At 36.8% G+C, this 72089-nt stretch overlaps 4 protein-coding genes across 4 annotated transcripts in view; 2 read left to right on the top strand and 2 right to left on the bottom strand.

Annotated features, from left to right (window-relative positions):
• The first annotated feature begins 741 nt into the window (after window positions 1-741).
• Window positions 742-2052, top strand: LOC132543720 (uncharacterized). Its single transcript, XM_060207238.1, has one exon. The coding sequence runs from the start codon at window positions 742-744 to the stop codon at window positions 2050-2052; it is 1311 nt and encodes a 436-aa protein (XP_060063221.1).
• Window positions 2053-26684: 24632 nt separating this feature from the next.
• Window positions 26685-54326, bottom strand: LOC132543746 (DNA-directed RNA polymerase III subunit RPC2-like). The gene is made up of 29 exons (XM_060207270.1): window positions 54197-54326; window positions 52001-52090; window positions 51734-51798; window positions 51279-51354; window positions 50274-50374; window positions 49965-50180; window positions 48294-48375; window positions 47023-47172; window positions 46141-46257; window positions 45050-45235; window positions 44344-44457; window positions 43101-43211; window positions 40742-40831; window positions 38950-39112; window positions 38625-38778; window positions 38375-38449; window positions 36378-36476; window positions 34540-34667; window positions 33697-33782; window positions 32517-32640; window positions 31053-31211; window positions 30714-30834; window positions 29890-30033; window positions 29650-29698; window positions 28759-28776; window positions 28329-28434; window positions 28049-28145; window positions 27529-27726; window positions 26685-26799 (listed from the first exon to the last, which is right to left on the bottom strand). The coding sequence occupies exons 1-29, from the start codon at window positions 54263-54265 to the stop codon at window positions 26685-26687; spliced, it is 3303 nt and encodes a 1100-aa protein (XP_060063253.1). The 5' UTR covers window positions 54266-54326.
• Window positions 54327-57317: 2991 nt separating this feature from the next.
• On the bottom strand, window positions 57318-64905 carry LOC132543766 (splicing factor YJU2-like). Its single transcript, XM_060207287.1, has 7 exons — window positions 64705-64905; window positions 64066-64166; window positions 63092-63236; window positions 62741-62875; window positions 62344-62525; window positions 60168-60300; window positions 57318-58985 (listed from the first exon to the last, which is right to left on the bottom strand). Exons 1-7 carry the CDS (start codon window positions 64726-64728, stop codon window positions 58530-58532), a joined length of 1176 nt encoding a protein of 391 aa, XP_060063270.1. The 5' UTR covers window positions 64729-64905; the 3' UTR covers window positions 57318-58529.
• A 6586-nt stretch (window positions 64906-71491) lies between these two features.
• Window positions 71492-72089, top strand: part of LOC132543747 (para-nitrobenzyl esterase-like) — a 3578-nt gene continuing 2980 nt past the window's right edge. The window contains exon 1 of the mRNA XM_060207271.1: window positions 71492-72089. This exon is cut by the window's right edge and continues 47 nt beyond it. Coding sequence (XP_060063254.1) covers window positions 71492-72089 — 598 coding nt within the window.

Here is a 72089-nt window from a genome sequence, read left to right on the forward strand (position 1 = left end):
TATCATTACCTTGGCGACCCGGAATATTAATCAGGGCTCAGGCGATATTTTCCTTAGTCAAAAGATGTCGGCTATCACGTAAATGGTGTTTCTGGGAGCAAAATATATCCTTTGTCTCTAGAATATTGAAATGATACATAACATCAAGCCTTCTGTTGGCTGGCTTGTTTTTGTTTTCATACGAGGCGAATTTACCAAAGAACTTATTAAAAAAGGTTACAAAGACCTTCCAAAGTCGTTTAATTTCACTTTCAGATATATTTATGACGTCTTGTCTGTAAATTTTCAAAATATGCAGGTTGATGAAAATTATGGGGAAGTTTAACGGTCATCATAGGGATCTCATTGAGAAATATTCCATTTCTTTGTGTGATATGAAACTTGACGTGTTGGATGTTCTTTGTTACTCCGTGGTTATACATTTTATGTGAGAACCTGATATTATGTATTTATACTGAACACAATTTACATGGCGGGTGTCGTCGATGAAGCAGAAGACGCTTACTCTTTAGGAACATCTGGTCTTATTCTCCTAATTCGTTACTACTAATTCGTTATAGCGAGATGTTATAATGAGATAAGAATATTTGTTTGCCCACAATTAGCCACTGTAGACGGCGTTTTTCAACAATTGTAAGTACGAGAGTGTAGTATTCCAACTGTTTGGTAATATGTTTATCGTGTACATTTACTGTCGTTAGATTAATAACCGTGATTTTTTTTCATTGCAGATGTAATAGAATGTCTACTGAGAATCACCATTATAAAGACCATGTAGTTCGTCCGACCAAAGCACTACTCCCAGCATCTTCATCCGCCAATCCCGTCGCTGCTGGCACATCCACGACTCCAAATACTTTGTTATTTTCTCAGAAGTTGCATCCCAAAATACAAAAGTCTGCTTCACTCAAAGACCTCTTTTTCAAAAAGAACTCACCAGAGACAAAGCCAGTTTCATCCTCTTCCCAGCCTAGAAATAAGATAGCAGACCTTGTTCAGAAACACCTCCTTCCGCTTAATATCATAAGCTCCATTAAAGCCAATCGGAGGAACCTACACGGAGGCACATCGACTCAGAAGTTGGTAGTTAAGGACAGCAGTGGATCTGTAAGTGAAAAAGAGCAAAACGTGACTGAAGTGCAATATTTGTCTATACCAGACTTCACAGCAGATAACTCGAATCCACAGATCAAGATAGTTAACAAAACTGACATATTATTCACTACATCTTTTACTCATTCGGTCAAGTCGACAGACTGTCAGTCCAGTGAACCGGAAGTAGATAAGTCAGCTAAACCGCGCCTTACGCGGAGTAAAAGTAGAAGTGTTCAAAGCTTACATAGAGTCACACAGCTTGGCTCGGTAAAACAAACCCTCACCAGGAGCTTCTCAGACGTACCGCCCAACTCCAGACTTGCTCAAGTTCACAGCAGCAGCACAAGACTGTCTGAACATCTACAGTCCAGAATGTACCGTAACGATCACGTGTCCCAGCTTCTGGATCATCTGTTTATAGGGAGCGTGGAAGCGGCCTACAATGAGCCGTTACTCTGTCGGCTTAAAATCGACTGTTTACTGGACATTAGTAACTGCGCCGCAGCAGATGTGCCCTCTTCCAAAAAGCTACACTGCCCTTGTATCTGCCCGGAAGCAAACCAGCACTTCAGATCACGACTCATCATCCAATTGGAGGATAAGGACACAGAAGATATTGAAGCATATTTCCCCGAAATAAACAAATTCATTGTTGCTGCAAGGCATCGTGGGAAGCGCGTTCTGGTATACAGTTATCATGGCAAATCACGAGCAGCAGCTGCTGCAATTCAGTATATGATGTGCCAGGAGAATCTCCTTTTACGACAGGCGTTCAATTTGGTGAAGAACCAGCGTCCGTGTATTGACATAATTCCGGCATTTATGGCCAAGCTAGAAGCTCTAGAGAGGAAGTTGTTCCCGGACGCGAAGCCGTCGATCTCTTTCGGTAACGAGTACTTAAACATTGCCGACCCACAGGCTATACGTTGTGCTTGGGTCGACTGTGCTGACATCTGATATAAAACATGTGATGGTGCTAACATCGCAGATTATCTCAACTTTTATAAAGACAATGTAAATACTTTAATCTGACGTCATTGTTTAAATTTACAATATATTCATCACCCTTATTTGTCTAGATTTTCAAACATTCTCACCATCCGGACCATTCGGCTAAATCCGGGTGTCTGACAACCTTGCCATCCGAGCCATTCAACTAGATCCGAGTATCAGACATCCTTGCCGTCCGAGCTATTTGACTAAATCTGGGTATCAGACAACCTTGCCGTCCGAGCTATTTGACTAAATCTGGGTATCAGACAACATTGCCGTCCGAGCTATTTGACTCGATCCGAGTATCAGACAACTTTGCCGTCCGAGCTATTTGACTCGATCCAAATATCAGACAATCTTGCCGTCCGAGCTATTTGACTCGATCCGAGTATCAGACAACCTTGCCGTCCAAGCTATTTGACTCGAACCGAGTATCACACAATTTTACAGCGCAAGATATGTTATTGTTGATATTTGGTGCAAACATTGTTTTATTACATGTTATTCGTGTGTTGCTCTGAAATTTCCACAAATTACAGAGAAAAAGGTTTTTTCGTTACTGGAAAACTCTATCTACCTAAGAAAAGAATGCTGTTTATTTCTGGACTGTTTGACACCACTAATTGGTGAATGAAGACAAAGGAGATTTACACGGAACGCATGAACACAGTTTAATTAAAACCATTTTCAGGCAGTTAAAACCTTCTACAAATGTCAACTCTACCTCTGAATGTTCATCAAACCCGTGTGTCATCCGTGTATCGTTACACCCGTGTGTCATCCGTGTATCATTACACCCGTGTTTCATCCGTGTATCATTACACCCTGCGTCATCCGTGTATCATTACACCCGTGCGTCATCCGTGTATCATTACAACCGTGTGTCATCCGTGTATCCTTACACCCGTGTGTCATCCGTGTATCGTTACACCCGTGTCATCCGGCTATCATTACACCCGTGTGTCATCCGTGTATCGTTACACCCGTGTGTCATCCGTGTATCATTACACCCGTGTGTCATCCGTGTATCATTACACCCGTGTGTCTTCCGTGTATCATTAAACCCGTGTGTCATCCGTGTATCATTACACCCGTGTGTCATCCGTGTATCATTAAACCCGTGTGTCATCCGTGTATCATTAAACCCGTGTGTCATCCGTGTATCCTTACACCCGTGTGTCATCCGTGTATCATTAAACCCGTGTGTCATCCGTGTATCATTACACCCGTGTGTCATCCGTGTATCATTACACTCGTGTGTCATCCGTGTATCATTACACGAGGTACAGTTTATCGATGGAACGTCAGTAGAAAGGTAGGTATTGTCCGTGGAATATAGCAGTTGTTTCATCCCAAATGTCGAACAGTGTTCGCTTTAACTCATGAAATAGATATTGTATCATGGTTTTGTGGGACCGTTTGAACTATGTTTTTGTATGAATAAACTGTACCGTTTTAACATCCAACAAATTGCAACATAATTCATTAAATCAACTTTCTCAAGGCCAACAAGGGCAAGTTACACTATGTCACGGCACGTCATCTCTCCGTCCGCCCGTCCATACGGCGCCAACTTTTCGCTCTAAATACAAAAGCAAGAGTGCATGGATCTGATATGGGATGATTGAAGTTCTATCCATTTTGTTCAATTTAATAACCTTGACCTATTTTAAAGGTGACAGGAGTCAAAAGGGTTAAATCTTCACACGGATTTTCAGTAACCAAAGTACTGATATTTAGCATGTTGCCGGGATTACAGACTGTCCTCTATAATCTTGGCCCTTTCTCAAGGTCAAAAATGTAAAATGTGTCGAAATATCAAAAACAACTTTTTTTATTGACCAATGACCCAGAGCACTGAAATTGGGACTGTAGCATGCTAGAAAGAAGGACCTACCAAGAATATTCAAATAAATGACCTTGACTTGCTTTCAATGTCACAGGGATCAGATGTATTGAATATTCAAATCAATTAATCTCACTAACCAAAAGGTCCAGGGTAATATAAGACTTTTACATGTAACATGAAGTTTTTTTTCAAATCCAAGTGACAAGATTTAAGACATTGGAGTTGTGTAGTGCTGGAGAAACTAATTCTCGTGTAAACTGAAATTATCTTCACCCTACTGAACTTATTCAGTGTAAAGGAAATTAATAACGCTACAATCACTGTGTAATACCGAGTCGATGACATGTCACCAACAATATAAACTGCGTTCGTTATGTTGGCTTTTGGATTACGTTTAAGGAAGTCCATAAAATTAAACTTGGAATATTTAAGTGAGAGGTTTCCTCTTCAAAGTTTAATTGTGAGTCTAATTCATATTTATTTAAACGATATCTCAATTCACTTCAGTTGTATCTGATATTGATCAAAATCAAAGGGTTGAAAACTCATTCAGCACAAAGCAATGAAGGTTACTTAACAAACATAAGATTCTTCCTACAGTACAAAGTGGCATGCATGATTTTCAATAAAAACTATAAAACTACAAATGTCCCTCTTCAAATTTGTTCATGAGGCCGCCATTTTATTATTTCTGGCCAAATGTTCTGTTTATCGAAACAAACTGGCACCAAAACATCGAGGCTCGTAATCGTTGTTTGCAAATATATCATTTTTATACTCTATTGGGAAAATTGCAGTTTTCACCATCAGAGCTTACATATTTGTAAACTTGTCCGTGGCGCACGTTTATCGCCCAAAGGGGACACATCATCAGTTTAACTGACCACAAGATGGCTCATACTTTATATCTGAATGTATCTTTGATCTGTAAACCAGTGATGCTGCAATAATTGTGAATTACATCTTTCTGCAATGAAAAGACAACAAAATAACGCTGAGATCAACGCTTTCTCAGGGTTTAATTACATTAGTACTGTTTCCTTGATATCATGCATACACCATACCAATATCACTACGCCATACAAATATCACTACACCATACAAATATCACTACAGCAAAACAAATATCACTACACCATACAAATATCACTACACCATACAAATATTACTACACCATACAAATATTACTACACCATACATACAAATAATACACCATACAAATATTACTACACAATAAAAATATCACTACACCATACAAATATCACTACACCATACAAATATTACTACACCACCATACAAATATCACTACACCATACAAATATCACTACACCATACAAATATTACTACACCATACCAATATCACTACGCCATACAAATATCACTACGCCATACAAATATCACTACACCATGAAAATATCACTACACCATACAAATATCACTACACCATACAAATATCACTACACCATACAAATATCACTACACCATACAAATATTACTACACCATACAAATATCACCATACAAATATCACATCATACCTTACAAATATTACTACGCCATAAAAATATCACTACACCATACAAATATCACTACACCATACGAATATTACTACACCATACAAATATTACTACACCATACAAATATCACTACACCATACAAATATTACTACATCACTACACCATACAAAACTATACTACACCCATACAAATATACTACACATACAAATATTACTACACCATACAAATATCACTACACCATACAAATATTACTACACCATACAAATATTACTACACCATACAAATATTACTACACCATACAAATATCACTACACCATACAAATATCACTACACCATACAAATATTACTACACCATACAAATATCACATCATACCCTACAAATATTACTACACCATACAAATATTACTACACCATTATTACGACACCAGACAAATATCACTACACCATACAAATATTACTACACCATACAAATATACACCATACTACACCATACAAATATCACTACACCATACAAATACACTAACCATACTACACCATACAAATATCACTACACCATACAAATATACTACACCATACTACACCATACAAATATACTACACCATACAAATATCACTACACCATACAAATATTACTACACCATACAAATATTACTACACCATACAAATATTACTACACCATACAAATATCACTACACCATACAAATATTACTACACCATACAAATATCACTACACCATACAAATATCACTACACCATACAAATATCACTACACCATACAAATATCACTACACCATACAAATATTACTACACCATACAAATATCACATCATACCCCAGAAATATACAACACCACAAATATACCATACAAATATTACTACACCATACAAATATTACTACACCATACAAATATCACTACACCATACAAATATCACTACACCATACAAATATCACATCATACCCTACATATATTACTACACCATACAAATATTACTACACCATACAAATATCACTACACCATACAAATATTACTACACCATACAAATATTACTACACCATACAAATATCACTACACCATACAAATATTACTACACCATACAAATATTACTACACCATACAAATATCACTACACCATACAAATATTACTATATACCATACAAATATTACTACACCATACAAATATCACATCATACCCTACAAAAATTACTACACCATACAAGTATTACTACACCATACAAATATTACTACACCATACAGTATCACTACACCATACACACTACATACAAACCACTACACCATACAAATATTACTACACCATACAAATATCACTACACCATACATATCAATCATACCCTACTAATATCACTACACCATACAAATATCACATCATACCCTACAAATATTACTACACCATACAAATATTACTACACCATACAAATATTACTACACCATACCAATATCACTACGCCATACAAATATCAACCATACAAATGTCACTACACCATAAAAATATTACTACACCATACAAATATTACTACACCATACAAATATCACTACACCATACAAATATCACTACACCATACAAATATCACTACACCATACAAATATTACTACACCATACAAATATTACTACACCATACAAATATCACTACACCATACAAATATCACATCATACCCTACATATATTACTACACCATACAAATATTACCATACTACACACTATACATACACCATACAAATATATACAAATATTACTACACCATACAAATACCATAAATATATCACTACACCATACAAATATTACTACACCATACAAATATCACTACACCATACAAATATTACTACACCATACAAATATTACTACACCATACAAATACAAATACAAATATACTACACCATACAAATATACTACACCATACAAATATACTACACCATACAAATATATACACCATACTACACCATACAAATATTACTACACCATACAAATATCACTACACCATATACCCTACAAATATTACTACACCATACAAATAATATACAAATATATTACTACACCATACAAATATTACTACACCATACAAATACTACACCATACAAATATTACTACACCACCATACAAATATATATACTCACATACATACATACAAATATACTACACCATACAAATATCACTACACCATACAAATATACTACACCATACAAATATCACATCATACCATACAAATATTACTACACCATACAAATATACTACACCATACAAATATATACACCATACAAATATTACACCATACACCATAATATACACCATACAAATATTACTACACCATACAAATATACTACACATACAAATATCACATCATATACAAATATTACTACACCATACAAAATATTACTACACCATACAAATACCATACATCATACACCATACAATATATCACATCACTACACCATACAAATATACAAATACAAATATCACTACACCATAAATATTACTACACCATACAAATATTACTACACCATACAAATATTACTACACCATACAAATATTACTACACCATACAAATATTACTACACCATACAAATATCACATCATACCCTACAAATATTACTACACCATACAAGTATTACTACACCATACAAATATTACTACACCATACAAATATCACATCATACCCTACATATATTACTACACCATACAAATATCACTACACCATACAAATATTACTACACCATACAAATATTACTACACCATACAAATATCACTACACCATACAAATATCACTACACCATACAAATATCACATCATACCATACAAATATCACATCATACCCTACAAATATTACTACACCATACAAATATCACTACACCATACAAATATCACATCATACCCTACAAATATTACTACACCATACAAATATCACTACACCATACAAATATTACTACACCATACAAATATTGCTACATACAAAAATTACTCATACAAATATTACTACACCATACAAATGTCACTACACCATACAAATATCATTACACCATACAATTATTAATATACCATACAAATATTAACAAACCACACCAACTTGTGTAGAATTTTCAAACAGTAATGTATTATTTAACAACAATAAGGAGTTCTTTTGTTTCCCGAAAGGTGAGGTCTTCTTACAATAACACATCACTACGTGTTAATGACGTTTCAGAAACTACTGTTTTTTTTTATCTTATTCCCCCAGGTTTTGATATTTCGTAGGTTTATACAAATTATTCACACTTAAGTAGTGGTTAAATTTTGTGCCAATTTATTATATTTTATGATGATTGTATCACTAAATAAACGATGCATTAGTAATTACAGTTACTGAATGGACGATGTATCAGTAATTATAGTTACTATATTGACGATGTATTAGTAATTACAGTTACTGTATGGACAAGGTATTAGTAATCACAGTTGCTATATTGACGATGTATTAGTAATTACAGTTACTGTATGGACGATGTTTTATCTATAACAGTTACTGTATGGACGATGTATTAGTAATTACAGTCACTGTATGGACGGTGTATTAGTAATTACAGTTACTGTATGGACGATGTATCAGTAATCACAGTTACTGTATGGACGATGTATTAGTAATCACAGTTACTGAATGGACGATGTATTAGTAATCACAGATACTGTATGGACGATGTATTAGTAATTACAGTTACTGTATGGACGATGTATTAGTAATTAAGGCAGTTACTCAATGGACGATGTATTAGTAATCACAGTTACTGAATGGACGATGTATTAGTAATTACAGTTACTGTATGGACGATGTTTTATCTATAACAGTTACTGTATGGACGATGTATTAGTAATTACAGTTACTGTATGGACGGTGTATCAGTAATCACAGTTACTGTATGGACGATGTATTAGTAATTAAGGTAGTTACTCAATGGACGATGTATCAGTAATCACAGTTACTGTATGGACGATGTATTAGTAATTAAGGCAGTTACTCAATGGACGATGTATTAGTAATCACAGTTACTGAATGGACGATGTATTAGTAATTACAGTTACTGTATGGACAAGGTATTAGTAATCACAGTTGCTATATTGACGATGTATTAGTAATTACAGTTACTGTATGGACAAGGTATTAGTAATCACAGTTGCTATATTGACGATGTATTAGTAATTACAGTTACTGTATGGACGATGTATTAGTAATTACAGTTACTGTATGGGCGATGTATAAGTAATTACACTTACTGTTTTGACGATGTATTAGTTATCACAGTTACTGTATTGACGATGTATTACTAATTAAGGTAGTTACTCAATGGACGATGAATTACTAATTACAGTTACGGTATGGACGATGTATTAGTAATTACAGTTACTGTATCGACAATGTATTAGTAATCACAGTTGCTATATTGAAGATGTATTAGTAAATACAGTTACTGTATGCACAATGTTTTATCTATAACAGTTACTGAATGGACGATGTAGTAGTAACCACAGTTATTGTATGGACGAGGTATTAGTAATCACAGTTACTGAATGGACGATGTATTAGTAATTACAGTTACTGTATAGACGATATATTAGTAATCACAGATACTGTATGCACAACGTTTTATCTATAACAGTTACTGTATGGACGATGTTTTATCTATAACAGTTACTGTATGGACGATGTTTTATCTATAACAGTTACTGTATGGACGATGTTTTATCTATAACAGTTCCTGAATGGACGATGTTTTATCTATAACAGTTACTGTATGGACGATGTTTTATCAGTTACTGAATGGACGATGTTTTATCTATAACAGTTAGTGTATGGACGATGTTTTATCTATAACAGTTACTGTATGGACGATGTTTTATCTATAACAGTTACTGTATGGACGATGTTTTATCTATAACAGTTACTGTATGGACGATGTTTTATCTATAACAGTTACTGTATGGACGATGTATCAGTAATCACAGTTACTGTATGGACGATGTATTAGTAATTACAGTTACTGTATGGACGATGTTTTATCTATAACAGTTACTGTATGGACGATGTTTTATCTATAACAGTTCCTGAATGGACGATGTTTTATCTATAACAGTTACTGTATGGACGATGTTTTATCTATAACAGTTACTGTATGGACGATGTTTTATCTATAACAGTTCCTGAATGGACGATGTTTTATCTATAACAGTTACTGTATGGACGATGTTTTATCTATAACAGTTACTGTATGGACGATGTTTTATCTATAACAGTTACTGTATGGACGATGTTTTATCTATAACAGTTACTGTATGGACGATGTTTTATCTATAACAGTTACTGTATGGACGATGTTTTATCTATAACAGTTAGTGTATGGACGATGTTTTATCTATAACAGTTACTGTATGGACGATGTTTTATCTATAACAGTTACTGTATGGACGATGTTTGATCTATAACAGTTACTGTATGGACGATGTTTGATCTATAACAGTTACTGTATGGACGATGTTTTATCTATAACAGTTACTGAATGGACGGTGTATTAGTAATTACAGTTACTGTATGGACGATGTTTTATCTATAACAGTTACTGTATGGACGATGTTTTATCTCTAACAGTTACTGAATGGACGATGTATAAGTAATTAAGGTAGTTACTCAATGGACGATGGATCAGTAATTACAGTTACTGTATGGACGATGTTTTATCTATAACAGTTACTGTATGGACGATGTTTTATCTATAACAGTTACTGTATGGACGATGTTTTATCTATAACAGTTACTGTATGGACGATGTTTTATCTATAACAGTTACTGAATGGACGATGTATAAGTAATTAAGGTAGTTACTCAATGGACGATGTATCAGTAATTACAGTTACTGTATGGACGATGTTTTATCTATAACAGTTACTGTATGGACGATGTTTTATCTATAACAGTTACTGTATGGACGATGTTTGATCTATAACAGTTACTGTATGGACGATGTTTGATCTATAACAGTTACTGTATGGACGATGTTTTATCTATAACAGTTACTGAATGGACGGTGTATTAGTAATTACAGTTACTGTATGGACGATGTTTTATCTATAACAGTTACTGTATGGACGATGTTTTATCTCTAACAGTTACTGAATGGACGATGTATAAGTAATTAAGGTAGTTACTCAATGGACGATGTATCAGTAATTACAGTTACTGTATGGACGATGTTTTATCTATAACAGTTACTGTATGGACGATGTTTTATCTATAACAGTTACTGTATGGACGATGTTTTATCTATAACAGTTACTGTATGGACGATGTTTTATCTATAACAGTTACTGAATGGACGATGTATAAGTAATTAAGGTAGTTACTCAATGGACGATGTATCAGTAATTACAGTTACTGTATGGACGATGTTTTATCAGTATAACAGTTACTGTATGGACGATGTTTTATCTATAACAGTTACTGTATGGACGATGTTTTATCTATAACAGTTACTGTATGGACGATGTTTTATCTATAACAGTTACTGTATGGACGATGTTTTATCTATAACAGTTACTGAATGGACGATGTATAAGTAATTAAGGTAGTTACTCAATGGACGATGTATCAGTAATTACAGTTACTGTATGGACGATGTTTTATCTATAACAGTTACTGTATGGACGATGTTTTATCTATAACAGTTAGTGTATGGACGATGTTTTATCTATAACAGTTACTGTATGGACGAGGTAATATATGTAATCATGACGTGTTAAATGTCTGCGTTTTGTCAGATTAACAATACTTTCTATTATCAAACGACGTTCTGATTTTGTGTAAAGATGTTTACGTTTATGTCAATCATCATTAAATATAGCAATTATTATATTTGCAGTTATTTTTCTTCGTTGAGTGAATATTTAATTGACTATAAACTTTGAAGATTTTTTTCTTTCAAGAGAACAAAATTGCATCCTCGATACTCCAATAGTTACAATCACTTTCGCTTTCTGCACCCCTTGAACATTTCTTGGATAAAATTGAGGGTACAAGCAAAGTAATTCTATTGGTCTAGAGCGGGTTTCGGCTGAAAAAAAAAACCAATCACAGACTGATACGCTTCTTTGAGTATTACAAAGAAGCGACACCCAGCTTCAAAGCCATTACAATATACCGTTATGAGACCTCAAGATTCGTTTGATGTACATCTAAGGATCAAACTAGTCTTTCCGTCTGGTCCACAAGGTGACACATGGAACCTTCAATTTTGCCATGACATGTCCCAGGGGTGCCGAGAGTTATACTGAGCGTAAACCAACCCACGGAGTTTTGAGGATGACAAAAGTGACAATGATAACATATTTCTCTTTCAGAATTACGATTATGTGGAGATGTTGGAATTTTCTTGTTTTGCCCTAGATTTGAGATTGGATTACTATAATGTTGACATATTGCTATTGTCTTCTTGTTGTCAAACAGCGATTGAAAACAGTATGTTTGCGAGCTTTCGTAAGGGCCCGTTTCCTTTATCAAGCCAAGAATGATAGAATGATGACTGTTCACTATTGGTCAAATGGACAAAAGAAAGCATCTCCGTCCCATTATGTACAGAAATTATCAAACAAGTCTCAGAAAACAACATGGACATGGTTTGCAAAACTCGAAGAGTATTGTAATTCTGCTAACAATACGGAGTACTAGAAATGACAAGAACGACAACAAAAGAAAATTGACAACGATTCTACAATAGAGCAATATCTCTTGTAACTCAATTATTTTTGTTACTGTATAGAAAAAAATCACGAAAATACCAACATGGCAATATAATCATAATTAAAAGTCAAATTCCATAAAACTAGGGAAAAACAAAATAAAGATTTACACGGAGACTCCTGAAAAAGTACAAGGAGAATAAGACCAGGCGTTCCGGAAGAGTAAGCGCCTTCTACTTCATCGACAACACCATGTAAACCTTGGTCAATCCCGGTAAGTAATGTCACATTCTCAAAATTAGAACAAGGTATACAACAACCGAACCAACAGGCAAAGTAACGACCATCAAACACGTCCAGCTTCATATCGTACAACGGAACCAACAGGCAAACTAACGAGTATCAAACACGTCCAGCTTCATATCGTACAACGGAACCAACAGGCAAACTAACGAGTATCAAACACGTCCAGCTTCATATCGTACAACGGAACCAACAGGCAAACTAACGAGTATCAAACACGTCCAGCTTCATATCGTACAACGGAACCAACAGGTAAACTAACGAGTATCAAACACGTCCAGCTTCATATCGTATAACGGAACCAACAGACAAACTAACGAACATCAAACACGTCTAGCTTCATATCGTACAACGGAACCAACAGGTAAACTAACGAGCATCAAACACGTCCAGCTTTATATCGTACAACGGAACCAACAGGTAAACTAACGAGCATCAAACACGTCCAGCTTCATATCGTACAACGGAACCAACAGGCAAACTAACGAGTATCAAACACGTCCAGCTTCATATCGTACAACGGAACCAACAGGTAAACTAACGAGTATCAAACACGTCCAGCTTCATATCGTATAACGGAACCAACAGACAAACTAACGAACATCAAACACGTCTAGCTTCATATCGTACAACGGAACCAACAGGTAAACTAACGAGTATCAAACACGTTCAGCTTCATATCGTATAACGGAACCAACAGACAAACTAACGAACATCAAACACGTCTAGCTTCATATCGTACAACGGAACCAACTTAAACTAACGAGTATCAAACACGTCCAGCTTCATATCGTATAACGGAACCAACAGACAAACTAACGAGTATCAAACACGTTCAGCTTCATATCGTATAACGGAACCAACAGGTAAACTAACGAGCATCAAACACGTACAGCTTTATATCGTACAACGGAACAAACAGGCAAACTAACGACCATCAAACACGTCCAGCTTCATATCGTACAACGGAACCAACAGGCAAACTAACGAGTATCAAACACGTCCAGCTTCATATCGTACAACGGAACCAACAGGTAAACTAACGAGTATCAAACACGTCCAGCTTCATATCGTATAACGGAACCAACAGACAAACTAACGAACATCAAACACGTCTAGCTTCATATCGTACAACGGAACCAACAGGTAAACTAACGAGTATCAAACACGTCCAGCTTCATATCGTATAACGGAACCAACAGACAAACTAACGAACATCAAACACGTCTAGCTTCATATCGTACAACGGAACCAACAGGTAAACTAACGAGTATCAAACACGTCCAGCTTCATATCGTATAACGGAACCAACAGACAAACTAACGAGTATCAAACACGTTCAGCTTCATATCGTATAACGGAACCAACAGACAAACTAACGAGCATCAAACACGTACAGCTTTATATCGTACAACGGAACAAACAGGCAAACTAACGAGCATCAAACACGTACAACTTGATGTCACACAAAGAAATCAGAATATTTCTCAATGAGTTATGAGACATACATTAAAAGTTACATACAGTGAATGCATTTCTTACAGGGTCCTGACTACTACACGTAGGTTCCAAGCTTTCACTTAGATTCATTTTGTTTGTTTGGAGTTTTTGTTGTTTTCCTGACTTAATCTGGTACACAAAACACAAGGAGATATTTCCAGTACCGTTATATATGGGACTGTGGCGAAGCTTCATTACATTTCAAGTTCGCTTCAAGCGTTGTTCTCCATGATATAGATATAATGACATATTATCACTTAGTGTATCATTGCTGTGTTGAATATAGATTATAGCTTTCGTGTCCATTGTGTAATGCTAAATACAATATAAGAAAGAGAATAAAGACTTTTTACCTGTTGTGTTGTTGAGGTCAAGGACATTAGCGGAGTAACCTTTTAAAATGTACCAGTAAGAAATTAGCGCCATCTCTATCGACCTTTGAGCGAGTTGTGTTCGGTCACTTTCATGTTGAGGTCGTGGTCCAGCCATGCCGAGGTGAAATAGTTGCGATTGACAAGGGGAATTTCTCCAATGATTAGACCGATGATCAAATACAGTCTTCTTGAAGAGATGAAGTCTTCTGCTAATTCCCAGGTGTAGAGGACCAGAGTTCGAGTCGCACGAAGCAAAAGTGGACAAGATGCAGAATGCAGGTTGTTGTCGGTGAACAATCACTTAAGACAAGATATTGTGTCATCAACAGATTTTACCAGATGTGATTCCCTGCTGTTAAGTTCAATTGTATGGAACGTGTCAGTGTTAGTCGCCTCACCAGGTTGTAGTCGGTGAACAATTACTTGAGACAAGATGTTGTGTCATCAACAGATTTTACCAGATGTGATTCCCTGCTGTTAAGTTCAATTGTATGGAACGTGTCAGTGTTAGTCGCCTCACCAGGTTGTAGTCGGTGAACAATTACTTGAGACAAGATGTTGTGTCATCAACAGATTTTACCAGATGTGATTCCCTGCTGTTAAGTTCAATTGTATGGAACGTGTCAGTGTTAGTCGCCTCACCAGGTTGTAGTCGGTGAACAATTACTTGAGACAAGATGTCATTATCAGATTTTATTCGAATCTTGCTTGGAGGTAACATCACCAAAATCTACCATCTTTATTTCAATCAGTTTAGAACCATCGTCCTCAAGTAATATCACCATTTGAAGTCTACCATCTTTAATCACGTGATTTAGGGTCCTTACCCTTATGTAATCACCAACGTTAACTTCCTATTTTCTATCTTATTTTTCAAGTACCAAAGTTTCAACACTCCCATCGATTTTTTTCCTGTTTTTCTTTTCCAATCGACTTTTTTTGATGACCGTAGTTTAATTTCTAAAACAGTAGTTCAATTTCTATGACAGTAGTTTAATCTCTATGACAGTAGTTCAGTTTCTATGACAGTTTAATTTCTATGACAGTAGTTTAATTTCTATGACAGTAGTTTAATTTCTATGACAGTAGTTCAATTTCAGTAGTTCAATTTCTATGACAGTAGTTTAATTTCTATGACAGTGTTTAATCTATGACTATGACAGTAGTTCAGTTTCTATGACAGTTTAATTTCTATGACAGTAGTTTAATTTCTATGACAGTAGTTTAATTTCTATGACAGTAGTTCAATTTCTATGACAGTAGTTTAATTTCTATGACAGTAGTTTAATCTCTATGACAGTAGTTTAATCTCTATGACAGTAGTTTAATCTCTATGACAGTAGTTTAATCTCTATGACAGTAGTTCAGTTTCTATGACAGTAGTTTAATCTCTATGACAGTAGTTTAATCTCTATGACAGTAGTTTAATCTCTATGACAGTAGTTTAATCTCTATGACAGTAGTTTAATCTCTATGACAGTAGTTTAATCTCTATGACAGTAGTTTAATCTCTATGACAGTAGTTTAATCTCTATGACAGTAGTTTAATCTCTACGACAGTAGTTTAATCTCTATGACAGTAGTTCAGTTTCTATGACAGTAGTTTAATCTCTATGACAGTAGTTTAATCTCTATGACAGTAGTTTAATCTCTATGACAGTAGTTCAGTTTCTATGACAGTAGTTTAATCTCTATGACAGTAGTTTAATCTCTATGACAGTAGTTTAATCTCTATGACAGTAGTTTAATCTCTATGACAGTAGTTTAATTTCTATGACAGTAGTTCAATCTCTATGACAGTAGTTTAATCTCTATGACAGTAGTTTAATTTCTATGACAGTAGTTCAGTTTCTATGACAGTAGTTTAATCTCTATGACAGTAGTTTAATTTCTATGACAGTAGTTTAGTTTCTATGACAGTAGTTTAATCTCTATGACAGTAGTTCAGTTTCTATGACAGTTTAATTTCTATGACAGTAGTTTAATTTCTATGACAGTAGTTCAATCTCTATGACAGTAGTTTAATTTCTATGACAGTAGTTCAGTTTCTATGACAGTAGTTTAATCTCTATGACAGTAGTTTAATCTCTATGACAGTAGTTCAGTTTCTATGACAGTAGTTTAATCTCTATGACAGTAGTTCAATTTCTATGACAGTAGTTCAATCTCTATGACAGTAGTTTAATCTCTATGACAGTAGTTTAATCTCTATGACAGTAGTTTAATCTCTATGACAGTAGTTTAATCTCTATGACAGTAGTTTAATTTCTATGACAGTAGTTCAATTTCTTTGACCGAAGTTCAATTTCTATGACAGTAGTTTAATTTCTATGACAGTAGTTTAATCTCTATGACAGTAGTTCAGTTTCTATGACAGTAGTTTAATCTCTATGACAGTAGTTTAATCTCTATGACAGTAGTTTAATCTCTATGACAGTAGTTTAATCTCTATGACAGTAGTTTAATCTCTATGACAGTAGTTTAATCTCTATGACAGTAGTTTAATCTCTATGACAGTAGTTTAATCTCTATGACAGTAGTTTAATCTCTATGACAGTAGTTTAATCTCTATGAGAGTAGTTTAATCTCTATGACAGTAGTTTAATCTCTATGACAGTAGTTTAATCTCTATGACAGTAGTTTAATCTCTATGACAGTAGTTTACTCTATGACAGTAGTTTAATCTCTATGACAGTAGTTTAATCTCTATGACAGTAGTTTAATTTCTATGACAGTAGTTCAGTTTCTATGACAGTAGTTTAATCTCTATGACAGTAGTTTAATCTCTATGACAGTAGTTTAATCTCTATGACAGTAGTTTAATTTCTATGACAGTAGTTTAATTCTATGACTTGACAGTAGTTTAATCTCTATGACAGTAGTTTAATCTCTATGACAGTAGTTTAATCTATGAGAGTAGTTTAATCTCTATGACAGTAGTTTAATCTCTATGACAGTAGTTTAATCTCTATGACAGTAGTTTAATCTCTATGACAGTAATTTAATCTCTATGACAGTAGATTAATCTCTATGACAGTAGTTTAATCTCTATGACAGTAGTTTAATAGTTTACTCTATGACAGTAGTTTAATCTCTATGACAGTAGTTTAATCTCTATGACAGTAGTTTAATCTCTATGACAGTAGTTTAATCTCTATGACAGTAGTTTAATCTCTATGACAGTAGTTCAGTTTCTATGACAGTAGTTTAATCTCTATGACAGTAGTTTAATCTCTATGACAGTAGTTTAATCTCTATGACAGTAGTTTAATCTCTATGACAGTAGTTCAGTTTCTATGACAGTAGTTTAATCTCTATGACAGTAGTTTAATCTCTATGACAGTAGTTTAATCTCTATGACAGTAGTTTAATCTCTATGACAGTAGTTTAATCTCTATGACAGTAGTTTAATCTCTATGACAGTAGTTTAATCTCTATGACAGTAGTTTAATCTTTATGACAGTAGTTTAATCTCTATGACAGTAGTTTAATCTCTATGACAGTAGTTTAATCTCTATGACAGTAGTTAAGTTTCTATGACAGTAGTTTAATCTCTATGACAGTAGTTTAATCTCTATGACAGTAGTTTAATCTCTATGACAGTAGTTCAATTTCTATGACAGTAGTTTAATCTCTATGACAGTAGTTTAATCTCTATGACAGTAGTTTAATCTCTATGACAGTAGTTTAATCTCTATGACAGTAGTTGAGTTTCTATGACAGTAGTTTAATCTCTATGACAGTAGTTTAATCTCTATGACAGTAGTTTAATCTCTATGACAGTAGTTTAATCTCTATGACAGTAGTTTAATCTCTATGACAGTAGTTTAATCTCTATGACAGTAGTTTAATCTCTATGACAGTAGTTTAATCTCTATGACAGTAGTTTAATCTCTATGACAGTAGTTTAATCTATGACAGTAGTTTAATCTCTATGACAGTAGTTTAATCTCTATGACAGTAGTTTAATCTCTATGACAGTAGTTAAATCACTATGACAGTAGTTTAATCTCTATGACAGTAGTTTAATCTCTATGACAGTAGTTTAATCTCTATGACAGTAGATTAATCTCTATGACAGTAGTTTAATCTCTATGACAGTAGTTTAATCTCTATGACAGTAGTTTAATCTCTATGACAGTAGTTTAATCTCTATGACAGTAGTTTAATCTCTATGACAGTAGTTTAATCTCTATGACAGTAGTTTAATCTCTATGACAGTAGTTTAATCTCTATGACAGTAGTTTAATCTCTATGACAGTAGTTTAATCTCTATGACAGTAGTTTAATCTCTATGACAGTAGTTTAATCTCTATGACAGTAGTTTAATCTCTATGACAGTAGTTTAATCTCTATGACAGTAGTTTAATCTCTATGACAGTAGTTTAATCTCTATGACAGTAGTTTAATCTCTATGACAGTAGTTTAATCTCTATGACAGTAGTTTAATCTCTATGACAGTAGTTTAATCTCTATGACAGTAGTTTAATCTCTATGACAGTAGTTTAATCTCTATGACAGTAGTTTAATCTTTATGACAGTAGTTTAATCTCTATGACAGTAGTTTAATCTCTATGACAGTAGTGACAGTAGTTTAATCTCTATGACAGTAGTTTAATCTCTATGACAGTAGTTTAATCTCTATGACAGTAGTTTAATCTCTATGACAGTAGTTTAATTTCTATGACAGTAGTTTAATCTCTATGACAGTAGTTTAATCTCTATGACAGTAGTTCAATCTCTATGACAGTAGTTTAATCTCTATGACAGTAGTTTAATTTCTATGACAGTAGTTTAATCTCTATGACAGTAGTTTAATCTCTATGACAGTAGTTTAATCTCTATGACAGTAGTTTAATCTCTATGACAGTAGTTTAATCTCTATGACAGTAGTTTAATCTCTATGACAGTAGTTTAATCTCTATGACAGTAGTTTAATCTCTATGACAGTAGTTTAATCTCTATGACAGTAGTTTAATCTCTATGACAGTAGTTTAATCTCTATGACAGTAGTTTAATCTCTATGACAGTAGTTTAATCTCTATGACAGTAGTTTAATCTCTATGACAGTAGTTTAATCTCTATGACAGTAGTTTAATCTCTATGACAGTAGTTTAATCTCTATGACAGTAGTTTAATCTCTATGACAGTAGTTTAATCTCTATGACAGTAGTTTAATCTCTATGACAGTAGTTTAATCTCTATGACAGTAGTTTAATCTCTATGACAGTAGTTTAATCTCTATGACAGTAGTTTAATCTCTATGACAGTAGTTTAATCTCTATGACAGTAGTTTAATCTCTATGACAGTAGTTTAATCTCTATGACAGTAGTTTAATCTCTATGACAGTAGTTTAATCTCTATGACAGTAGTTTAATCTCTATGACAGTAGTTTAATCTCTATGACAGTAGTTTAATCTCTATGACAGTAGTTTAATCTCTATGATCGTTAATAAAATCCAATTAAATTTAAAATCAGCTCTAAACATGTTTTACGTAAATAAGATTCCTTCCGGTGAAATTTTATTTTTAAAATATGATTAACAGAAAAAACTACAATCTTTATTTATGTCGGTAGTAGTACATATCAACGAGGCGGAAAGCATTCGTATCCAGTGATACTGTAATAACGGTATGGAAAGGACGAGCAGGTGATCGATTAACACTCCGTTGTAGTCAAACGGAAATGAAATAAAAACATTCTGTTTCAAATCCCGATATAATGATTTAATTTACAGTGTCCTTAACATGTCTACCACCGTATATCACAGATTTAGATATAGAGGTCCGTGCTTATACTGAATGTACCAGCACATATTACATACCACTCCTTGTGTGTAAGGACGATGGTTCTACAGCGGACAAACAAAGCACATACAGGAATTTTCAGTGTTACCCGATTCTACATTGGACATAGAACGTACAGAAATTCTCCGTGTTACCTGATTCTACATTGGACATAGAACATACAGAAATTTTCAGTGTTACCCGATTCTACAGTGGACATAGAATGTACAGAAATTCTCAGTGTTACCCGATTCTACATTGGACATAGAACGTACAGAAATTCTCAGTGTTACCCGATTCTACATTGGACATAGAACGTACAGAAATTCTCCGTGTTACCCGATTCTACAGTGGACATAGAACATACAGAAATTTTCAGTGTTACCCGATTCTACAGTGGACATAGAATGTACAGAAATTCTCAGTGTTACCCGATTCTACATTGGACATAGAAGATACAGAAATTTTCAGTGTTACCCGATTCTACATTGGACATAGAACGTACAGAAATTATCAGTGTTACCCAATTCTACAGTGGACATAGAACATACAGAAATTTTCAGTGTTACCCGATTCTACAGTGGACATAGAACGTACAGAAATTTTCAGTGTTACCCGATTCTACATTGGACATAGAACGTACAGAAATTATCAGTGTTACCCAATTCTACAGTGGACATAGAACATACAGAAATTTTCAGTGTTACCCGATTCTACAGTGGACATAGAACGTACAGAAATTTTCAGTGTTACCCGATTCTACAGTGGACATAGAACGTACAGAAATTTTCAGTGTTACCCAATTCTACAGTGGACATAGAACGTACAGAAATTATCAGTGTTACCCAATTCTACAGTGGACATAGAACATACAGAAATTTTCAGTGTTACCCGATTCTACAGTGGACATAGAACGTACAGAAATTTTCAGTGTTACCCGATTCTACATTGGACATAGAACGTACAGAAATTATCAGTGTTACCCAATTCTACAGTGGACATAGAACGTACAGAAATTTTCAGTGTTACCCGATTCTACATTGGACATAGAACGTACAGAAATTATCAGTGTTACCTGATTCTACATTGGACATAGAACGTACAGAAATTTTCAGTGTTACCCGATTCTACATTGGACATAGAACGTACAGAAATTATCAGTGTTACCCAATTCTACAGTGGACATAGAACATACAGAAATTTTCAGTGTTACCCGATTCTACAGTGGACATAGAACGTACAGAAATTTTCAGTGTTACCCGATTCTACAGTGGACATAGAACGTACAGAAATTTTCAGTGTTACCCGATTCTACAGTGGACATAGAACGTACAGAAATTATCAGTGTTACCTGATTCTACATTGGACATAGAACGTACAGAAATTATCAGTGTTACCTGATTCTACAGTGGACATAGAACGTACAGAAATTCTCCGGGTTACCTGATTCTACAGTGGACATAGAACGTACAGAAATTCTCCGGGTTACCTGATTCTACAGTGGACATAGAACGTACAGAAATTTTCAGTGTTACCCGATTCTACAGTGGACATAGAACGTACAGAAATTTTCAGTGTTACCCGATTCTACAGTGGACATAGAACGTACAGAAATTATCAGTGTTACCTGATTCTACATTGGACATAGAACGTACAGAAATTATCAGTGTTACCTGATTCTACAGTGGACATAGAACGTACAGAAATTCTCCGGGTTACCTGATTCTACAGTGGACATAGAACGTACAGAAATTCTCCGGGTTACCTGATTCTACAGTGGACATAGAACATACAGAAATTCTCAGTGTTACCTGATTCTACAGTGGACATAGAATGTACAGAAATTTTCAGTGTTACCTGATTCTACAGTGGACATAGAACGTACAGAAATTTTCAGTGTTACCTGATTCTACATTGGACATAGAACGTACAGAAATTCTCAGGGTTACCTGATTCTACAGTGGACATAGAATGTACAGAAATTCTCAGTGTTATCTGGTTCTACAGTGGACATAGAACGTACAGAAATTCTCCGGGTTACCTGATTCTACATTGGACATAGAACGTACAGAAATTCTCAGGGTTACCTGATTCTACAGTGGACATAGAATGTACAGAAATTATCCGGGTTACCTGATTCTACAGTGGACATAGAACGTACAGAAATTCTCCGGGTTACCTGATTCTACAGTGGACATAGAATGTACAGAAATTTTCAGTGTTACCTGATTCTACAGTGGACATAGAACGTACAGAAATTATCAGTGTTACCTGATTCTACATTGGACATAGAACGTACAGAAATTTTCAGTGTTACCTGATTCTACATTGGACATAGAACGTACAGAAATTATCCGGGTTACCTGATTCTACAGTGGACATAGAACGTACAGAAATTTTCAGTGTTACCTGATTCTACATTGGACATAGAACGTACAGAAATTATCCGGGTTACCTGATTCTACAGTGGACATAGAACGTACAGAAATTCTCCGGGTTACCTGATTCTACAGTGGACATAGAATGTACAGAAATTTTCAGTGTTACCTGATTCTACAGTGGACATAGAACGTACAGAAATTCTCCGGGTTACCTGATTCTACATTGGACATAGAACGTACAGAAATTCTCAGTGTTACCTGATTCTACATTGGACATAGAACGTACAGACATTTTCAGTGTTACCTGATTCTACATTGGACATAGAACGTACAGAAATTTTCAGTGTTACCTGATTCTACATTGGACATAGAACGTACAGAAATTTTCAGGGTTACCTGATTCTACAGTGGACATAGAATGTACAGAAATTCTCAGTGTTATCTGGTTCTACAGTGGACATAGAACGTACAAAAATTCTCAGGGTTATCTCAACAACAAATCCAGCCACATGGTCAACAACAATTTTATTTGTTAAAAAATAAAATTACGATATCTGTTATTTATTTAACAGACAATGAGATACAATGACACTTCACATTAATGATATCACTCTTGCACATGATTCTGTACCTCAGCAGAAAAGTCAATGACTTTCAACACAAAACATTCATACTCGTCAGCAGTACTACATCACAGTAGGCACATGTCTCTCACATCTGGCACATTTATATATCCAGGCTAGACTTGGTTGTAACGTTTCAGGGAAAGTCTTGGAGCTATGTTCATGGACTGGAGTTCCTGAAACAGCAATTTACATGCAGTATATAGGGATCAACTATTTACACAGTCACACTACAGACTCAACTATTTAACTGACAGTATATAGCTCAACTATTTAACAGTCACAGCCACATAGCTCAACTATTTAACAGTCACATTTCACTGGAAATCACAGCTCAACTAAAAGTATACATAGCTGTAAATAACAGTATATATAGCTCAACTATTTAACTGTCACAGTATATAGCTCAACTATTTAACTGTCACAGTATATAGCTCAACTATTTAACTGTCACACTACATAGCTCAACTATTTAACTGTCACACTACATAGCTCAACTATTTAACTGTCACAGTATATAGCTCAACTATTTAACTGTCACAGCACATAGCTCAACTATTTAACAGTCACAGTAAACAGCTCAACTATTTAACAGTCACAGTATATAGCTCAACTATATAACAGTCACTATATATAGCTTAACTATTTAACTGTCACAGTATATAGCTCAACTATCTAACTGTCACATTATGCAGTTAAACTATTTAACTGTCACATTATATAGCTCAACTATTTCACAGGCACATTATACAGTTAATCTATTTAACTGTCACAGTATATAGTGCAACTATTTCACAGTCACATTATACAGTTAAACTATTTAACTGTCACAGCACATAGCTCAACTATTTAACAGTCACAGTACATAGCTCAACTATTGAACAATCACAGTATATAGCTCAACTATTTAACAGTCACAGTACATAGCTCAACTATTGAACAGTCACAGTAAACAGCTCAACTATTTAACAGTCACAGTATATAGCTCAACTATTTAACTGTCACAGTATATAGCTCAACTATTTAACTGTCACATTATACAGTTAAACTATTTAACTGTCACAGTATATAGCTCAACTATTTAACAGTCACAGTATATAGCTCAACTATTTAACTGTCACAGCACATAGCTCAACTATCTAACTGTCACATTATACAGTTAAACTATTTAACTGTCACATTATATAGCTCAACTATATAACAGTCACTATATATTGCTCAACTATTTAACAGTCACAGAATATAGCTCAACTATACAACAATCACTATATATTGCTCAACTATTTAACAGTCACAGTATATAGCTCAACTATTTAACAGTCACAGTACATAGCTCAACTATTTAACAGTCACAGTACATAGCTCAACTATTGAACAGTCACAGTAAACAGCTCAACTATTTAACAGTCACAGCACATAGCTCAACTATTTCACAGTCACACTACATAGATCAACTATTTAACTGTCACATTATACAGTTAAACTACTTGATTTTCACAAAAATAACCTCAACTTTTGACTTCTGGATCAGAAAAGTAATACCTAACAAACACTTTAAGTAAGGAAGCACTGTATGAAGTTTGATTGGCCCTAGGGAAGTAGTGTGGACCACTGACTCTGGCACCTGAAAAGCAATCTATGTATGAAGTTTGAGTTTGATTGGCCCTAGGGAAGTAGTGTGGACCACTGACTCTGGCACCTGAAAAGCAATCTATGTATGAAGTTTGAGTTTGATTGGCCCTAGGGAAGTAGTGTGGACCACTGACTCTGGCACCTGAAAAGCAATCTAAAGCAAGCCATTTTTGTTGGAAGCAGTGTATGAGGTTTGATTTTGACTGGCCAAAGCAAATTGGAACTATGCAGGGAAACTGATTTTCGAATTACATTAACAGTGACCTTGAACTTTGACCTTCAATACTGTAAAGCAATCCTAAGCAAACACTTTAGTAAGGAAGTACTGTATTAAGTTTGGGTTAGATTGGCCAAAGCAAACTCTATTTTTTCATATGGAAACTGATTTCAATTTATAGTAACTGTGGCCTTGATCTTTGACCTTGAAGCTGAAAAAGCAATCTGATTCAAGCACTTACAATAAGGAAGCACTGTCTGCAGTTTGATGGATCCAAGGAAACTCAAGTTATCACACGAAAACAAAAACATTTCCATATATTTCCCTATGGTAGCCCTGTCTCACCACTCCAGGGAATCAAGTCCCACCATTTATTCTAAACTGATTCTGCATTACCTATCACTGCTTCTGATCAAATTGAAAAAGAATCTTGACATTTCTCCTGAAGATGGATTTTAAAGAATTTGCTCTATCTCCCTGTTGTACCTGATCCCTCCTGCCACAGGATGCTTCAGACTAAATTGAAACTGATTCAACTTCAACTAAGAATTACCATGCAATCCTGTTTCTCACCAAATTTTGACAGAATCCTGACATTCAAACAGAGGAAGGATTATAAAGAATTTCTTCCATTTCACCATAGAATCCCATCCCTTCCACCCCATGATTAGTAAGAAATTGTTAAAATATCTCATAAATTGGGTCCCTAGGACCTTGACAATAATTGAAGGTCATTGATTTGTCCTAGCATGCAAGGTCCAATATCATGATCCTTGGCTGTTTGGTTTTCAAGTAGAAGTTGGTTTAATACATTGCCACACCTGTGGCAGTCATAGTTTGTCAATACTTATATTTGAACAAACTTTGTAGCCCTTCATCTTAGCAGTGGTACAGATTTAACATTATAATCTTGGCCATAGAACAACATCTAACAAGAAGACACAGTCCTAAACCTGGCCCTGTCACCAATGAGACAGTCACACTGGTCCTAAACCTGGTCCTGTAACCAATGAGACAGTCACACTGGTCCTAAACCTGGTCCTGTAACCAATGAGACAGTCACACTGGTCCTAAACCTGGCCCTGTAACCAATGAGACAGTCACACTGGTCCTAAACCTGGTCCTGTAACCTGTAACCAATGAGACAGTCACACTGGTCCTAAACCTGGTCCTGTAACCAATGAGACAGTCACACTGGTCCTAAACCTGGCCCTGTAACCAATGATACAGTCACACTGGTCTTAAACCTGGTCCTGTAACCAATGAGACAGTCACACTGGTCCTAAACCTGGTCCTGTAACCAATGAGACAGTCACACTGGTCCTAAACCTCCTGTAACCAATGAGACAGGTCCTGTAACCAATGAGAGAGTCACACTGGTCCTAAACCTGGTCCTGTAACCAATGAGACAGTCACAATGGTCCTAAACCTGGTCCTGTAACCAATGAGACAGTCACACTGGTCCTAAACCTGGTCCTGTAACCAATGAGACAGTCATACTGGTCCTAAACCTGGTCCTGTAACCATGAGACAGTCATGTTAGTCCTTACCTTGCTCCGTAACCAATGAGACAGTCACGCTCCATCTCCCCGAGTCTGAGACCACCATCACGAGAACGACCCTCAGTTGGTTGTCGTGTCAGCACTGCACGGGGTCCTTTGGCACGGGCGTGCATCTTATCCATTACCATGTGTTTTAACTTCTGGTAGTAGATTGGGCCGAAGTAGATGTATGCTGACAGAGGTTCCCTGTCGAAACAGTCGCACATCAGCCAGTCATGTTATTATTTCAGAATACCAAGGAGTTTATTCAAAAGCATTTCTTTGAAAACTACTAAATCACGAAATAGACCAAAAAATGTCAAAATTTAGCAAGTCTCAAACATAAACCAGGATATTTCTTGCAGGCAACAATTTTAAAAATAAATTGAAAATCATCTGGTGAATACTAGATTTATTGTAAGTTGATTAATCAAGGACAGGAAGTTGATCGAAAGCTGATCCACAATCTGACCAGTATGACCTATCTGTGATGTCAGGGGTGACTTGTTAAGGTGTAAATATGACCTACCCTGTGATGCCAGAGGTGACGTAGTCTTTCCCGAGGTAGTTAAAGCCATGACGGATCAGATCAGCAGACAAGTCCTCTACCTTATCTCCACTGAATGCTGACAACACACAACAGGATCTATATCTTACAAACCATCACACAAAGATATCAGATCATTTTACAAGGTGATGCAGCCTCACGTTTAGTTTTAGGAGAACTATATGATAGATTGAAGAGAGATTTAGGTTTTACGTTACAGTGGTTTAATGATGACGTACATGTTGGAGAGTTCACTACTTACCTGTACCGTAGTGAAATTTGCCATCAAGTACACCTGCTTTACTACCTAGTAGTTCCATCAGTTTTCCAACTGTCATTCTTGAGGGGTAACCATGGGGATTCATTATCTGTGGAGAACAGACAAATATTGACTTTTGTTGGATTTTGTAATCATTTATATAATGGTATAAACTCTCAAACCACTGTGTAGACAGTGAAATTATTGGAAAAGGTACAGTTATCTCCCCTGCATTATTGATCTAAACAGACATTATCATTATGACATATTTCTCATTAATCATCTCCATTTTGTTTTCACAAGTTTGCCTGAAGACGGTGTTTCTCCATTTTAGTTCTAACAGTACTGTTAGCTTATGGTTCTCTTTGTGGAAAACCTTCTTTTAAGTGATAAAAGAGAAAAGTTTGGGACCAGAAAAAGAAAAATCACTCACAATATCTGGGCAAATTCCCTGAAATAGAAAAAAAAACAGAGAATAGTAAAACTGTTAGTTAAAGATCAAGTGATCCAGACTATCAACTTATTTTACATAACACTCTACAGCCACCTACCCAGCACACAAAATAACCTCACTTTCTTTATTATCACTAACTTATTTTACATAACTCTCTACAGCCACATACCCAGCACACAAAATAACCTCACTTTCTTTATTATCACTAACTTATTTTACATAACACTCTACAGCCACATACCCAGCACACAAAATAATCTCACTTTCTTTATTATCACTAACTTATTTTACATAACACTCTACAGCCACATACCCAGCACACAAAATAATCTCACTTTCTTTATTATCACTAACTTATTTTACATAACACTCTACAGCCACATACCCAGCACACAAAATAATCTCACTTTCTTTATTATCATTAACTTCTTTTACATAACACTCTACAGCCATATACCCAGCACACAAAATAATCTCACTTTCTCTATTATCACCTAAATTAAGACTGTTAGGACACATCAGAGTTAAATCTAGCTAGCTACAGAAAAATGTTGGATATTATCAGTTTTACTTCAGTAAAGAACAGACCACTTCTCTGTGTCAGGATCAGTTTTACTTCAGTAAAGAACAGACCACTTCTCTGTGTCAGGATCAGTTTTACTTCAGTAAAGAACAGACCACTTCTCTGTGTCAGGATCAGTTTTACTTCAGTAAAGAACAGACCACTTCTCTGTGTCAGGATTAGTTTTACTTCAGTAAAGAACAGACCACTTCTCTGTGTCAGGATCAGTTTTACTTCAGTAAAGAACACAAACCACTTCTGAGATTAGTTTATGTTTTCTATGTTTGATACTAGAAGCCATTACTTACCAGATCTGTGAAAGGCATATCCTCCTGCGGTACAATCAGTCCACACACACTGAAATAACAACATCTCCATTACATCCTTTACATTCACAATAATCTATAATACAATGCTAGAGTTACCTGCCCCTTCTCATCTCAGAACTACAGTGATAGAATTACCCATCTGTTTGATCTGTGTATTCTACAGTACTCATCTCATAAGTCTAGGTTTACTAAAACAGTAATTTGATTTGAGTAACTCACCCTTTCTGTCCATGTCGACTACTGAACTTGTCACCTATTTCTGGTCGTCTTGTCTGTCTTAGCAGCATCTTGATTAAAAAAGCTTCCTCTGGGTTGGAGGTGATGAGAACCTTTTCTATGTAAGATGGCTCTGCTCCCTTGTACCTATGGAAGAAATTAATGTGATACGAGATGTTTGTAACTGCTGGTCTCAAGGGGCTGCTGATAAGGAGGGACCATCTCTATACTCTGGGCTTTGAGTCAATCTGGAGGGTCTGAATGAGTGAATGGGTTCATTATACACGATGGGGAGGTCCCTATACTCTGATTGCTGTGTCAGTCTGGAGGGGGTCTATAGGGGTGGGTTAGTTCATTTTACACGATGGGGAGGTCCCTATACTCTGATTGCTGTGTCAGTCTGGAGGGGGTCTATAGGGGTGGGTTAGTTCATTATACACGATGGGGAGGTCCCTATACTCTGATTGCTGTGTCAGTCTGGAGGGAGTCTATAGGGGTGTGTTGGTTCATAATACACGATGGAGAAATCCCTATACTCTGACTGCTGAGTCAGTCTGCAGGGGGTCTAAAGGGGTGGGTTGGTTCATTATACATGATGGGGAGATCCCTGTTCTCTAACTGCCAAGTCAGTCTGGAGGAATAGGTGGGTTCATTATACATGACGGGGAGATCCCTGTTCTCTAACTGCCAAGTCAGTCTGGAGAAATAAGTGGGTTCATTATACATGACGGGGAGGTCCCTATACTCTGATTACTCTGTCTGGAGAGGTCAACACATTCCTATACTCAGGTGGAGCCAGAATTAAGGATTCTAATGATGTGACTCACGTAATTGGGACATCTCTGTATTCTGGTTGCTGAGCCTGTCCAGAGGGGCTCTGGAGGGGATTCATAGTCACAGTGGGCATGTACTTGTTTACCATAACTTGTTTACTTTCAACTTTTTCACCTGTAATCAGAGATCATGATTTATTAATTCTCAAAAAGGTAAATACAATCAAGATACAAAGATAATGGCTGATTATACTGTTACTGAGAGGGTAAGATAAATGGTGCGTGTTATATAATTATAATAAAAACCTGAACAGATGATGAGTGTCCTTTACAGCTATACAATTTTATTATTTAATGAACAAAACAACACTCCTACAAGGTTACCATAGTTACCTGGGGAACAGATACCATCCATGTCGAGAATGCTGTGCCTCCAGACCGGTCGATGTGTAGTAGCATCTAACATTGGTCCCATCACTTTGTCAAAACTGTGATTGGCATAGCGTTTTAGGGTACATGCCTGTTTTCTGTAGACAAGACACCTTCCAAATCCTGTGGTCACAAAAATAAAATTAAAAAAGATAAAATGTTATGATAAAAGTCCTCAAGATAAAGATTCAGGGTTATGATTTAGGTCTGATCTAGGTTGTAAAATGTCAGATAGGAAAATGAAATGTCATTACAATATCATTATTTCAAACCTTATATCTTCAGGTAAAGATGATAGAAATCTAGGTCAGAGATTAGGCTTTAAGGTCAGAGATTAGGCTTTAAGGTCACAGATTGAGAATCTAGGTCAGAGATTAGGCATTTAGGTCAGAGAATGAGCGTCTAGGTCAGAGATTAGGCATTTAGGTCAGAGAATGAGAATCTAGGTCAGAGATTAGGCTTTAAGGTCAGAGAATGAGAATCTAGGTCAGAGATTAGGCTTTAAGGTCAGAGATTAGGTATTCAGGTCAGAGATTGAGATTAGGTATTCAGGTCAGAGATTGAGAGTCAGTCAGAGATTAGGCATTTTTATCAGAGATTAGGTATTCAGGTCAGAGATTGAGAATCTAGGTCAGCGATTAGGAATTTAGGTCAGAGAATGAGCATCTAGGTCAGAGATTAGGCATTTAGGTCAGAGATTGAGAGTCTAGGTCAGCGATTAGGCATTTAGGTCAGAGAATGAGAATCTAGGTCAGAGATTAGGCTTTAAGGTCAGAGAATGAGAATCTAGGTCAGAGATTAGGCTTTAAGGTCAGAGATTAGGTATTCAGGTCAGAGATTGAGAGTCTAGGTCAGAAATTAGGCATTTTTATCAGAGATTAGGTATTCAGGTCAGAGATTGAGAATCTAGGTCAGCGATTAGGAATTTAGGTCAGAGAACGAGCATCTAGGTCAGAGATTAGGCATTTAGGTCAGAGATTGAGAGTCTAGGTCAGTGATTAGGCATTTAGGTCAGAGAATGAGCGTCTAGGTCAGAGATTAGGCTTTAAGGTCAGAGAATGAGAATCTAGGTCAGAGATTAGGCTTTAAGGTCAGAGATTAGGTATTCAGGTCAGAGATTGAGAATCTAGGTCAGAGATTAGGCATTTTTATCAGAGATTAGGTATTCAGGTCAGAGATTGAGAATCTAGATCAGCGATTAGGCATTTAGGTCAGAGAATAAGCGTCTAGGTCAGAGATTAGGCATTTAGGTCAGAGATTGAGAGTCTAGGTCAGAGATTAGGCATTTAGGTCAGAGAGTAGGCATTTAGGTCAGAGATTCGGAATCTAAGTCAGAGGTTCAGAATCTAGGTCAAAGATTAGGACTTTAGGCCAGAAGTTTGTAGGACACAATTTAAGAATGAGGGGGCCTAGGTGATAGAGACCTACCTCTATCTAGTGAAGACTTATTGAGGATGAGAGCATCCTCTATATCATAGCCACTGTAACTCATCACAGCAACAGTGGCATTTTGTCCTGCAGGTAACTTGTCAAAGTGAATCAGCTCAATTGTCTGAAAAAATACCACAAATTTTATTTACCAACAGGTGAACATTTATATTTTTGACCTATAGTTGTCAGTCAATATGATCAATTTTCTCTGGTTTTAGACACAACATTTTAGAAAGTATTATAATAAAACAATCATAAGATCAGATACAATGGCTTTTACAGAGAAGGCAATACCATCCTGATTCTTTTTCAGGATTAATAATGAAGCCTTGTGCAACTCATACAGATTAATTGGATTGAAGTTTGAGGGTGACATTAGACATAATGTAAACTTCAAGTCAGTTCTAACAGGCAGGTAATTAGAACACAATTTTATTTCAATAAAAAACATAATGTTCTGTCAAGTGATAGTTCAAAACCTTTGTGGTCTTGTTTCACTAAAACATTTACAATCTGAATTGTTTGAATATCCTGAGGTTATACTCAAGTCGTCTACTTTATTTCTCATCTATAATATCGAATGTAAAGAAGAATCAAATATAACCTGTGATTTTCAACAGAAGATGAACATGTAAACTAAGTGTCTCAAAACATAATCATAATTTTATTTAGAGATTTTTTCAGAACAGTCTATTATCAATCAGTTGTTACATTTTGTTGTGATTTTAGGCAATGTCTATTCTGAAAGTTCAAACTCTAATTTTTCTTTACCAGTAAAATTTCATATAACTAGAAAGGATTCAACAATATTTATTCAATTGACAGAGGGTTTGCCACATTTATTTGGAGTCTGTGAGTAGCTTGCTTAACACTTATTTAGCGTGACCTGGAGATCACTCATCTGAGATTTATTTACTTCGAGTCAGTGGGACTCACCTTATTTAGACATTTATTTAGGGCAGTCTGCTTTTAACTCTAATGAGACTTTAGTACAGTGTGGATATAACTCACCTAAAACTCATTTAGCCAGAGTATGACCTATTTATTTGGGTCTGGGGGTACATATATCTAAAATTTAAGGTCAAACACATCAGGCCTGGGCAGTTCATCTTTGACTAAAGAAGAAATAGCTGGAGGCACCTAAACTTTAGAAACCCTGTATCATGTGATAACTCACCTTAGACTTAACGAGCGGGGCCTGGGGGTAACACAACAGGTAGAGCAGTGTGTCAATTCTGTTCCTTTGGTTGTAGCCAATGGTACCTGATAACAAAGGTATTTGTTTATATATACAAGATACATAAATGGCTTTGGTGCAGAAATCAATATGTGATACAATCTGATTACTTAAATCCACAACTCTACAACAGACAAGACATCCCAGAAAGATCTCGATGTCTGTCATTGTTTGGACTTAACATGTTCTCTCAGTATTGAATTTTCTCCTTCTTTTCTATTTCCTCCCTGAATGTAATTACATGAAATAAAAAAATTGCTTACCATGATTAACTGACTTACCCAAGGTCTGTTTACCCATAGCTTACCATGATTAACTGACTTACCCAAGGTCTGTTTACCCATAGCTTACCATGATTAACTGTGACTTACCCATGGTCTGTTTACCCATAGCTTACCGTGATTAACTGTGACTTACCCATGGTCTGTTTACCCATAGCTTACCGTGATTAACTGTGACTTACCCAAGGTCTGTTTACCCATAGCTTACCATGATTAACAGTGACTTACCCAAGGTCAGTTTACCCATAGCTTACCATGATTAACAGTGACTTACCCATGGTCTGTTTACCCATAGCTTACCATGATTAACTGTGTCTTACACAATATCTGTTTACCCATAGCTTACCATGATTAACTGTGACTTACCCATGGTCTGTTTACCCATAGCTTACCATGATTAACTGACTTACCCATGGTCTGTTTACCCATAGCTTACCATGATTAACAGTGACTTACCCAAGGTCAGTTTACCCATAGCCTACCATGATTAACTGTGTCTTACCCATGGCCTGTTTTCCCATAGCACACTGGTAGGTATTACGGGGAGACTGGTTGTGATGTGGGTAGGGGATCAGCCCTGCACACACTCCTAATATGGTAAATGGTTCTATCTCCAGATGGGTTGTCTCCCTTCAACAGTAAACAATACGTATCTTTGAATAAAATACATAACTTCATGCTATATGAAGCCTATTAAGGCTGAAAGAGAATTAATAAACACCACAAAATTCCACAGGCAAAGAATGAAACAAATCCTGAGAGAAGTGTAGGTAAACTACAGGCTCACCAGATCAACACTTCGAATGGCTGACTAACTTGAGACTAATGTTTTAGAAACAGAGTCAACAATCCTTCGTAGTATTGCAAACCTCAAGTTAATTTTTACGTAAGGTGAGAGGTCAATGTATGGTAAACAATCACACCCTTATTACACAGTAGTCTGCCATTCAAACATGTAAATTGTACTTCAGTCTATACATCACAGTAAAAAAGATATGTCTTGAAAAGATTTTAACTAAACTTAAAGGTTAACACAGCATTATTACAGTAAAAGTCACAGTGTTCTACTGTTGACAAACTCTGATATCTAGATATCTCAGATATGTAACCTAAAACATTATTACAGTATAAGTCACAGAGTGTTCTACTGCTGGTACACTGTGATATCTACAGATATCTCAGATATGTAAGCTAAAACATTATTACAGTATAAGTCACAGAGTGTTCTACTGTTGACAAGCTCTGATATCTACAGATATCTCAGAGATGTAAGCTAAAACATTATTACAGTATAAGTCACAGAGTGTTCTACTGTTGACAAGCTCTGATATCTACAGATATCTCAGATATGTAACCTAAGACATTATTACAGTATAAGTCACAGAATGTTCTACTGCTGGTACACTGTGATATCTCAGATATGTAACCTAAATCATTATTACAGTATAAGTCACAGAGTGTTCTACTGCTGGTAAACTGTGATATCTACAGATATCTCAGATTTGTAACCTAAATCATTATTACAGTATATAAGTCACAGAGTGTTATACTGCTGTTACACTGTGATATCTACAGATATCTCAGATATGTAACCTAAATCATTATTACAGTATAAGTCCAAGAGTGTTCTACTGCTGGTACACTGTGATATCTACAGATATCTCAGATATGTAACCTAAATCATTATTACAGTATAAGTCACAGAGTGTTCTACTGCTGGTACACTGATTTCTACAGATATCTCAGATATGCAACCTAAATCATTATTACAGTATAAGTCACAGAGTGTTCTACTGCTGGTACACTGTGATATCTACAGATATCTCAGATATGCAACCTAAATCATTATTACAGTATAAGTCACAGAGTGTTCTACTGCTGGTACACTGTGATATCTACAGATATCTCAGATTTGTAACCTAAATCATTATTACAGTATAAGTCACAGAGTGTTCTACTGCTGGTACACTGTGATATCTACAGAAATCTCAGATACGTAACCTTATATGAAATAGGTATTTATAAATGAAATAATTTTAATGCTTTGCTTTGATGAAATTGAATGTCTTTTAATATTTATCAATCTTAATAGCTAACGTTACATGTTATGACTCTACATGTTAAGATTGTTCCAATCTTTTCACACATTTTACTTCAATGGACATGGTTATGGTCACTGATTTGAGTAATCCTGGAATCACTTCAATGGTAAAGGTCAGACATCCTGACCTCTAGCCTCATGGTTGTTTGGGTGAATTAGTGGTTAGATAATTAATTAATGCAGCATTGACAGGAGGTAGAACTAGACAGAAAACACCTCCTACAGTTACAAGTTTTTACCTGTTTATATCTGCTTCATACAGAGATATCATGCAGTCATTTTCCTCGTTTACATCCAGGTATTCCACCAAACCTTCCTTCAGGAAGTCATCAAAACTTCTGTAGTAGGAAATAAAACAATAAGGAACATTGTACAACATTGTGATGTCAGATGGTACTGTTGTAAGGAACATTGTACAGCATTGTGTTGTCATCTGTAGTAGGAAATAAGGCAATAAGGAACATTGTACAACATTGTGATGTCAGATGGTACTGTTGTAAGGAACATTGTACAACATTGTGTTGTCATCTGTAGTAGGAAATAAGGCAATAAGGAACATTGTACAACATTGTGTTGTCATCTGTAGTGGGAAATAAGGCAATAAGGAACATTGTATAACATTGTGTTGTCATCTGTAGTAGGAAATAAGGCAATAAGGAACATTGTACAACATTGTGTTGTCATTTGTAGTAGGAAATAAGGCAATAAGGACCATTGTACAGCATTGTGTTGTCATCTGTAGTTGGAAATAAGGCAATAAGGAACATTGTACAACATTGTGATGTCATCTGTAGTAGGAAATAAGGCAATAAGGAACATTGTACAACATTGTGTTGTCATCTGTAGTAGGAAATAAGGCAATAAGGAACATTGTACAACATTGTGATGTCAGATGGTACTGTTGTAAGGAACATTGTACAACATTGTGTTGTCAGATGGTACTGTTTTAAGGAACATTGTACAATATTGTACAACATTGTGATGTCATCTGTAGTAGGAAATAAGGCAATAAGGAACACTGTACAACATTGTGTTGTCATTTGTAGTAGGAAATAAGGTAATAAGGAACATTGTATAACATTGTGTTGTCATCTGTAGTTGGAAATAAGGCAATAAGGAACATTGTGATGTCATCTGTAGTAGGAAATAAGGCAATAAGGAACATTGTACAACATTGTGTTGTCATCTGTAGTAGGAAATAAGGTAATAAGGAACATTGTATAACATTGTGTTGTCATCTGTAGTAGGAAATAAGGCAATAAGGAACATTGTGTTGTCATTTGTAGTAGGAAATAAGGCAATAAGGACCATTGTACAGCATTGTGTTGTCATCTGTAGTTGGAAATAAGGCAATAAGGAACATTGTACAACATTGTGATGTCAGATGGTACTGTTGTAAGGAACATTGTACAACATTGTGTTGTCAGATGGCACTGTTTTAAGGAACATTGTACAACATTGTACAACATTGTGTTGTCAGACAGCACTGTTTTAGGAACATTGTACAACATTGTACAACACTGTGTTGTCAGATGGTACTGTTGTAAGGAACACTGTACAACATTGTGTTACAGTCGTTATTGTTGACCAGTACTAACTGTTCCTGAAGACTTATGGTTATATGCTATACAAAACATCAGAATGATGATTACAATATTGTTTAAAAGAGCACATGTATCATGTAGCTGACAGATACAGTAATTGAGATAACAATTTTTCACAAGACAAAGATCAAAATAATTGAAAGAACAAGACTATAATATATAAATGACTATGCTACATGTCTAATTTTCCTTCAATGACCGACAGTTTCACCCAAAACCTTCAGAGACAGTCTTACTCAAATGAAATGGCTTTTCTTATATTTAGCTCTTAACCACTGTCACCTGAAGATTTGATTAATCTTACCTGGAGAATAGTACCTCAAGCCCAAGGTAGTTTACTGGAAACTGCATTTAATTACAAGGTGTAAGCCTTATTAAGAACTTCCCTGAAAATATGGCTGAGCTTCTCAGTATTCTTGAAATGGGATCCATGAGATTTCTAACTAAAGGCGGATTTTTCTGAGTTATTGGAAACCCTCTTTAATATCAGACTGGGGAGATAGATTTACCTGAATCCCTGGGTGAGCTCCTCAATATAAGACAGATTTACCTGAATCCCTGGGTGAGCTCCTCAATGTAAGACAGATTTACCTGAATCCCTGGGTGAGCTCCTAAATATAAGACAGATTTACCTGAATCCCTGAGTGAGTTCCTCAATATGTTTCTGTTTAACCAGTGGACGTCCATCCTTGACAATGATATATGGTCTGTTAATAGAACAACACCAAATCACAATATCAGCTGTAAAACAATATATGTGCTGGAAAAATCGGATCCTAAATATTCTTAATGTTTCAGTTCAGCAAGTTCACATGACCAATGGACCTTGGAGAAGTTAAAAACTTGAAATTTTCAGTTAAAGAGATCAGTGTCAGTACATACCGACAGAGTCTTCCACCATCAGTAGATATGTAGACACAGCGATGTGATTGGTTAGTACACACGGACACAAACTCATCAATAAACCCAGCCCTTCTCATCAACCGGAACGTCCGCACCAACTTCTTATGGTCACGGATCACACCAAGTATATTACCTGGAAAATTGATTCTTTATCATTAAGGAGGACAAGGAAGACACTTGATAATTCCCTTCCTGCTAACCCTTCATCATGGAACAAAACTACAGAACTTTGACCATTAATATTAAGAAATGTGAGGAAGACCTCTTGACAATTTAAATCATTCCCTCAAAAGTGACCACTCACCATTAAGAAAGACGAGATAGACTTTTGGACTGGTCATTTCCTCGCCACTGAGTAGCTGTATATCCTCTACACCAAGGTTAAAAGCTAGACGTATGATTGGCGTTTCCTCGTGGTCTGTTGTGATGTGAGTCATCAAGGCTAGATTTTTTACAAGACCACATGACTGTAAGACAATAACATTCAGCTGGTATATTCTCCTAATACTTCTGGGTGGTTTAAGCTGGTATATGCATTTAGACACATTATAACCTTGGTTACAATACCTTACCTTTATATGTTTAGACATATTATATCCATGGTTACAATACCTTCCCTTTATATGTTTAGACACATTATATCCATGGTTACAATACCTTCCCTTTATATGTTTAGATACATTATATCCATGGTTACAATACCTTCCCTTTATATGTTTAGACATATTATATCCATGGTTACAATACCTTCCCTTTATATGTTTAGACATATTATATCCATGGTTACAATACCTTCCCTTTATATGTTTAGACACATCCTTGGTTACAATACCTTCACTTTATATGTTTAGACACATTATATCCATGGTTACGATACCTTCCCTTTATATGTTTAGACATATTATATCCATGGTTACAATACCTTCCCTTTATATGTTTAGACATATTATATCCATGGTTACAATACCTTACCTTTATATGTTTAGACATATTATATCCATGGTTACAATACCTTACCTTTATATGTTTAGACATATTATATCCATGGTTACAATACCTTACCTTTATATGTTTAGACATATTATATCCATGGTTACAATACCTTCCCTTTATATGTTTAGACACATCCTTGGTTACAATACCTTCACTTTATATGTTTAGGCATATTATATCCATGGTTACAATACCTTACCTTTATATGTTTAGACATATTATATCCATGGTTACAATACCTTCCCTTTATATGTTTAGACACATTATATCCATGGTTACTATACCTTCCCTTTATATGTTTAGACATATTATATCCATGGTTACAATACCTTCCTTTATATGTTTAGACATATTATACATTATATCCTTTATATGGACATATTATATCCATGGTTACAATACCTTCCCTTTATATGTTTAGACACATCCTTGGTTACAATACCTTCCCTTTATATGTTTAGACACATTGTATCCTTGTTTACAATACCTTACCTTTATATGTTTAGACACATTATATCCATGGTTACAATACCTTACCTTTATATGTTTAGACATATTATATCCATGTTTACAATACTTTCCCTTTATATGTTTAGACATATTATATCCATGATTACAATACTTTCCCTTTATATGTTTAGACATATTATATCCATGATTACAATACTTTCCCTTTATATGTTTAGACACATATTATATCCATGGTTACAATACCTTCCCTTTATATGTTTAGACATATTATATCCATGATTACAATACTTTCCCTTTATATGTTTAGACATATTATATCCATGGTTACAATACCTTCCCTTTATATGTTTAGACACATTGTATCCTTGTTTACAATACCTTCACTTTATATGTTTAGACACATTACATCCATGGTTACGATACCTTCCCTTTATATGTTTAGACACATCCTTGGTTACAATACCTTCACTTTATATGTTTAGACACATTATATCCATGGTTACAATAAATTACAAACAAATTGTTTTAAACTATTTGTTAACTTCACTGGATTATTGCCTAGAGAAATTTAACACTTCAACAGAAATGATGAAGATGAAAGAGCAAAGTAATACCAGTCTAAACTGACTTACCTCCCCTTCTGGAGTGTCTGAGGGACAAAGCATTCCCCACTGTGATGGTTGAAGTGACCGTGGACCGCTGACCTTTCGAGTTTTCTCAAACTACAAATATCACCAAACAAGATTGATGATGTAAACATTGTTTCTCTTTCACAGCTTAATAGTGATGTCATATCAACAACAAAATAAGGACTTACATAGTCATAAAATAAACAACAGCTAGTGTAGTAATTCAGAATCAGTTCCACTGGATAAATGCTCACCTACCTGACAAACCCCCACCTACCCTCACCTACCTGACCAACCCCCACCTGCCCTCACCTACCTGACAAACCCCCACCTACCCTCACCTACCTGACAAACCCCCACCTACCCTCACCTACCTGACAAACCCCCACCTACCCTCACCTACCTGACAAACTCTTACCTACCTGACAAACCCCCACCTACCTGACAAACTCTTACCTACCTGACAAACCCCCACCTACCCTCACCTACCTGACAAACCCCCACCTACCCTCACCTACCTGACCAACCCTCACCTACCTGACAAACCCCCACCTACCCTCACCTACCTGACAAACCCCCAACTACCCTCACCTACCTGACAAACCCCCACCTACCCTCACCTACCTGACAAACCCCCACCTACCCTCACCTACCTGACAAACCCCGACAAACCCTCACCTACCTGACCAACCCCCACCTATCCTCACCTACCTGACAAACCCCCACCTACCCTCACCTACCTGACAAACCCCCACATACCCTCACCTACCTGACCAACCCTCACCTACCTGACAAACCCCCACCTACCTACCTGACAAACCTCACCTACCTGACAAACCTACCTACAAAAACCCCTTACTCACCCCAAACCCTCACAACCCTCACCTACCTGACAAACCCTCACCTACCCTCACCTGACAAACCCAAACCCTCACCTACCTGACAAAAACCCTGACAAACCCCCACCTACCTCACCTACCCGACAAACCCTCAACTACCTGACAAACCCTCACCTACCTGACAAACCCACCTACCTACCCTCACCTACCTGACAAACCCTTACCTACCTGACAAACCCCCACCCCTCACCTACCTGACAAACCCTCACCTACCTGACAAACCTCACCTACTGAAAAACCCTCACCTACCTGACAACCCCCCTACCCTCACCTACCTGACAAACCTTCAAACCTACCCTGACAAACCCTCACCTACCCGACAAACCCTCACCTACCTGACAAACCTTTCAATTACCAGATAAACCCTCCCCTACCCAATAAACCCTCACCTACCTGACAAACTCTTACCTACCTGACAAACCCCCACCTACCCTCACCTACCTGACAAACCCCCACCTACCTCACCTACCTGACAAACCCCCACCTACCTGACAAACCCCCACTACCCTTACCTACCCAACAAACCCTTACCTACCTGACAAACCTTCACCCTGACAAACCTACCTGACAAACCCCCACCTACCCTCACCTACCTGACAAACCCCCACCTACCCTCACCTACCTGACAAACCCCCACCTACCCTCACCTACCTGACAAACCCCCACCTACCCTCACCTACCTGACAAACCTTTACCTACCCGACAAACACTCACCTACCTGACAAACCCTTACCTACCCAACAAACCTTCACCTACTAGACAAACCCTCACCTATCCGACAAACCCTCACCTACCTGACAAACCCTTACACCACCTACCCGACAAACCCTCACCTACCCGACAAACCCTCACCTATCCGACAAACCCTCACCTACCTGACAAACCTTCCAATTACCAGATAAACCCTCACCTACCCGACAAACCCTCACCTACCTGACAAACCCTTACCTACCTGACAAACCCTCACCTACCCGACAAACCCTCAACTACCTGACAAACCCTCACCTAGCCGAAAAACCTTTACCTACACGACAAATCCTCCCCTACCCAACAAACCCTCACCTACCTGACAAACCCTTACCTACCTGACAAACCCTCACCTACCTGACAAACCCTTACCTACCCGACAAACCCTCACCTACGCGACTAACCCTTACCTACCCGACAAACCCTCACCTACCTGACAAACCCTTACCTACCTGACAAACCCTTACCTACCCGACAAACCCTCACCTACCTGATAAATCCTTATATACCAGACAAACTTTTACCTACCAGCTTCAGTCTGCACAACTGACCAAGTGTTGACCTTCACTGCTGTGGGATACAATATTTCATAGAAACAGTTCTACCAAGCGAATGTTGATTTATGTAAAACAAAACACATCACTGAACTTCTGGTATCTTGCTCTGTTCATTATCGCAACGTCTAAGTGTTTGGCCTTGACCTCTGAAATGCTCACCTGACTAGAGATACGAGTCATCATTCCTAAGGCTGAGATGAAGGACAATCTGGACAGTACCTGTGTCACTCCACCTCGATCCATCTTAAACCGTTTAATGGACCAGTTACCCTATAATACATCACAAGTTTGATATACATTGACCAGTTACCCTATAATACATCACAAGTTTGATATATATTGACTAGTTACCCTATAATACATCACAAGTTTGATACATATTGACCAGTGGTTCTGTAATACATCACAAGTTTGATACATATTGACCAGTTACCCTATAATACATCACAAGTTTGATACATATTGACCAGTTACCCTATAATACATCACAAGTTTGATACATATTGACCAGTTACCCTATAACACATCACAAGTTTGATACATATTGACCAGTTACCCTATAATACATCACAAGTTTGATACATATGTTTTTGCAGATGGCAATTTTATTCCTACTTAAATCTAGAATTGTAAGTTAAAGGCAAACTTTATAAATACCCCTAGCTCTAACTCTTCCACAAAAGACTTCACAAAAGGGACATAACTCTCTGTTCTTAAATGACAATAAAGAGTTCTGACTCCAGATTTTATGAAACATTCAATAGTCACCAAATCGATCGATATCAGAATATCATCAATACTGTAATAATGGGACATTTCCAAAAAATCATAAAATAATTGATCACATTTTGTAAAAAAAGTATAAACATTTCCTAACAGATAATGAATGTAATAATTAGTTAGTTTCAACAAATATCAAATAATTTGCTAAAAATGGAGCATTTTCATGATAGATATTTGACTTTCTTAATTTGCTAAATATCAGAAGAATGTTGGTCTATTTATGGATTCCATTCAAAATAGTGCAATGGTTTCTACAATGGGTGCCCCATTTTCCCAGTCAGTTTACATAAATAACTGACAGAAATGAAACTGTTTTACTTCATTTTGCTTGCTATATGTTTTAGTCATTTTTCAATATTTAAAAAAATGATCAAACATCTCTATTGTATCCAGAAAGGTTTCCTACTGTACTTGCATTTGTTTCATTTAAACGATGAGGAGGATGGCAGGTAAAAATGACCTACTAAATTGTAATATTCATTAAGAGTAGACAATTGTTTACCAGAGTAAAACACAGGCATCATGTCATGACAATAATAGACTGTTAACATCCGTTCATACAAATACTGTACACCTAGATAATATTGCTGACAATCATAAATAACTGAAGCCAACTTACTGTAGATATGGCATTAACAAGGCCATTGGTGATCTGATCTTGTCTCATGTGTTTAACAATATCAAACTGGGCAGCTCTCGGTTTTGGTATGGTCATGTCAGCTATTCTCTTCAACTGAAATCATATACCACTATATTATAACAGGCCTATGTCTTTACACAGATGTGACCATAACAGGTAATACTGGGTTAAATACTTAGTGTGTGGTTCTATGTAAGTCTGTAAACTTATGAGGCTGTAAATAGTCAGGATATCATTTTACTAGGTAGAAGTAGGGTGTAGGATACATATAACACCAGAACAGTCAGACACACATATTGATGTATATATAAATAGTTAGTCAGGATATCATTTTACTAGGTAGAAGTAGGGTGTAGGATACATAAAGCACCAGAACAATCAGACACACACATATTGATGTGTATATATATATATATTGATGTATATATAAATAGTTAGTCAGGATATCATTTTCCTAGGTAGAAGAAGGGAATAGGATACATACAGCACTAGAACAGTCAGACACACACATATTGATGAAGATGGGGTAATAGTTAAGATAGACATGGTTCCTTTTTTTCCATGGTCACCATTTTATGAAAACAGTTCAGAGTGGACCTGTCCACATGTCCGACATTTCTTTATGAAGACCTTATGTTATTTATTCAATGCCATTGTAATGTAATATACATAAGGAAAATCCTACCTCTGAATTAAATTTCTTGAACAGATCTTCAAACAGCAGTGAAAGAAGCTGTCCAGCCAGCTCCAGACGCTTGTTACCGTAGTAATCACGATCATCGGCCTTGACCTTGTCACCCTTGGCTAGTATTACACGACGCACCATCAAGGCCAGGTAGGCTGACTTCACTTTGAAGTTCCACTGTACTACCTGTGAAAGAAACACTATTTCATTCTCAACTGTTACAACACTTCCTGTATATCTGTATATATACATATATATATATATGCTTTTAGAAAGAAAGGAAAATGGATCATCTCTGTGCAGCTATGTAACTGATCAATTGTCATGGGCTTACAATAATGGGCCATTATCATACTGTGTAGGGCTCACAGGGACATGGGACAGTTACACACTGTGTAGGACTTACAGGGACAGGGGTGAGTACCACACTGTGTAGGACTTACAGGGACATGGGCCAGTACCATACTGTGTAGGACTTACAGGGACGTGGGACAGTACCACACTGTGAAGGAGTAACAGGGACATGGGCCAGTACCATACTGTGTAGGACTTACAGGGACATGGGCGGGTCAGTATCACACTGTATAGGACTTACAGGGACATGGGCCAGTACCATACTGTGTAGGACTTACAGGGACATGGGACAGTACCACACTGTGTAGGACTCACAGGGACATGGGCCATTACCATATTGTGTAGGACTTACAGGGACATGGGGCAGTACCACACTGTGTAGGACTTACAGGGACATGGGCCAACATGGGACAGTACCACACTGTGTTGGACTTACAGGGACATGGGCCAGTACCACACTGTGTAAGACTTACAGGGACATGGGCCAGTACCACACTGTGTAGGACTTACAGGGACATGGGACAGTACCACATTGTGTAGGACTTACAGGGACATGGGCCGGCCAGGACCACCTATAGGACTTACAGGGACATGGGCCAGTACCACACTGTGTAGGACTTACAGGGACATGGGACAGTACCACACTGTGTAAGACTTACAGGGACATGGGCCAGTACCATACTGTATAGGGCTTACAGGAACATAGGTCGGCCATTACCAGACTGTGTAGGACTTACAGGGACATGGGCCAGTACCACACTGTGTAGAACATCTCTGGCGTCGTCCACCTTACTCTTTTTTGGAGCACCCCACATCCGCCGCTGTCTCACACGCATCCCAATGTATTTCAGTGCCTTGAGAGAAAGAGATATCAAAAAAATTTTACAATTTTTTTTCTTTTGATCACGACTAATTGCATCAACAGAACATCTAGTACAAACCAAAGAAAATGTTTCACAAGATTTAATGAGTTTGTGCAAACACATGTGTATTTTACCTGTGTCTGTGTGAACACCTGTGTACTTTACCTGTGTCTGTGTGAACACCTGTGTACTTTACCTGTGTCTGTGCAAACACATGTGTATTTTACCTGTGTCTGTGTGAACACCTGTGTACTTTACCTGTGTCTGTGTGAACACCTGTGTATATTACCTGTGTCTGTGCAAACACATGTGTATTTTACCTGTGTCTGTGTGAACACCTGTGTACTTTACCTGTGTCTGTGTGAACACCTGTGTATATTACCTGTGTCTGTGTGAACACCTGTGTACTTTACCTGTGTCTGTGTGAACACCTGTGTACTTTACCTGTGTCTGTGTGAACACCTGTGTACTTTACCTGTGTCTGTGTGAACACCTGTGTACTTTACCTGTGTCTGTGTGAACACCTGTGTATTTTACCTGTGTCTGTGTGAACACCTGTGTTCTTTACCTGTGTCTGTGTGAACACCTGTGTACTTTACCTGTGTCTGTGTGAACACCTGTGTACTTTACCTGTGTCTGTGTGAACATCTGTGTATTTTACCTGTGTCTGTGTGAACACCTGTGTACTTTACCTGTGTTTGTGTGAACACCTGTATATATTACCTGTGTCTGTGTGAACACCTGTAAGTATTTTACCTGTGTTTGTGTGAACACCTGTGCCCGGTGACACTCCTCTAGACATGGGGCTATGGCAGTCAGCACTTCCTCTTCACTTCCAATCATCTGTACTATTTCCTGGTCACATTCAATCCCCATTGCCTTAAATGCGATAGCCACTGGAATATCCTACAAATTATTTTGATAAAGTCTTGGATATATTTCAAATGTTTTTCCTTATAGTTATATGTATGTTATAAATCATGATTGTGTTATGCCTTATTTTATAATAGATTAGTCATTGGCTTAAATATCTTAACTTCTTTAAATAAAGTTTATTATTTTCATTATCATAGAGAAAAAATTTCCTCGAAGTACTGTATATAAAGATGTTGTTTACACTGAATTCAAAAGTCTTTTTTTCTTTCTTTACTATTCAGCTTGTAGTGAGGTGTGGATAGCTAAGGTAGGTATGGCTAGTGAGGTGTGGATAGCTAAGGTAGGCATGGTTAGTGAGGTGTGGATAGCTAAGGTAGGTATGGTTAGTGAGGTGTGGATAGCTAAGGTAGGTATGGTTAGTGAGGTGTGGATAGTTAAGGTAGGTATGGTTAGTGAGGTGTGGATAGTTAAGGTAGGCATGGTTAGTGAGGTGTGGATAGCTAAGGTAGGCATGGTTAGTGAGGTGTGGATAGTTAAGGTAGGTATGGTTAGTGAGGTGTAATTGTTAAGGTAGGTATGTTTAGTGAGGTGTGGATAGTTAAGGTAGGTATGGTTAGTGAGGTGTGGATAGTTAAGGTTGGTATGGTTAGTGAGGTGTAATTGTTAAGGTAGGTATGTTTAGTGAGGTGTGGATAGTTAAGGTAGGTATGTTTAGTGAGGTGTGGATAGTTAAGGTAGGTATGGTTAGTGAGGTGTGGACAGTTAAGGTAGGCATGGTTAGTGAGGTGTGGATAGCTAAGGTAGGTATGGTTAGTGAGGTGTGGATAGCTAAGGTAGGTATGGTTAGTGAGGTGTGGATAGCTAAGGTAGGTATGGCTAGTGAGGTGTGGATAGTTAAGGTAGGTATGGTTAGTGAGGTGTGGATAGTTAAGGTAGGTATGGTTAGTGAGGTGTGGATAGTTAAGGTAGGTATGGTTAGTGAGGTGTGGATAGTTAAGGTAGGTATGGTTAGTGAGGTGTGGACAGTTAAGGTAGGTGTGGACAGTTAAGGTAGGTATGGTTAGTGAGGTGTGGATAGTTAAGGTTGATATGACTTGTGATATAGGATCAGTTTTGATCTATAAATAATACAGTATAGCTGTAAATATTACCTCAGCGAATGTATTGTGTCGTAGATAGAACTTCTCCTTTTTAGTGGTTACATACGTCTTACTCTTCCTCTCATGTGTTGAGCTGTTTGGTGGACAATCACATTTATCTACATTTAGTAGTTTATGCAAAAAACATTTACAGTAATTGGACACTCACTTCACAGTAATTAGACACTCACTTCACAGTAAATGAATACTCACTTCACAGTTAACAGACACTCACTTCACAGTAAATGAATACTCACTTCACAGTAAATAAATAATCACTTCACAGTAAATGGACACTCACTTCACAGTAAATGAATACTCACTTCACAGTAAATGGACACTCACTTCACAGTAAATGAATACTCACTTCACAGTAAATGGACACTCACTTCACAGTAAATGAATACTCACTTCACAGTAAATGGACACTCACTTCACAGTAAATGGACACTCACTTCAAAGTAAATGGACACTCACTTCACAGTAAATGAATACTCACTTCACAGTAAATGGACACTCACTTCACAGTAAATGAATACTCACTTCACAGTAAATGGACACTCACTTCACAGTAAATGAATACTCACTTCACAGTAAATGGACACTCACTTCACAGTTAACAGACACTCACTTCACAGTAAATGGACACTCACTTCACAGTAAATAAATAATCACTTCACAGTAAATGGACACTCACTTCACAGTAAATGAATACTCACTTCACAGTAAATGGACACTCACTTCACAGTAAATGAATACTCACTTCACAGTAAATGGACACTCACTTCACAGTAAATGGACACTCACTTCAAAGTAAATGGACACTCACTTCACAGTAAATGAATACTCACTTCACAGTAAATGGACACTCACTTCACAGTAAATGAATACTCACTTCACAGTAAATGAATACTCACTTCACAGTAAATGAATACTCACTTCACAGTAAATGGACACTCACTTCACAGTAAATGAATACTCACTTCACAGTAAATGAATACTCACTTCACAGTAAATGGACACTCACTTCACAGTAAATGGACACTCACTTCAAAGTAAATGGACACTCACTTCACAGTAAACAGACACTCACTTCACAGTAAATGGACACTCACTTCAAAGTAAATGGCACTCACTTCACAGTAAACAGACGCTCACTTCACAGTAAATGGACACTCACTTCACAGTAAACAGACACTCACTTCACAGTAAACAGACACTCACTTCACAGTAAACAGACACTCACTTCACAGTAAATGGACACTCACTTCAAAGTAAATGGACGCTCACTTCACAGTAAACAGACACTCACTTCACAGTAAATGGACGCTCACTTCACAGTAAACAGACACTCACTTCACAGTAAATGGACACTCACTTCACAGTAAACAGACACTCACTTCACAGTAAATGGACGCTCACTTCACAGTAAACAGACACTCACTTCACAGTAAATGGACACTCACTTCACAGTAAACAGACACTCACTTCACAGTAAACAGACACTCACTTCACAGTAAATGGACACTCACTTCAAAGTAAATGGACGCTCACTTCACAGTAAACAGACACTCACTTCACCGTAAATGGACACTCACTTCAAAGTAAATGGACACTCATTTCACAGTAAATGATTCATTCTGAATACATTAATATAATTGATCTATCCCCATCAATCTTTACCTAGTGACAGAACATTCTATGGTGCCTTTGCGCCCAGCACTCGTATCAACAATCATTCTGTTTTTTGAGAGCTGTTCTTGAATGAGGATGACTTTCTCGTTGCCCTTGACTATAAAGTAGCCACCTGGATCCATAGGACATTCATTGAGTTTAGCCATCTCGGCGGGACTCTTCCCAGTCAGGACACAATTGGAACTACGCAGCATCATCGGCATCCTACAACAGCAAATTCAAGGTCAAAGTGAGATTATGACAAGCCTTATATATATGTATATACTGACCTAAGGGTGTTGAGAGCAGCAGACTTACCTGCCAATAGGAAGATTCTTTCTCACAATGCGTTGGTTCCCACGGGTGTACTCAATGTCTACAGTCAGTGGTGCTGAATAGGTCATATCTCGTAAGCGACACTGCAACGAAGAGACTTCATTTATTATCATATAATTTACCATATTCAAATTCATACATAAGCCAAGACTGAGGTGATGTGGGTTACAGAGATATTTAGGGTTATTAAATACACCTACCTCATGAGGTGATGTGGGTTACAGAGATATTTAGGTTATTAAATACACCTACCTCATGAGGCGATATGGGTTACAGAGATATTTAGGGTTATTAAATACACCTACCTCATGAGGTGATGTGGGTTACAGAGATATTTAGGGTTATTAAATACACCTACCTCATGAGGCGATATGGGCTACAGAGATATTTAGGTTATTAAATACACCTACCTCATGAGGTGATGTGGGTTACAGAGATATTTAGGGTTATTAAATACACCTACCTCATGAGGCGATATGGGTTACAGAGATATTTAGGGTTATTAAATACACCTACCTCATGAGGCGATATGGGTTACAGAGATATTTAGGGTTATTAAATACACCTACCTCATGAGGTGATATGGGTTACAGAGATATTTAGGTTATTAAATACACCTACCTCATGAGGTGATGTGGGTTACAGAGATATTTAGGTTATTAAATACACCTACCTCATGAGGTGATGTGGGTTACAGAGATATTTAGGTTATTAAATACACCTACCTCATGAGGTGATATGGGTTACAGAGATATTTAGGTTATTAAATACACCTACCTCATGAGGTGATGTGGGTTACAGAGATATTTAGGTTATTAAATACACCTACCTCATGAGGTGATGTGGGTTACAGAGATATTTAGGGTTATTAAATACACCTACCTCATGAGGTGATATGGGTTACAGAGATATTTAGGGTTATTAAATACACCTACCTCATGAGGTGATATGGGTTACAGAGATATTTAGGTTATTAAATACACCTACCTCATGAGGCGATATGGGCTTGGTGATGTTAAATCCCTCCTCTACATCTGGCATTCCTACATAGATATTCAGGTACCTGATAATGAAAACAGCACTGAACCAGTTCAGAAAGAAAAAATTGAAGTGTAGTAGAACTTATTCTGATAAAATAAGCTGTAAATGCAATCAAACCTTCACTGCCTGAACACAGTTTTTTCAGATCCCTTGTAATGGTCAAATACAAGTTGCTGAAAATGCAATCAAACCTACACTGCCTGAATACAGTTTTTTCAGATCCCTTGTAATGGTCAGATACAAGTTGCTGTAAATGTGATCACACCTTCACTGCCTGAATACAGTTTTATTTTCAAAACCTGTCATACATTCTAGATCTCACAAACATTCAATATGTTATACAACTTGGCATTAAAATGTTTCCAATGTATAATGGCAAATGTAGATAATTAGATACTGACTTCATGTAGAAGTTGGGATCAGCATCACTTGAGATTTTCTCATTGGCCTTCATAATGCTTTTGATCTGTAACAGAAAAATGTGACACAATGTACACCGAATATACATGATCATTCTTTAAGTGTATAAATGTATTTACTTCTACTGAAAATTTACATAATAATTATTGATTATAAAAACAACATTCTTTTATTTCCTATACATTTGTATACATACATAAATCAAAATTCAATTCATTACTCGTATCATGATTTGTCATTTTACTCACATCGTTGTTGATGAAGAAATTGAAGGAATCTATGTGTTGTTTTACAAGTCCCTTCACCTTTAGGAATGCAGGAAGAAGCCTCCATTTCTCCTGTCAACAAAGAGTCATTAACAATAAAATAGGTGTACTAGATTTTGGATTAATATATCTCTCACTGTAATTTGATGGAACACCTTGAAACGAAGCAGAGCAATCACAAACATATACATAATTATGAGAACCAGGGATGGACTAATAACACATGTATATTATACTGCAACAGTCACCCACTATTGATGATTTAGTGGTTACCAACATTTTATAGGAAAACTTATCAAGATATCAAAAACAACCCAGTGTTTTACATCTATACATTTATTTGTTTTTGTTTATCACATTGTCCAACATATTGGAATCTACATATATTCTCTGTCTGGAATTCTTTTATTCAACATTTCACACAACAAAATTAGAAATATTCGAGCATCAAGCATGGTATTTACATATTCTTCTCTTGAGAGTGTGAAAGGCATGCTTTCTTCATCCAATAAGCAGCTTGATGAGTACTAGAAACCTCTACTGTAACCCTTAGAATTACCACACATGTACACTTATTCCTACACTACAAAACCCCACATCCACTTACCACTACAATTACATGTATTCCACATTCATAGCTGCTCTTGACCTGAAGAAACTGTAATTTTGTCAACCATTTTCAATCAGTATAAATGCACTTATTTTTGTCCTAAACTTTCTATATATCATTGTTTTAATAACTGGTTATTCATCAGCTGATTGTTACCTCTTTGCTAAGCTACAAGTTTTGATGGTATCTCGGCTAAGATTTTAAAAGCCGGTACAGAATCTTTTACACCAGTCATAACAGCACTTTTTTCATCACTGTTTCTCAGTTTCTTTTTTCCTGATGAACTTAAAAAAGCACAGGTTTTACCTATTTATAAGAAAAACAATCCTTTGAAGAAAAGCAGTTTTAGACCTGGCAGTATTTTAACTACTTTGTTAAAAATATTTGAAAGGATCATGCATGATCAGCTTAAGTGAATTTTGCAAACCTATTTTTAGTTCTTTCTTGGCAGCTTTCATGAGTGGTTATAGGTGCCAGTTTGTCCTGTTGCAAGCCCATGAGGACTAGAGGCACGCCTTGGACAACCATCAACATGTTGTTGTGATTCTGATGGACCTGTCCAAGGCCTTTGACTGCATTCTTCATAACCTGTTACCTGGGAAGCTGCATGGTTATATTTATAATAATAATAAACTTTATTTATTTTACAACAATTGCGAAGCAAGTTTTTCCAGCTTATATATATCAATCTTGTTGGCTCGGATGGAAGTGCGAAAAAGGTCTTAGTGTAGGAAGAAACCCAAATGGTCAGGCATACCTTTTCAAATCCATTCCCAGGAATCAAACCCCTCCCCTGGTTATGTGAAAGGCAAGTGCGTTACCACTGGTAAAATTTAAATGCACCATATATTAGTGTATACAGGTCTCTCACACCCCATTTTGGGACTGGGACCTGGGGCCCTTAGAATTGGGAAAAATAGCGGCGTTTTCCTTAGAATTGGGAAAACTTGGGTCTAAATTGGGGAAAAAAAGATACTATTTTGCATTGGGAATGGGGCCGAATATCGGCTCCAAATCTGGCAGATCGAGAGCCCTGGTATATCATGTCAATTTGTATTATTTGCTATATTAGCATATATCTTTATTACACTTTTATATTGTTTTAACTTTTTCTTTTGTGACACTTATGTGATACAGAAGTGCCCATTGTTAACCATATAACTCCTAGATAACTATGTGTCTGTGGTATTTCTTCATCATGTAAGTACTGCACATCATTGTTATGTATATAATACAATGTGTTATGCTTATGTTTGTCATAATAATAACACTACAGTGTTAATGTCTTATTGTTTACCATATGTGACTTTAAATAAAATTTCTCAACTCTTTGACTTTTTAGCCTCTTTGTATAATTTGTTATTAAAATGCCGCATACTGCTTTAAATACAACGTCCTTTTTGCTGCAAATGTGCATAGCAACTCCTGCGCTTCTATCTCTGATCATCCCACATTTGAGTAACAGACTAATTACTCAAATAAGTAACTGTCACTGATCTAGGACCATTACGCTGATACAGGAGCGTGCCCACCCTGCTGAATAGTCAGTGGCAAAACACCATACAGACCTGAACGGCCTTGACAGGCTCCACCAGCTTCTCCTTGTCCATCCTCATCATATCCTCGATACTTTCCATCTTGGTATTTTGTTGTAACACAGTAATTTGGGTTTATAACGTCAGGGACGTTAAATGATAATTTCAGTCTCATGTCATCATGCTTAACATGGGGGCTGCCATCTTTGTTTACAGCGACACTTTGGAGGGAGGGGAGGCAACTGTGGCATAATGTAATAAGTGTCGCGCCAATAGTAAAACAAAATTATTATCAACATCACAAAAAAGATATCTTCTGTGTAATTTCTAGTGTTCTTATTGAAATATAACTTTTGATTTTACTTACACGACACCTTTTTACGAGCTTTGTGATATGTTGTATTGAAAACAGCGTTAAGTTACCTTGTGATCAAATGTTTCACATTGTCAAATGTTATCAGTCTTTTGCACCAAAGAGAAAAAAAAAGTGATATTGTCTCAGAATGTTGGATATGGCATATCAACTCAGAGGCCTTCAAATAATTATTTAGATCACTTCATGTATAGCGTGGTCAAACCTTTTTACCTGTAATGCATCACTTCAACATGTATATATACTTTGAGATCAGGATACCAACTCTTCCTTGACATTTTTCCTATTGTGATGACGTGATACATGTACACCTAAATTCAGGTGATTGATTTCACTATCTCACTCCAGGTTTTATCTACATGTATATTTCACTTGTTGATTTTGTATATAGTAAAACTTTTATACAAACAGAACTTTTTTTGATAAGCTTCACTACACATTCTTTTTAACTAGTCCGAAATTGTAAAAAAATTACCCTCCAAGGGAAACATGTTCCTTGGGTTACACAAAAATGGTAATCCAGCTTCCGACCCTTTCCTCCATGTATTTCATTACTCTGTAATCTCACAGGCTGTAAAGAAGTGTTTTCATTGGCCAGCCAGTTTTTATTATAGTAGCTCAACCAATGGGAATGTATAGTGCATCATGTGATTACACCGTGGAAGATTCTTGCAAACCCTCACCAAACATTAGTTCAGGTTCAAACGTTTGTGAGAGTTGGATATGTCAATTGTCTACAAGTGGACGACGATCATAAAGTACATGAGGCGATCACAAAACTTCATTAAATGCAACTTAGGTGACCTGAAAACTTGTCTTTAGTTTGCTATTTAGAAATCCGTGCAGGTTGAGTCCTTTCTAGGAAGGAAATCGAACCCTCAACATGTAGGCTAATAATTACTGCCGAAATCTGACAAATCGTTTCTGAGGAAAGTGAACAATGTTATTTACATGCAGTGACTGTTTTATGGTTCAGCTTCTTCTTCCTGAGGAGTAATCCTTTATGTCCTCGCTCCCTCAGTCCTCCTGTAGAGAGAAACCTGTCCTCGTCAGATTAACATAGTGTACCATCAAGTTTTACCAAAATCTTGCTGATGGTTTTGAGAAGTTTTATCTGGGCGACACTTTACGACCTCCACCTCCACTAGCCCTCCAGTGAAGTGTTTACGACCCCAACTCCCCAAACCTTCAGTGAAGTGAGTCTTTACGACCCCCAACTCCCCAGACTTCCAGTGTACAGTGTCTTTACGACCCCCACCTCCACAGACCTCCAGTGTAGTGTCTTTACGACCCCAACTCTCTAAACCTTAAGTGAATTGAGTCTTTACAACCACCATCTCCTTAGGGCTCCAGTGAAGCAAGTCTTTACGACCCACACCTCCCTGGCCCTCCAGTGTAGTGAGTCTTTACGACCCCCACCTCCCCAGACCTCCAGTGAAGCGAGTATTTACGACCCCCACCTCCACAGACCTCCAGTGTAGTGTCTTTACGACCCCCACCTCACCAAACCTTCAGTGAAGCGAGTCATTACAACCCCCATCTCCCTAGGCCTCCAGTGTAGTGAGTCTTTACGACCCCCACCTCCCTAGCCCTCCAGTGTACAGTCTTTACGACCCCCACCTCCCTAGCCCTCCAGTGTACAGTCTTTACGACCCCCACCTCACCAAACCTTCAGTGAAGTGAGTCTTTACAACCACCATCTCCTTAGCCCTCCAGTGAAGCAAGTCTTTACGACAACCACCTCCCTTGCCCTTCAGTGAAGCAAGTCTTTACGACCCCCCCCCCCACATCCCCAGACCTCCAGTGAAGCGAGTCATTACAACCCCCATCTCCCTAGGCCTCCAGTGTAGTGAGTCTTTACGACCCCCACCTCACCAAACCTTCAGTGAAGTGAGTCTTTACGACCCCCATCTCCCTAGCCCTCCAGTGAAGCAAGTCTTTACGACCCACACCTCCCTGGCCCTCCAGTGTAGTGAGTCTTTACGACCCCCACCTCCCCAGACCTCCAGTGAAGCGAGTATTTACGACCCCCACCTCCCCAAACCTTCAGTGAAGTGAGTCTTTACGACCCCAACCTCCCCAGACCTCCAGTGAAGCGAGTCATTACAACCCCCACCTCCCTAGCCCTCCAGTGTAGTGAGCCTTTACGACCCCCACCTCCCTAGCCCTCCAGTGTACAGTCTTTACGACCCCCACCTCCCTAGCCCTCCAGTGTACAGTCTTTGCAGCCCTCACCTCCCCAGACCTCCAGTGTACAGTCTTTACGACCCAAATCTCCCTAGCCCTCCAGTGTACAGAGTCTTTACGACCCTCACCTCCCCAGACCTCCAGTGTACAGTCTTTACGACCCAATCTCCCTAGCCCTCTTGCTGTGGAGTCTTTATGACCACCAAATTTCCATCCTTTCTGTTACTTTCTGGCCATATTTTTCTGACCTGTATCCAAGCTGAAAGGCCACAACTCTTGACCAAAGTGAAACTCCATAGGAAATTTGAAGAAATTTGAGAAAGATCCATCTGATACCTCTCCAGAAATAGCAGTAACAAGAACTATTGATGGTCCGATAGTTGACAGACAACAGACCACATCATCGACCAGAGATTCTAGTCTTCATTACTTGTTGATAAATTTATCAGAGGTAGTTTTTGAGAAGTAAATTTTATTGTTTACTAACAAGAGATAATAACAACAGAATGGTATTTTTTTCCTTCCACCAAGCAATGCAGATATTAATAATTTCTTCCAAAATAAAAAACAAAAACAATTATTCTTTTTCCCCATCTCTTTTATTCATTACATAATGTTAATCTTGTGCAACAATTTACAAATACAACTGATCTTCAATATAAATTATGTTTCTTTCCAGGTTTGAACAGCAATAACATGTACAAATAAACATGTTAACACCACACAATGGAGAACATTACCATCAAAATATGTACACATACCTTGTTCATTTTCTGTTGAGTGTTAGAAATTTTAGTCTGATGTATATCAGAATTTATGGGTTACATACAGTTGTACACAGGTTAGCCATATAAAATAAAGAAGTCAGTATGCAGTCTGTAAAATGTGACATTTTAACTTTTCATTTTTATAATATAAATTACAGACAATAAGAGTGAAACTAATGAAAGATCTGAATAAGCCGTCTTTATTCAAGACACATATAAGCATGGTAGGAAGAAGATAAAACTATGGAAGCATTTTTCTTTACTATTACAACTATAATATAACTAAGCAGACCAGATTAATTTTTGCTTTATTTTAATCAAATTTGTAATTACTATTAATCCACAACTTTACAGTTCCACAAAATGGTGAAAAGTTCAATGTTGACATGAATCATAGCTTTTTAGAGCATCATCAAATTAAGTGCCAACAAAAACGTTAAATTTTGTAAAACCAGGATATTTGAGCTCATCAAAAATATATGATTATACAGTAAATATAACAAAAACAATAAAATAGTGACTTGAAAATATAAATGCAGATTTGATTCAACATTAGAATCCTTGTCAACATTAATCTACAATAACACACTGGCTATCTCTTTCTAACCTTCACTAATAGAGACTGATGGAGGACTCGGCAAAAAGTAATATAATTCTGTCTTTAAAGCGACTAGGCTGGTGTGTCTTAACGTAGTCTATCAAACCCAAAGTTTTTCTGAATTAAAAAGCTATCCATGAGATGGAGTTCTTTCATCTAATTTTCTTTCAGGACTTGTAACTTTTAAAAGTTCCATATCATAAGAAATTAACAGTAATTCACTTTCCAGGAACCGACTCCTTAACTATTTAATCACTTAGGTACATATGTGTGTACAATAATGATAGTAATGTGCTGTTTTTGTTGTTATTTACTACCTTTCATAAATTTATTTTAAGAAATTTACGAAAACAAACATCGCGTGACAGAAATCTGGTTTACAGTATTCAACAAATAGATTACAAAATTGATGGTGTAGTTACATTATATTTATACTTTATGTTAATCATCGGATTCATCACTGTCAGAGTAACCTAGCCCAAGCAGTCCGTGGGGCGCGGATACAACTGGTGTCACTGAAACAGCTGATGATTTAGAGGAGTCAGAAACAGATGATGAGGATGGTTGATTAGAGTCACTGTCCCTGGAGGATAACTGTGTTTGATTGGTTCTACTAGCAGTGACAGGCAGTAGATCTTTAGTAGGAATGTCTGTGTTGTGTTTTTTGTTCCTGTCCTCACTGGAGACTGTCGGTGTTATATCTGTAGTGGAGGGAGCAACAGAATTTGTGTCTCTAGTAGGGTTTCCAACACCTGAAGGACTAGAGGCTACTTTCACATCAGCAGATGGTTTTGGCTGTTTTTTCTTCACAAGATTTTTGAGTCCATTCTTACTAGATAAACCACCAACACTTTTCTGCCAGCTTGCTGTTGGCTTCTTTGCACTAGTGCTGGACTTCTACAACAGGAAAAACATAAAAATTATGTAAACAATGTTTTTATTCAAGATACTCATGTTCAAATAACACCCATGTAGCTGATTCCATACAATATCATCTAAACTGGCAACAATACACTTAATCTAACCCATGAAATAAACTGGAGGTTTTCAAGAATCCTTTAACATTTAAAAAGGCATTTTAACATCAGTCTTTGTAATCAAGTTCTATGTGACAAATTCCATATTCAAGATGATAGGGACAATAGTACATTAGCACATGACTTCTAGTCCTTATAGTACATTAGCTCATGGCTTTCAGTCCTAATAGTACATTAGCTCATGACTTTTAGTCCTAATAGTACATTAGCTAACGACTTTTAATCCTAATAGTACATTAGCTAACGACTTTTAATCCTAATAGTACATTAGCTCATGACTTTCAGTCCTAACAGTAATTAGCTCATGACTTTCAATTCTAATAGTACATTAGCTCACGACTTTTAGTCCTAATAGTACATTAGCTCACGACTTTTAGTCCTAATAGTACATTACCTCATTACTTTTAGTCCTAATAGTACATTAGCTCATGACTTTCAGTCCTAATAGTACATTAGCTCACGACTTTTAGTCTTAATAGTACATTACCTCATGACTTTTAGTCCTAATAGTACATTAGCTCATGACTTTCAGTCCTAATAGTACATTAGCTCATGACTTTCAGTCCTAATAGTACATTAGCTCACGACTTTTAGTCTTAATAGTACATTAGCTCATGACTTTTAGTCCTAATAGTACATTACCTCATGACTTTTAGTCCTAATAGTACACTAGCTCATGGCTTTCAGTCCTAATAGTACATTACCTCATGACTTTCAGTCCTAATAGTACATTAGCTCATGGCTTTCAGTCCTAATAGTACATTACCTCATGACTTTCAGTCCTAATAGTACATTAGCACATGACTTTCAGTCCTAATAGTACATTAGCACATGACTTTCAGTCCTAATAGTACATTAGCACATGACTTTCAGTCCTAATAGTACATTAGCACATGACTTTCAGTCCTAATAGTACATTAGCACATGACTTTCAGTCCTAATAGTACATTAGCTCATGACTCTTAGTCCTAACACTACATTAGCTGACAGGACTTTTAGTTCTAACTCCTACCTCAGTGATGTTTTCATGACAATAATTTACCTCTGAAGACAGTAAATCTGTAGGCTTAGGTGGAAACACTACTTTCTTTGTCTTTGGTTCGTCCTCATCCTCATCTGAATCATCCTTTAACCTCTTCAAGATTTTTCCATTTTCCCTCTCACCAAATATGGACCTGAAAATAACATAGACACATGTTATAGTGGAACTTATTTCTCTGGGCTGTATGATGACTATTATTTTTAACACAAACTGACACACTATTATTTAATACAGTAGCACACTTTGAAAATATGACAACAGAAAACTTGACCAATGTTCTTTTTTTACATTTATATAATTTGAAAACATCTGAAGTGTTACAGCCAACCCACGACAGGACAACTATAGCTAGGGGTTCACATATCACCTGATGGTAACTAAGGGTTCACATATCAACAGATGGTAACTAAGGGTTCACATACCACCAGATGGTAACTATGTTAACATACCACCAGATGGTAACTATGTTAACATATCGTTCACATATCAACAGATGGTGACTAAGGGTTCACATACCACCAGATGGTAACTAAGGGTTCACATATCAACAGATGGTGACTAGGGGTTCACATATCACCTGATGGTAACTAAGGGTTCACATATCAACAGATGGTGACTAAGGGTTCACATACCACCAGATGGTAACTATGTTAACATATCACCAGATGGTAACTTAGGGTTCACATATCACCAAATGGTAACTAAGGGTTCACAGCTCACCAGATGGTAACTAAGGGTTCACATATCACCAGATGGTAACTAAGGTTTACATATCACAAGATGGTAACTAAGGGTTCACATATCACCAGATGGTAACTTAGGGTTCACATATCAACAGATGGTAACTAAGGGTTCACATACCACCAGATGGTAACTATGTTAACATACCACCAGATGGTAACTATGTTAACATATCGTTCACATATCAACAGATGGTGACTAAGGGTTCACATACCACCAGATGGTAACTAAGGGTTCACATATCAACAGATGGTGACTAGGGGTTCACATATCACCTGATGGTAACTAAGGGTTCACATATCAACAGATGGTGACTAAGGGTTCACATACCACCAGATGGTAACTATGTTAACATATCACCAGATGGTAACTTAGGGTTCACATATCACCAAATGGTAACTAAGGGTTCACAGCTCACCAGATGGTAACTAAGGGTTCACATATCACCAGATGGTAACTAAGGTTTACATATCACAAGATGGTAACTAAGGGTTCACATATCACCAGATGGTAACTTAGGGTTCACATATCAACAGATGGTAACTAAGGGTTCACATACCACCAGATGGTAACTATGTTAACATACCACCAGATGGTAACTATGTTAACATATCGTTCACATATCAACAGATGGTGACTAAGGGTTCACATACCACCAGATGGTAACTATGTTAACATATCAACTGATAGTGACTAAGGGTTCACATACCACCAGATGGTAACTATGTTAACATATCGTTCACATATCAACAGATAGTGACTAAGGGTTCACATATCACCAGATGGTAACTAAGGGTTCACATATCACCAGATGGTAACTAAGGATTCACATATCACTAGATGGTAACTAAGGGTTCACATATCACCAGATGGTAACTTAGGGTTCACAGCTCACCAGATGGTAACTAAAGGTTCACATATCACCAGATGGTAACTAAGGGTTCACATATCACCAGATGGTAATTAAGGGTTCACATATCACCAGATGGTAACTTAGGGTTCACATATCACCAAATGGTAACTAAGGGTTCACAGCTCACCAGATGGTAACTAAGGGTTCACATATCACCAGATGGTAACTAAGGTTTACATATCACAAGATGGTAACTAAGGGTTCACATATCAACAGATGGTGACTAGGGGTTAACATATCAACAGATGGTAACTAAGGGTTCACATACCAACAGATGGTGACTAGGGGTTAACATATCACCTGATGGTAACTAAGGGTTAACATATCAACATATGGTGACTAAGGATTCACATATCAACAGATGGTGACTAGGGGTTAACATATCACCTGATGGTAACTAAGGGTTAACATATCAACAGATGGTGACTAAGGGTTCACATACCACCAGATGGTGATGAAGGGTGCATGTCACTAGCTGGTAACTATGGGTACAAATTACTGGCAGTAATTAGGGGTGATTACCTGATTTCCTTTTCCTCCTCCTCTTCCTGAAGTTTCTGTAACTGCTGTTCATACTCCTGATGCTGTTGTAGCATGGTCTCTGTATTGACAGTTGCCTGACGTGCACTTAGTTCACGCAGTTCCTCCAGGATATCAATGGTTTCAATCTCATTTCTTGATGCTTTTGTTCTGTTCTCCAGAATCTGAAATTTTACCAAAGCAGGGTTATATCTTATGATAATCATGCTTTAGATGAAATGTGAGTCAGATAGTTAGTGGAAAAATGTATCACACATACATTAAAAGATATGTTTTACCTCCATAAGGTTGTTAATTACTATTCTGAAAAAATGCAAAACCACTCAGTCATATCTTTTATTTTATCACCTGGATTATAAGGGAGATCACTCTGTCATACCTTCATTGGGTTGTTCAGTTCTTCCTCCTCCTTTTCCTTGATTTCTCGCTCTGCCATTTCTTTAGCAAGTTTCTCAGCCTCAAACAGTCGTGTAGCTCCTGCTTCAAGTGTGTAGTCTGTATTTTTTAGGTCAGTCTACAATACAGTACAAACACAAGTTATTAGGATTAATTAAAGCAATGACACTTTGTCTGACTAACATACATAGAAGACCAGTTAGCAGGAGGAGATAACTCTCACCATTTTAACTTGACTGCTGCAATTTGTTTAGTATATTCATGGTCTGTTTATGTGTATATGAAATATTGTTCAACATGTTATGGAAATAAGACCAATATATGACATACAAACCTTAAACGCTATTTCTGCCACACAGGTTGGACATTTGATGTAGAACCTGAAGATTCGCAGGCCTAAGTAGAACTCTTCATCCACATTTTCTTTCCTTGAGTTGAACTTCTTTCCTTTATAGATATAACCACCACAAGTATTACACCTACAATAAAACATTGTTATTGGCAATTAACATGACCAATGTATTACTGACAATAGCGTACATGGACCAATGCACATTGTACTGAAAGCTTATTGTGAATTTATTTAAAATATATGATGTTATGTTTTGTATACCAGATGTTATAGAACTTATGTCATTCTTATCTATAGTGATGATCAGGCTCCAGAATATTGTGTATTTGATTTAAAACTGGTTTCCAACATGTTATGCATACTTATCAATTTAATTAATAAATCATCATTTTATCTTTGACCATTGACTTCTTAATTCTAAATGGTTTTACAACAGAATTAAATATTTCAAATGGAACAACATTACAAATAAATTAAACAATCTATAACCTACATCTTAGTATTTCTAAATACTGTCAGATGTGTAAAACAAATCATCCACATTTTACCAAAACTCTGTAATAGTTTATCATCACTTCAGTTTCTCTACTTGAATTTTACATACATATAGAGTAATTGAGGACAAAAGTTCTCTTAACCAGCAGAATATTTGAGAGTGACCAGTGTGAAGTATACTAGCTCTGGCCTACATAGTGTATGAGACGGTAAGGAATCTACCTTGGTGTAGATAGGATTACAGGACAGCTGAAAAATTGGTTAATATTTTATTGTCAGTGCTAGTACACTTCACACTTGTCATTTTTCTGATGGAGGTGACTGTTTAGTCATTGAAACATTACACTTAAATCTTCTGTCTGTGTGTATCCTATATTTGGCTAATGTGTTAAAAATCTAAGATGTGATCTTAATCTTCATTTCACACTCTGACCTACGATCAGTAAAAAAATATACTCTACCTCATATTGAAGGGTGCCATTATACGGATATTAAATGTCCGATTCTTTGAAAACCTCATCTTAGGAATGGCTGATGGATCAAAATCCGGAGGGTAATATTTCTGTAAAAGATTTGATAATACATATAATGATCACATACAGAAGTACAATAAACAGTCAACAATTTTACACTATAGCTAGTGAAGTCACACATATGTAAGCCTTGTCTCATCAAAATGGATTTGTAGCATATTTAAATAGTTCTACTCTTGAATCATTTACATGCAGATTTATGTATCTAAATCATAAATGAAAACATTGCAATATTTCTGGTTAAATCAGTTTATTTAACACTGCTGCCATTACTTAATAAATTAATACGAACTATAAACTGATTATGTGCTGAGTAGATATGGTGACATGCCATAATGAAACCTAACAACGGTATCTCAAACATGTACAGTTAATCATAGCAGTAGGTACCGAAACATCTGGTGAAGGTTCTCTCACATCGGGATCGACAAAGGGGTCAAATCAAGATAAAATTTACAAAAAAAACAGTTGGTACCTAAAGCATCTGATAGGCTTGTTCCTACAGTTCACATTTCAATAAATATATCAGAATGACTTACAAGCGTAAGTTAACGCCTAAATACTTACGTTTAAAACTTTTCTTTCCGACATCTTGTCTGTGTCTGATCGCTCGGACTATTCTAAGCAGTCAACCTTCAGCGGTTTTAAGATGAAGTGAACTTTCCTTCCGTCTGAAATCTTCTAAGAACCAATGGAAGTACACTCGCCGTCTGAGGTGTTGAGTCCGGTCTTTCTGTTCTCTCCTATCAGCTGCTTCCCCACTCTGTGAGTCGTAGAGAATCGTAACCGGAAATTACTACCATTCAAGAAACATAACTCTAGATACTTTGAGACATTAAGGTAGCGCAACACCAACATTTAGCTATTTCTGCCATCGGTCTACGAGACCCTCGACATCAATTTAGTAATATAGTAGTCACAGACTGCTCGGAAATTGTCACATGAAATTTCTGTCTATCCAGGCGAAGTTAGCCATCCATCTGAAGGATCTTGCAATTTCTAATGTCAACATGCAGTCGACTTTATACAAATAAATGACACTGAGACATCAAAATTTAAAAGTATCGAAATATTACTATTTCGTAAAGAACATAATTAACAAAATCATTACATAAATTACGCATATATCAATCTCACTCTCTATTTTCAAGTACTATTTCCTGTTTCACAATTCTGCAAAAATAAATAAATGAAATGAAATATCTCAGTATTTACAGATTTCCTAAGATCTTAAAGCATTAAAACACGAAGTAGTAATTCAATTTTAGGAAACAACATTAAAAAAAGATAGTTCAATTGTTTTACTGTTGTTATCGAAGAAAGAAATAATTAAATCACGACTTTTGATTTATTTGAAAGCAAATAATTGGAATCCGTGGCGAAAGATTGTCCACGACCGTTTTGTACATGAAGATTATCTAACAGCTATGAATATTCCAAGGTATAAGAAACAGTGGATCTAGTCCTATTGATGTCAATAACTTTATATCAGTAGAATTAGTTTTTAATGAAGTATGACATTTTACTCATTGCAGGTGATCCCAACAATAGAACATACATAAAAAGACCTTTGGCAGAGGATCTAAGGGCTACTGCTGTAGCTTCAAACCTCTGGGGGCTTCTTGTGTGGATTTAGGCCATTTAGATTATATTTCAGCGTTTTACATTTTGTATAAAATTATCAGAAGATACAGAACGTATAGGATTGTCCGGAGTTTTCATTCATTCGATTGATTTTTGAATGAAATATTAGTTTTTACCTATTTCGGGTAACAGAAACAACAGAAACCGCATTGAAAATGGCCCTGGCGTGGTTCAAAGTGTTGCTACAGTGGCTTCTGATGATAGTTTGGTGTGATTCTGCTGATGTCAATTTCATAGTTTCATTGCAATAGACTGCATTTAATTGCTGTCCTTGGCTCTAGGCTTACCTCTATGGTTCTGAACTTATGAAGATTATGTTTGAGGGCTCTTGTCCTTGACATGAATTTTCCAGAGTTTTCTTTTGTAAAAATGGTTTTTGAATCATAAAGCAGACTTTGAATATTTATGGCGATGACAAGAACACAACACGCAGTGGCAATTATCTTGTATCAGGGCTCAATACTCATTCGAAACATCAAGTCGATCAGTTGGCGTAGGATGTAGAATTATAAAGTCGCAACTAGATCATTTGCCTTGTGCACGACCACATTGTTGAGAGAAAGTAAGAATATACTCTCATCGAACCAGAAGTTACATTAAGAAATAATAATTTTGTTTTTGCCGATGTTTAAACAAATAGACCTCTCTACATATTAAAACGATTGAGTTTTGAACTAAAATAGTACATAAAAACTGACGTTGATTAGCTCAAAACTCGTGTATAATAATTCCAAAATAACGTATTGTCCAGTGCAAGATTACCAACAGAATAGCCTTCCATATCACCTAAATATTTTCTTCGTTTAAAGTTAAAAAAAAAAAAAAATAAAAAAAAAAACAAAAAAACAAAACAAAAAAACAAAAATAATAATAATAATTTTTCGCCAGACACTGAACCACAGAGTCGATATTTAGAACGTATATACTATCTACAGTACACAGAGACCTGTCTCAATATTATCATACATATGTATTATTGTATACTTATTTAAGTTCTGTATGTATCTGAGATCTATGTAAGAATACGTGGTATATAAGAAACACACAATCGACTTTGTTTCTTGACTAAGTGTTAAGTTGGCTTGTCTTATTTTTCGCTGACTTTGTTTTTGTTTTGACATAAATTAGTTCAATCATATGGCCCACGCAAAGTAACAGCTGTATATATAGAGAAGGTTATCAAATAATGTCAACCTACCGAAACATCAATGTGGAGATTGACCTTGACCTTGAATCATGACCAGGCAGGTCACGCAGATGTATACACGGTTTTGTATACGTCCTATGAGATTACTTTCCATTTGTGTAGATTTGGAGCTTTAAGTTTTTGTTTTTGAATTAATTGATCCAAATAAAACTGATAATTATAAACATAATGAAATATGGTCGTCAATTTAAGGCCAGAGAGTCATCACTACTAATTAACATAGTTTACAGCCATTTCTGATGTGTTACATTGTATCCTTATTGTGAAGCACTTGACATTTATCACACTGTAAAGGACAGATTACCGGAAGTAACGATGTGTATCACAGACATTATTAATGTAACCACTCAATGTTACCCAATTCTCAAAAGTTCTGCCATTTCAACATTTAACTGTCGCTGTAACTAACCTCTGCTACGGATTCAGACCACCTGTAGCTCCCACCATTAAACTGATTATATAGACATAATCATGATAAAAAAAAAGATTTAAAGAAAGCGTCCGGTAAATGCTGCTTACAGATAAAGTGGAATTATAGGGATGTAGACTGACGACGATACAGATAGAACTATACATGTTAGAAATGTCCTACTACAGAATTATAGGGATGTAGACTGACGGCGATACAGATAGAACTATACATGTTAGAAATGTCCTACTACAGAATTATAGGGATGTAGACTGACGACGATACAGATAGAACTATACATGTTAGAAATGTCCTACTACAGAATTATAGGGATGTAGACTGACGACGATACAGATAGAACTATACATGTTAGAAATGTCCTACTACAGAATTATAGGGATGTAGACTGACAACGATACAGATAGAAATATACATGTTAGAAATGTCCTACTACAGAATTATAGGGATGTAGACTGACGGCGATACAGATAGAACTATACATGTTAGAAATGTCTCACTACAGAATTATAGGGATGTAGACTGACGACGATACAGATAGAACTATACATGTTAGAAATGTCCCACTACAGAATTATAGGGATGTAGACTGACGACGGCGATACAGATAGAACTATACATGTTAGAAATGTCCCACTACAGAATTATAGGGATGTAGACTGACGATACAGATAGAACTATACATGTTAGAAATGTCCCACTACAGAATTATAGGGATGTAGACTGACGACGATACAGATAGAACTATACAGGTTAGAAATGTCCCACTACACATTTATAGGGATGTAGACTGACGATACAGATAGAACTATACATGTTAGAAATGCCCCACTACAGAATTATAGGGATGTAGACTGACGACGATACAGATAGAAATATACATGTTAGAAATGTCCTACTACAGAATTATAGGGATGTAGACTGACGGCGATACAGATAGAACTATACATGTTAGAAATGTCCCACTACAGAATTATAGGGATGTAGACTGACGACGATACAGATAGAAATATACATGTTAGAAATGTCCTACTACAGAATTATAGGGATGTAGACTGACGGCGATACAGATAGAACTATACATGTTAGAAATGTCCCACTACAGAATTATAGGGATGTAGACTGACGATACAGATAGAACTATACATGTTAGAAATGTCTCACTACAGAATTATAGGGATGTAGACTGACGACGATACAGATAGAACTATACATGTTAGAAATGTCCCACTACAGAATTATAGGGATGTAGACTGACGACGGCGATACAGATAGAACTATACATGTTAGAAATGTCCCACTACAGAATTATAGGGATGTAGACTGACGATACAGATAGAACTATACATGTTAGAAATGTCCCACTACAGAATTATAGGGATGTAGACTGACGACGATACAGATAGAACTATACAGGTTAGAAATGTCCCACTACACATTTATAGGGATGTAGACTGACGATACAGATAGAACTATACATGTTAGAAATGCCCCACTACAGAATTATAGGGATGTAGACTGACGACGGCGATAAAGATAGAACTATACATGTTAGAAATGTCCCACTACACATTTATAGGGATGTAGACTGACGACGACGACAGACCTATATCCCTTTTTAAACACACGTTCCTTTTAATTCAGTATTGAATGTGACATGACCTTACTCCTTAAAACGCCGTAATATGTTGTTCGCATCCCCACCTTTAGCTGTTCCTAAGCTGTCTACTTCTGTAATATTTGTGATCTTTGGATCGTTATGTTTATCTGTTGATTAAAACTATCAAATGCCGACTTGTGATACAGGTGTATAATCACAGCTGAACAATCACTATCTTAAGATTTATAGAGCATTCGTTACGCTTTACTTTTGTCCATTTGGTTTAGAATGTCCACACGTGAAAATGATTTCTGTACAATAGATTTCCTAGAAAGGAGACACAAAGTCTACAACTTTTATCTCTTAATCTGCTTGTTAACACAATGAATACCATCCTTATATCAAAACTATAGAGTAGTTGTATTATGTTAGATCGGAGGTTTTGTTTGGCACCACCGAGAATCCAGTTCCTAGTTAAGACCGAAATTTCCTGAGGTCACGTCCAAGGTCAGACAAGGGAAATCCTGATCTAGAAATCGGTCACCATGTATAATTCCGTCCCTCGAGCCTGACCGACATAGTCACTTCGCCATCGGTATTACACACATAGAGTATGTAAGTATTTCTCAAATATCAATTTATATATTCATATATATATATATATATATATATATAAAACGACTGAAAAAAGCTTAAATATTATTATCTACATAAATACCCTCAGTGAAATTTAAAACTGTGATATCCCTTAACTAAATCTAACCATGCATTTATTTAAATTTAGAATGAGAACGTCATATTTATATCAACAAGGAATAAAACTCATCATGGTGGACGATATGGAACAAATGTCGTTCTGATGATAATTTTATCAATTACCACTCTTGTAAAAACGTTTGATTTTGTGTCCTCTTTGTACACTACCAGACATTCCAAAGTAGCGCCTTCCTTCTCTGGTTTTGAGACCTGTTTTAACATAGAAAGATAAATAGCGGTACGTGTATATAGTTGTGGTGTATTTCGTCAAAAGTTCGTCTAAAGTCAACGCGAACAAATATTTAGTATGACACCCCGAAATTTGTTTAAGAAACTTGTTACACAATAATTATTCCGACACGTGGTATTTGAGTTAAATTTTATTTCTTGCCGTGGTTACACAAGATCCTGTTCAAGTCCACCCCTATCTCCCGCTTAAGTTCCTACTTCCCGCTACAGGCCCGCACTGACTTGTCTAGCTCCCGAGCTCTAGCCTCCAACCACTCTCCTGCTCTTCTCCCGCTACTCTCTTGCTACTGTCTATTGTCTTAGTATTAATAATACCAAAACACTTCAATTCCAACTAAGCCCCGATTGGATGACAATACCCCACCCCGCGAGGCATATAATTATCAAGGCACGTGCAAGTCATGTAACCTTATCTCAGGGATCCCGATGTACTTTATCGTCCAGTAGGCTATCTACTCTGATCGACGATCCCTCCCCAGCTATCTCGCTACAGTGGCTAGGTGCGTGAGGCACACCCTTGATATCTAAGGCTACCAAACTGCTTGTCCATCACAGGACGTTAACCCTGGTCCAGTGCCTGACTTTTGACACCTGTTGTTATTGTTTCCAGAGAATCTGTTGTACTTTAAATTTCTGTTTTAAATTATATTCTCTAAATTGTATTTCTACTACCCATTTTGTTACAAACTGATTGATGAGATTTTTGTTGAAGAGATCGAGAAGAACGAAACAGTTGAATGGCGCAGTTTAATTCATTATTTAGCTGTACTGTTTCTCATTCTACATTTCTATCAAATCACGTCTGTATCATCATCTTACCTCGATATTTACAAACAACACAACCATTACGGACAACTTTCCAAAAAGTTATAGTTAAGCTTTACGATTTCCATTCCTATATAGTGACAGTACATTTCGAAGTTAATCCGATTTTCTAGGAAGTGTTCCTAAATACAACAAATATTGTAACACATGGTCTTGATGGAAGCAGGTTGCTACCGGCTAAAGGGAGGGAACTCTGATGATTGTCACTAAGATCTAATTGGGGATTACCCTGCATGGTCTATATAAAGTTGTACGTGTTCAATGCTCGTTAGTATGTCTGGTAAGTTTCGTCATTCTTTGATATATAAGAACGTTCCATTAGTTGGATGGATATAGATTTACATGGCGGGTGTTTTCGATGAATTAGAAGACGCTTACTCTTCCAGAACGCATGGACTTATTCTCCTTGTACTTTAACACGGATAAATAATTTGTTTGTTCAGATTTTGTCGCTGTTGTAGCATTTCTACTTGTAAGTTTGAATGGCAATCTATATACTTGTTTTATTTGACGATATCTATGACTTTCAGTGTTTAGAAGATAAATCATACTGGTAGTTATGCAGTATCAAAATACCAATGTGTGTGATTTTGTTTGTTAACACAATTTACATTGCATGTTGATATCACGTGCTTTCAGACACAACATGGAAGTGAAATCCCTTCACCTGATATGTGTTGTACAGGTTGTACACTCGTTCATCTTCCAGCCAGAGCAACAGCAGCGTCCTAATGTTTCTATAGTAACGACACAGTGCGGTCAGGTGATGGGGCTCCACAATGGTAACGGCTATTCCTACAAAAGTATACCCTACGCCCGCCCTCCAACCGGAAGTCGACGATGGCAGCCTCCTGAACCCCTAAGCCGATCAGACGGGACATGCTGGTCTGGGTTATATAATGCTACAGAGTTCGTGTCCCAGTGTGTACAGTGGAACGACGACGCGACTGATGTCGTTGGTACAGAGGACTGTCTCCACCTGAATGTATGGTCTCCTACTGTGGGACCCACGGCTAACCTCCCCGTCATGGTTTTCGTACACGGCGGCAACCTAGAGTACGGAAATAGTCATGACAGCACATACTCTCCTACCGAGGAATTGGCACGTGACACACAGGTGGTATATGTAAGCATGAACTATCGCCTTCATGCGTTCGGCTTTATGGCACTGGATATATTAACACAAAACTCCAAAACCAACACGTCTGGGAATTACGGCTTTATGGACCAGATACTCGCACTTA

This window comes from Ylistrum balloti, unplaced genomic scaffold (assembly GCF_031769215.1).
Source record: "Ylistrum balloti isolate Yb309-2 unplaced genomic scaffold, AGI_CSIRO_Ybal_v1 Utg369764, whole genome shotgun sequence".
Classification (NCBI taxonomy): domain Eukaryota; kingdom Metazoa; phylum Mollusca; class Bivalvia; order Pectinida; family Pectinidae; genus Ylistrum; species Ylistrum balloti.

Bases quoted from the DNA above. Each gene is read 5' to 3' on its own strand.
- LOC132543720 (XM_060207238.1), top strand. From the start codon at position 742: ATGTCTACTGAGAATCACCATTATAAAGACCATGTAGTTCGTCCGACC.
- LOC132543746 (XM_060207270.1), bottom strand. From the start codon at position 54,265: ATGGAAAGTATCGAGGATATGATGAGGATGGACAAGGAGAAGCTGGTG. The intron at 51,799-52,000 runs GTGAGTAAAATG...TTTCTGTTACAG, and splicing joins ATTTCTTCATCAACAACGAT to ATCAAAAGCATTATGAAGGC. The intron at 28,146-28,328 runs GTAAGTAGTGAA...GTGTGTTGTCAG, and splicing joins CAAATTTCACTACGGTACAG to CATTCAGTGGAGATAAGGTA.
- LOC132543766 (XM_060207287.1), bottom strand. From the start codon at position 64,728: ATGTCGGAAAGAAAAGTTTTAAAC. The intron at 64,167-64,704 runs GTAAGTATTTAG...AATCTTTTACAG, and splicing joins CGGAAAGAAAAGTTTTAAAC to AAATATTACCCTCCGGATTT. The intron at 63,237-64,065 runs GTAGAGTATATT...GTTTTATTGTAG, and splicing joins ATGGCACCCTTCAATATGAG to GTGTAATACTTGTGGTGGTT.